Source organism: Alligator mississippiensis, chromosome 5 (genome assembly GCF_030867095.1).
Source record: "Alligator mississippiensis isolate rAllMis1 chromosome 5, rAllMis1, whole genome shotgun sequence".
Lineage (NCBI taxonomy): Eukaryota > Metazoa > Chordata > Crocodylia > Alligatoridae > Alligator > Alligator mississippiensis.
The window spans coordinates 215,825,774-215,897,862 of NC_081828.1; the positions used below are offsets into that span (position 1 = coordinate 215,825,774).

At 46.2% G+C, this 72,089-nt stretch overlaps 1 protein-coding gene across 1 annotated transcript; it reads right to left on the reverse strand.

Moving 5' to 3' along the window:
- Nucleotides 1–2,143: 2,143 nt before the first annotated feature.
- On the reverse strand, nt 2,144–41,122 carry MYL3 (myosin light chain 3). The gene is made up of 7 exons (XM_006263764.4): nt 40,892–41,122; nt 19,034–19,061; nt 13,071–13,220; nt 11,124–11,297; nt 8,021–8,098; nt 6,428–6,463; nt 2,144–3,000 (listed from the first exon to the last, which is right to left on the reverse strand). Exons 1-6 carry the CDS (start codon nt 41,012–41,014, stop codon nt 6,435–6,437), a joined length of 582 nt encoding a protein of 193 aa, XP_006263826.1. The 5' UTR covers nt 41,015–41,122; the 3' UTR covers nt 2,144–3,000; nt 6,428–6,434.
- Nucleotides 41,123–72,089: the final 30,967 nt, after the last annotated feature.

The following is a 72,089-nucleotide window of genomic DNA, read 5'->3' on the forward strand; positions in this document are numbered from 1 at the left end:
GGATTGAAATAGAAGGAGGAATATTTCCTCAGTTTTTCCCAAATTTTGAAATGTATACAGCTTTGAAAAATGACAACTTACTCTAGAACTGGTGAAAAAAAAACGTGGAAACCTTTGAAAATATTTCACAAATGCCTCCATATTTTGCTTGAAACACCTGGGTGTTGCATGAAATTTGAAGATCATTGAGGAGCTGTATTCAAGGCAAGATGATCTGATAAAACAGACATTGAGTTTCAAGCTTGTGGCATTCTCTACTAAAATTAACTGCGGAAGAGCTCATGTTCTCAGGAGAAAAGAATTTCCACCCAGATAATTCAGAAGTTTAGATGTTCTGTTGTATTCTTTACAAGAACACTCGGATGCCGTACACACAGCCCTGGAGAATGGCTGTTTTGTGGTCTAATGAGATATTAGAAGGACATTCTTTTTTCTTTCATCTCAGTAAAGTATCGGGATGATCCGGACCGGATACCGGTCCGGATCATCCACTGTCTTTGCCTGTGATATTGTTTGAATACCTCGTCTTCTTGAATGCAATCTTTAATGAGACAGTAAAAATGGCTAGATTTTTCCTGTTGGAGTGGGGACTGAAAACAGACCCCCAAAATCTTGGTCTAGATCCAAACAGATGCATAGATTTTAAGGATAGAAAGATCAGTTTTAAGCCCATGGTCTGGCCTCCAGCATAACATAGGTGATAGGACCTCATCTCGTGACCCTGCTCTAGAGGGGAATCATCAGGGTGTTCACACCATGTCCCTGTTGGGTCTCGCTCCGAATATACCTGAGTTTTCCCCACTGCTGCCCCTGTCACAGGCCAAGCCCAGAGCTGTAGTGATGATGCTCTGCAGACTTCCTCCCATGGCCACGTTTAAGACCTTGGTCTGCAGCATGTTTGTACGTGGCAGCTAGGGTTGTCCTCAGAGGAGGCTCTTGTAATGGGGTCCAACTCCAGGGTGGCCATGATGACCCTGGAACCCCCTCTGTCCCTGTCAACCTGGCTGCCTTTGGGCAATTTCCCCTCGCCTGCCATGCCTTGATGACATGATACTTTCAGAAAAAGGAGGCTGCCCCAGGGCTTCCCAAGTCCAATCGCCTCATGACTGTCAGCATTGTTGCTCATCGCCCTAAGGACTGATTATGTGGGCTCTGTCATCCCCAATACCCACACCCATGCCTTGCAGATATCTCACATATTAATCAATCATAACCACCCCTACAGGCTATAGACTCCTGATTCGGCAGTTCCTCTCTTGGCTATAGGCACTTTGGCCCTTTCAGTCTCCCTCTGTGACCCTCCTGGCTTTTGGGCCTTCTCCTTAGACCTTGGCACCACTTCTAGGGCATTTGAAACCCCAGGGCTCTTCATCCTTGCCAGTCTCTGACTATGGCCCTTTTTGGCCTTCAGCCCCTCCTGATCCATGGTCCCACTCCAGACCTACAGACACCCTGGCCCCACCTGCTCCCTGGGCCCTCTGGCCTTCTTCCCTCTTTCCAATCCCTCTATCCCCTGCTCTCTGTCTCTCTGGGCCCTCTGTCTCCTCTCCCTGGACCAGCTGGGACCTCCTTACCTCCCCTCAGTGCTTGGTGTGAGCCATGGTCACTCTCCCAGAAGCCTGCTCGGGAGGTCTTTCCCTTTCAGCTACCTGGATGAGACTGTGTTCCTACCCCAGGCCCTGGGCTTATATATCCCTCAAGCCCTGCCCCCTTCCGGTCAGGATTTTCCCTGATTGCTGCCTGAGTTGTTCCCAGAACTTTTTCTCATCTTAAAGTGACAGGCACTGTCACAACTTCCCAGGCAATATTTCTCAGTATGGCATACATGAGCAGGAGTGAGTGCTTGGGAGCATCCCTATGGTGAATGTGGGTGACACTGTTTGGTTGCACCCCCAAATTCCTCATCACCAACCCCAGTGCCAGATGTGGAAATGGAGTATAAACCATGAAAATACTGAACTCTGGGCACCATGTCTATGTTCAGCTCACCACAGACATAAGACATTCACAGCCAAATCCAGTTTTAATTTGGGGTTATACGTTTAGCCCACCTCCCATGGACACACACCTGACCCCCCACACCCCCCCCCCCCCACACACTACAAATACAAAAACAAGAGTGCAAACTATGAAGACACCCACCTGAGAAAAGAATGTTTTAATGAGAAAAGCTACAGTAGCAAGGAGTGGATATTAGAAAATTGTCTGGTCTGAACTGAGATGGATGCTTCACTTACACTGTCACTGGGACTGTTGTACCAAGTGACCCAGGTGAAAAGATATACCATATGGCAACCTGTATAAAATAGTTGCAATGCACACAAGGTTAAAAATATGATGTTTCACCCCAAATCTAGATCCTGCACCTCATTGTGGTGCTTTCTGGACCCCAAAAGTTTGGATATTAGGTTGTTTTCCCTGGTGGATGAGTGGGTATTCAACATCAGCCTTGAACACTTTTCCTAAATATGTTCCCGCACCAGAAAATATTCTTTGCATAGCAGAGATCTTTGCAGTAATGAGAGTTAAGTCTACTCTATTTTGCCCCACTTTCATAGGAGAACCCACATTTCTGAGCTGACATTGAACCCTTGAGTTTTTGTAGGAGATGCAGACTCAAAGCAGTAGATCTGGGAAAAAAAGCCTGCTAAATTTCCAATTGTCAAATTCTTTTTTGGTGCAACCATGTATGAAATAAGTGAAATATCCATCCACCCAGTCTAGATATATCAAGGTGCTGTTTTATCTCTGGCATTAAAGAATAATGAGACTGCCCAGGTACCCATAAGTTAGACCCTAATGCCTTCTGATTTCCATTTGTTTTGTGTCTTGGCAGAGGCCAATTTCCTCCCATGAATAAGAAATATATCTATCCAAATAACTTCAGGGCTGGTACATTGTGTAGCTTTGTAGCAGGAATCTGGGCTGGAAAACGAAGAGACATTCCGTTACGTCGAAATCCAAGGCCAGTGTCGGGGTTTCGGCAGAGTCGGTCTTGTCCTAAAAACAAAGTTATTTTTAATCATTAGGAAAAAAAACAGCCATGAACAACATCCTCAACCAGCTCCAATTTCTCTTGGATCTGTGCTCAGCTCATCCATAACGAAAAACAATGGCAATGATCTCTCTAGTGCTATTGTTTGAATTGCCATAGTATCTAAAGTTCCCAGGGTAAGATTGTGCTAGGTGCTATACAAAGTGAGAGACCATCCTTGCCCTGAGGTCCTGCAGTCTAAATAGGAGAAACAGAGAAAGGTTGGAAGAGGAAGAAACAGAGGGCAGACAAGATAAAGTGACTTGCCCAAGGTAACCCAGTGGCTCAGAGGTAGGGCCAAGAATAGGGCAAAACCTTCCAGAGGATCAGTCCAGTTCCCTATTTAGTAGATCACAGTGGTTTTCTAATTGAGTTTCTTTCACCTCACTCAGCACAGTGCTATCCAGCCACCTTCTCCCTTTAGGATAACCGAGGGTACCACTACACAGCATGCTATCACAGCAAGATTGCTTCCAATACCTGGCCTAGCTCACTTATAGCTTGCTTGCCTATCTCTGCTTTGCATTGCAGTGTGCCATGCAGACTTACAACGAGCAAAGGCTCAGCATTTCCTGCAGCAGGAAATAAAAGAGCAGCAAATCTGGAAACGTTTCCCGCAGGGTGGCCGAATGCAAAGCAGAAAGAGCAGCCTGGAACCAAGACAGCACTTGGCCTAGGGGGGTCTAAGAAATCCACCATGGAGTCACTAATAGAGGATGTAACAAATTATGTGGTATTATCAAGATTGTGCAGCTGCTGAGAGCAAAGCAAACTGAGGAACCACTCTGCGGTCAAAAAGAAGAGGCAGAGAGGCAAATAACAATGATCATAAAGGAAAGAGAAGACGGATGCGCTTTAGCTGTTACATTTGGAATCAAACTCAAACTTCAGCTAGCACTGGGAGATGTTCAAACTTGATTTGGTTTAAACCAATTCAAGGGGAAAAAAAAAAAAGGGAGGGGGGGGAAGATATTTATGTAATCTGGACCCAGATCCTAATCAACTTCCAAAAGTTCAGATCAGTTCAGATTCAAGTTGTCGGCTTGTCTTTGATCTGCTCTAGGGGACTATCACAGAATTCACCAACAGAGAGAAATTCTTCCAAAACTGGGGGTTGGGTTCATTAGGGATCAGGCATTCTCTAAATAATCATCCTAATGAATGATGATAGCTATGGACATGGTCCATTCTGGGAGCCGGCCAGATCATATCTTTGGAGCTGAGAAACTGCTAGCCTCTAACTAAAACTGCGTGTGTTTAGATGAGAGAAATGCCTGAAATAAAGAGAACTGGACTGTGACAAAGGGAAAGAAAAATCCCCGGCTGTTCAAAGCCAGCTTACATTTTGGTGAATTATATTTTGGAAGAAAAGCACTGTGGACCTGGATTTGATTGCTACTCAGGTTAACTCACTCCCTGGGGCTCCAGTGAACACAACAAAAAAGATCACTGTTCGGCAGGCGTGTCACCATGCACTGTGATAAGGTCAGACCCACAAGCTAAACAAAGCTGGGCCCAGGCAGGACATGGTAGAAAAATAAACCAAAGTAGAAGAAGAAAAAAGAAAGGAATGAGTCCAAAAGAAGCCAATGTCTTTCCCAGTCTATCAGCCACTTTGCAAATCAGAGCAGGGGTATTTGATACTTTGGTCAAAAAGTTTCCCAAGAGTTGACAAGATGTGAATGCCGGTGCAAGATGGTCAGAAATGTTCCCGGCAGATATAGAAAACCATGGGTAATAAATGTGGGAAATGAAGTTCAGCTGGTTTGCAATGGCGAGACTGGGTTTGGGGGCATGTAAGTTGTATCGTGGTTTGGAGAGCCCACTTGTGGAATGGGAAGCAGAAGGTAATGGCTCAGACAGCTGAGGTCTTTGCCCAGAAAATGGATGGTTTCCAATAAAGGAGTGAAGCCAGAGCTATAGAAAGCCAGTAATTCTCTTGAGAGCTGAGTTCAGAATCATAATTTTGAGTGACTTCTAGAGATAATTTGTCTTTTCTCCACTGTAAGGACTTTCTGTCTACTCAGGTCACTTCTCATTTTCCTTGCAGAAAAAAGGCTATTACAGCTCAGCTGGGCACCAACATTTTCAAAAGTAACTAGCAATTTGGGGGGGGCTTGATTTTTTGGCTCCCAGCTTGAGTGGCCTTTAAAGGGCCCAATTTCCCCTTAAAAAAAGTTGAGCACCCACCCTCTAAAAACAAGGCCTCTCTTTAATGTGTCTTAAGTTGAATCACCAAACACCGAGGCACTTAAAATCAACAGTTTTTGAGAAGTGCTTTGCCATATTTCCACTGCGATGTGCAGGATTGCTATGTGGCAGCCAAGAAGGGAAGTTTTTGGCCTAGCTCCTTCTACAGCCTGCTGACATTTTTCACTCCTAGAAGCTAATTGTTTTTTGGACTTCCCCCAATGATGGGGCTTCCAAGCCAATCTCAGAGACAGAGAGAGACAGACTGATATTTTTTTTTTCACTTGGTCTTTCTTCTCTTCTCAAAACCTTGGATCATGTCACTTAGTAAAAGATAAGCCAAAATTAGGGTTCATTGAGCGCATCTACATGAGACGCTACAATGCAGTAACAATGAGCTACTGCACCGTAGCTCATTGCTATCACGCAGTAGCATTGCCGGGCATTAACTGTGCGGTGCTACTACTGTGCAGTAGTAATGAGCTACTGTGCAGTAACTCCTTGCTACTGCACAGTAGCATTTGGGGGGGGGGGGAACATGGCACCGGTACTGTGCAGTAATGCTGGTAGGAAAGTACTAAATGATTGCGCAGTAACAACTGGGCAGTGAACCACACACGTAGACACAGCCAGTCTTATTTAATTTACACCCTCATAATATGTACAATACACTAGGGTTTCAAAAGCTGAACATTTAGCTTTGTCTGGGATGATGTAGTTGGGGCTGGTCCAGCTTGGAGCAGAGGGTTGGACAAGTCCCTTCCAGCCCTCATTTTCTATAAGTCTGTGATTTTATAGGTTGCCCCTCTGTAATGCCCACCTACACAAAAGTGTCACTTAATTCACACAGAAGAACGAGCTGTAAATATAAGGCTAAGAAACCCACAGTTTTCTATGTCAGAGTGATCATCTGACATTCTTCTCTGGCTTGACCTGCCTTGCAACCTCTAGAAAAAATTATCTGAAGCTGATAAATGTCCCCTTCACACAACTGAATCATAAGACACCGTGTTGGGAAAGTCAGTCCAATGTTTTGTCTCATGATCACCATCTGTAGCTTCTAACAGAACAACTTCGGAAGCGAATTGCTGGAGAAAAAGGATCAGTTCTGTGAACGTGATTGCACCGTGTCGAGCTGTAGACTGAACAACCATCAGGAAAACTGGACAAACAACAGCACTGTGAGAAGAGGAGGAGGCTTACCTAGCATTCAGTTGGTCATGATGTGCTTCACAAAAGCTGGAAGGAACAGAACGAGAAGAGAAGAGAATTGATCATCCCTGCCCATGGGTATATATCAGGGGTATTGGGATAAATCTAGAACATTTTGTTGTTATTTAATGCCATTCTCCTCATATTGTTTACTACAAGCATTGCAGCTGAACTTTGTAAGTAATACCTCAAAAACTTTGGCAATAAGAGCTCAGCAAAACATTAATATACTTAATCTGAGTCAGAAAGTCCAAATTTCTAAAAGTAAATGTCAAGAGGCATTTTTCTCTATCAGAGTAAATTTGCCAATAATTATTACAAAAAAAAAAAAAAAAGAAGTTTAACAAAAGAAATAGAAAGTTTATTTCAGGCAAAGCAGCACATTTTCTGCCCAACAACTTTTCGGCTGATGCAAAATTATATCTATATCTATATATCTATATATAGTTCAGTGCAAACAGAAAAAGATCTATTATTCCCCTAGCTCTATATATTGGCCTAATAACTGTGTGTGTGTGTGTGTGTGTGTGTGTGTGTGTGTGTGCGTGTGTGTGTGTGTGTGTGTGTGTGTGTATTTAAACTAAGGAAATAATAGACCTTTTTCTGTTTGCTCTGAATCAATATATATCTAGAACTAGATCTAGGTCCCTTCAGCCCCTAACAATCTACAAATCTATGAATATATATATATAGATATATACATATATAGGTAGATATATCTATCTATAGATTTTTTTCTATTTGCACCAATATATATATATATATATATATATATATATATATATATAGAAAGAAAAATCTATTATTCCCCTAATTCTATGTATTGACCCAGGGAAGTGAGGTTTAGATAAGTTGTTAACTGATTCAGATGTGCTCCCCAGACAACTGGGCATATATGGTTCCTTCTGCCAAGGCAGCTTCTTAGAAGATTGCATGATGGGATTGCCTGCAGCAGTGGGTCTGGACATGAGGACCCAGGAGGTCCTTCCAGTCATATATCCTGTGATTGTATCACTCCCACACATCTTCACTTCTATACATGGACTTCTTTCATAATGTACAGTACTTAGGATTTTGTTGGGGTGGTATCTTTTATTGGACCAAATGCATAGTTGGGATAAAGTTAAACAAGCTTTCAAATGCATAGTATCAATCATCAGGTCAGAGGAGGAAAGCAAGTAAAGAGTGTACTTAGGACTCTGCCATGTTTGATTTAGAGAACTGAATATTTTTCCATTGAGGCAATCTCAGGGTGGATTTCCAGCCCAAATTCAAAGACAGAGTGGTCTGGGCGTAGCCAGGAAAAATTTTCCGAAGAGACAAAGTGTCAAGAACATAGAAATAGCCATTCCAGATCGTTATAACAGTCTGTCTGTATTGAGTCAGGCAATGACCATCCCCAAATGCAGAAAGGGTATGACACCTCATTCAGTGAAATGAGCCTGAACCAGATGCTGATGCCTAACCTTGTCGACCTCTGGAGAACACCAAATCCAGATCTGAATCCTCTGTGGGCCAGGTGTTTACAGGCTTTCACAAACTTTCAAGCTTAGAGGTCCATCTAAATCTGACCCCACGTCTTACCTTCATAGTTGATGCAGCCATTGGCATCTTCCTGACCAGACATTAGCTTGTCAACCTCCTCTTCAGTCAGCCTCTCACCTAGGCAGGAAAAAAAATTCCTGATCAGTATTTCAGTGTACAAGAACCATTGTTCATGTCGTGATCACCCTCCAAAATACACCTATGCCTTAAAGGCACCTTCCTCCAAGTTGTATCTGCTGCCTGCCTGGGTTCCTTCAAACCATTGCTACTCACTTTATAGCAGCACACCTTTATAGTCTCCATAACACTATAGGGGAGAAAAACAGATTATAAGACACTTTAGCACCTTCATCTCTTCTTGGAGCACTAAGAACCAAATATTAACCAGATTAAATAAGATGTTAAAAATAACCTTTTAAAAAATACTTGAGAGGAGGAAACAGGGTTTCAATCTCTGGTTGTAATGGTAGCTTATATCATCACTAGGGCTCAGTACAGACAGTCAAAAAGCCTGAAGATGAATCAATTCAATCTCCACAAGTTAGTCTAAACTGCAGAGATTGAACCAATCAGCAAGTGAACAGACATTCACTTTTGATTCAGAAATGCAGCCATGAGCTTGCAGTGCCCCAAGCCAGAGGCTGGGGGGTGCTAGCGTATATCTCCCTGCTCCGCTGGAGCAGACAGCTAGCTGGGCCACCCTGCAAGGTGGAATCTTCAGGGGAGGTGTAAAGCATCCTGGGATGCTGGGGGACTGTGAATTAACTTGAATCTAAAAGGGATGTGGGACAGAAGTTCAATAAACTGATTTAACCTAAATTATTTAAGTCTGATACTACATCCATCCAGTTCTATCTTAAACTGCTTTTGGCCATTGTGAAAGCGGTTTATGTGTGCTGAACTTCTGTTACAGATTTGAACTGGTTCCTGATGACTTGGACCAGTTTATGTGTAGTTTCTGTCCCTAGCCTAAAAGATTGAAACTCCTTCCTCCCTCCTGCAATGCCTTTCACATAGTCACACTGTTTGGACTAGATGGCTGTCTTTCACCATATGAAGTGCCCTCTCAATAGCTCAGCATGACACGAATTTATCCATACTCTGTTCAAGGGCAAAGTACCCAAACTCAAGGCAGAGAGCTACTGTGCAGTAGTCATGAGGTCTTGCAGTCAGTGTCTCGTGTAGATGCAGCCAGAATGACCAAAGTTGAAGGGACTTGAGTCTGCATAAGAGCCCCTGATTGGTGCTTACTCTTGAACTTTCCTGCCTGAGTGAACACAAACTGCCCTAACCATTTCAGTAGTCCTCTGGATGCTGGCACATGGATGCTGCACATTGCAGAAAGGGAAATATCTATGCAACTTGCAGAACTGACCAGGCTGGTGTCTTTGTAGAAGGTGGCTTGAGCAGTTGCATCACCCCTGGATTTCCTGGCATTGTACCCATTTCCTCCCATCACAGAATTTAGGAGAGAAGGGGCCAGCTATTTAAATTTCATTGCTTTAAGAATCTCTAGTTGTATTGTTAGCGGAGGCCAGAGCTGAAATGGAATCAATGCCCTTTGAATCACAGGTTTGGAGTTCAGAGCCAAAATCTCAGATCAGGACCCATCTCTTGTGGATTTTGGTCTCCACTCAAGAGGGGACTATCTTTTAGTTCCTTAAAAAAAAAAAACTAGCCAAAAATTAATGAGTAAAAGCTGATCTCAAAAGAGGCTTACTAAGTTGCCAGTGACAACAGAGCACTTCAGTGCTGTTGAATACAGAAAAAGAAAGCTTCACCCTGATTTACAGCCACATTTTCAGGCTGGCTCTTGTGTTGATGACATCACCTTTCATTGCATGAAGAAACCCTGGATTTCGGAAGTCAAGAGGTGGTAGGAAAAAAAATGTCTATAAATTCTCTGCTAAGTTTAGCAAAGGCCCATTGCAGAGCCATTTCAGCTGAATAAATGAGTCAGTAGGAGAGGAGATAAACCAAAAAATGCCTTATAAATCTACATGACAAATAAAATTAAAAAAATGGGGGGAGAGATGAGTTTTTCACAATTTGCAAAGCAAATATTTTCCAGAATTGGGTGATTATTTGGCCTCACATCCTTAAGGCAGATGAAAAGTTAAATCATTTTAAAAGGTAAGGGACTTATTGTGGGTCAGCTGAATCCTCTCTACATATTTCTTTCATCCAACCTGTCCTGCAGTGTGTTGAAGTTAAACTGAGATAGGCTGCCCATCTTAGGTTAAGTTACTTCAGTTTAGCTTCACTTACTGCAACATAGGAGTGGCCAATTATAATGAATCAGTTGACACCCAGTTATGCTAAATTTCCCATCCTAACCTGTCTGTGTCCTTAGATTAGAGCCCAACAGTCAAAATGAAGTGAGTTAACAAGGGAAAGGGGCTAATCACACAGCATCTGCCTGCAATTTCCCCATAGCAAACAGTAGCGAATCCGGGGCAACATGTCTGAATAAAGCAGAGCTAAGCTGCCCGGATTTACCTTTCACTTATAGCAGGCAAAGGTGTGCACACAAACGTTACTACGAGTCTAGCTGTTTGGTGCCAAATCGGTAGTCCCCATTGCCCAGCTTAAATTTAACCTTTCGCCAATACTTTTAAGGGTTTTCATGGGAAACGGAGCAATAGAAGGAAGGAAGGAAGGAAATCTTGGCATTTGAGGTGAAGGTCAATCATCTTTAGCTGGACATAAGAACATGAGAAGTTTCATAATTGGTCAGACCAGTGGTCCATCTTGCCCGGTCTCCTGTCTCTATAGTGGCTGAAGCGGATGCTATAGAGGAAAAACAACTCTAGAGCGAGCCATCCCATATTCATTACCCTCCCCGGTGTCCACTATTTGAAGTTTTGAGATGCCAAAGGAAACATCTCCAAATGTTCTGTTCAATAGTCAGTAACAATAAGAACATAAGATCTGCCATAAGGAGTCAGGCCAATAATCCATCCAGCCATAGATGCAATTTGTAAGCTTTCTCCTGGAGGATAATGTGATTCCCCCACCTCAGTCTCCAGTTGCCCATCTGACCTGCAGAGACAGTGGTGAATGTTCAAACTTGCTGAGACACTGCTTGCTATATGGGAAAGGCCTCAGAAGCCACAAGGTGGTGAAGATGGATTCTCCTTACCCAGCGTAGCCAAAACATGGCGGAGCTCAGCCCCCATGACAGTCCCATTCCCCTCCTTGTCGAAAACCCGCAGGCCCTCCACAAAGTCCTCATAGGTGCCAGTGTCTTTGGTCTTAGAGACATGCTGGAGCATCGGCAGGAAGGTTTCAAAGTCAATCATTTTGGACTGCATTTCTGCAAACACACAAAGGAAAAAGAAAGAGGGGACTGAATGCTCTGGCCTTTCAGAGAGCACAGGGGACCTCACAAAGGGTGTACGTGGGGCTGCCTGGAAAAGCTATCAGCTGAACTGGCAGTAGCCCGAGAACATAGTAAACCCAGAGGCAGGGACAGATGTGGAAACATGTCTTGGGAACAGATGGGCAGATAGAGAGTATCTGAAATGTTTAAATTTAGGAAAGTAGGACCGACAAGGGTCATGGAGTCATAAGAAAGAAAACAACCCCTTTTGTTTAATCGAGGCTTGTTAATGAGAAGGAGTCAGAGCAAACTATCATGAATATTGGAGAAATATTCCTGATGGTGGAACCCATATTGCTACACAACAGGTAATGGCAGCCTTACGGCATGGAGATGTTTAAAGACAGACTGGCCGTATTCTGTGGAGTAACATGCGGGAAGTGTACTGTGGTGGCAAGAAAGGGACCGGGCATCCAATCGGCCTTTTCTCTTGCTGATTTCCATGCTTTTCTGCCCTCCAGACTGACAGAAGAGTCCTGGTATAGGGTAGCTCCTGCTAGAGATATCCCTGAATTCCCCACTTGCACCAGCAGCCCAATTCGTGCTATCTCTCTATACTACCATTATGGTTCAATAAGGGCCTGGTCCTCCCACATGACCTCAGTTGGACATGAAGCAACCAGACAGTAATTCCAGGTGTGGGTCTTCATAGAAGTGACTCACACTGACACCGTGGAGCCCCTGACACATAAGACATTAAGAACCACCCTGAAAGGCCTCATGGTGCTTCCTCCTGAAAGCAGAACATGGGCTAACATCCAGTCTCTGCTCGCATGTCCTTCAGCATGGTTGTACCATTGTGGTTGTGATGATCCAGGGAGACTGTGAGCAAGAAAGTTTAGTAGTATCTTTTACTAGATCAAGATGGAAGAGGTATTGCACAAGCTTTTGATCACAAAGTGCCCTTCTTTAGGGCTGGGGAAGAAACAAATACAGCCTCAGCTAAATACCCATGGCCTTTGCCATAACTTCTGAATGCCCATTATGTAGGGGTGAATTTTATCCTCTAACCAGTGATATTCAGACATGGCTCCCAGGCATGTTATTGAGTGGAAATCTGGAAATCTTCAAAAAACATCTGGACACTCATCTTGCTGGGGTCATCTGACCCCGGCAGTCTTTCCTGCCCAAGCGCAGTGGGGCTGGACCTAGTGATCTCATGAGGTCCCTTCCAGTCCCTGCTATCTATGAATCTATGAGAGTTTTTGCTGTGTTGCATGCATCAAGTTTGTCTTTCCTGCAGTTGTGAACAATGCAACATGTGCCGTGCAAACCTTAACTAATGCACAGCACCAGAGGGCTTTTTTCTTCTTCTTCTGAACTGGAGTGTATCTGCCATGGATCACCTGGCAGTCTCCATGTTGTTGTGGGTTTTTGGTTAACGCCAACCACTTGTGTAGCTCTGGAGCCAGTCAGGACTGAGTGTCAGTGCCTTAAATAGTCTCAAAATATAGGGGGGTATCTGGGGCATGGGAAAATTGAAGTCATATAGAAAATCTGCAGGAGAGCTTAGAACTGAGCTCTGGTCTCCTGAATTTTAGTCAAGTACTCGGACCAGGTGATTGGCTTTCTGCTTGGCAGTAAAACTACCCGGCTCTTCCCCACTCCATCTTTCCATCCAAAGAGAGGGATATAGTCTGTTCAGCCTGACAGTTCGTTCCTGGGGTGTTTTCATTTCAAGCCACAGACAAAAAGCGGGTCACCCACCTTCTGGTTTGGGTCTACCAAGGACTTTTAGGACCTCAGCTTGGGTTGGATTCTGCCCCAAAGCCCTGAGGACATCTCCGCATTGGGCATATGTGATTTTCATCTCTGTGCCAGCAGTTCTGTCAAAAAGCGAGAAGGCTTCCTTAAATTCTGAGAGACGCACAAAGACAAACAGAAAGAGAAAGAGATTGATGTTAAACTGCTTCATATGAAGTAACAACTAACCTGAACCTTCACCCAAACTCTAGCTCAGCAGGGCCTTGCACTCTTTCTTTTGTAACTAGGAAGGGTGGGGGGAGGAATCTGATTAACTTTTCTTGTTGCTGTTATCTTAAATGTTTGCATTCCTCCTCCCCTGCACTTCCTAGCTCCATGCAGGAATTCAACCAGAGAGGTCAAATGGTCCTTCTTGTGGTATTTCCGGATCAAGAAATACAGGAGAGCTCATGGGAAAGGCTAACCTTGGGGACCTTGCAGCTCAGCATGGTACGAGATTCAGTAGCCCTTCTTCAGTGCACTTCTTGGACAGCAACCCTTGGCATGGGTCATGAGTAGGGTTTAGAAGATAGAGACCTACTCTATGGGGTGCGGCAGCCAAATGGCTATGGTGTCGACGGTTCCTGAGTTGAAGCCTTGCTCCTAAATTGTGTTACAGTTGGTTCAGTAAAGCTTCTCAGACTTTCCCTGGCTCTCTTATGGTCCCTCCCCACAATTCCCCTTTTTTTTTTTTCCTGTTTCCCTCTCAAGAACATTTCCCTGACTGGCAGGAGAGATGGTGTTCAATACCGTCTTGTTCTCTGAGCCCTCTTAGGGGTGGTTGGACATGTCCACACTGGCTCCACACTTCCCCATTGCAGGGGCTCTCTGCAACCACTGCCTGTTTGAAATCTTTAGCTTCTTGCTATGCTGTCTAAGCACCTAGGGAAGTGAAGAGGGTACCTAAGCTTCCAGCTTAGTTTGCAATGGGCCTTTGAGGGTCACATCTATACTGTTCTCCTAGCACATCACCATGGTCCTAGATCCCTCCCATTTGTTCTCAAGATGGACACCATGGGGAGTGCAGGTTCAAAACACCCCTAAGACATTTATCTCCTTTATTGCAAGGTTTGGGCATGAAGCTGGGTCGGTGTTTAGTAGCCGTCCCAGCGTAGCAAGGAGACAGTGCCAATCTGGCCTTGCAATGCCTGCTAATGGAATAGGAAGCCACGCAGGCACACATAGCTCCTATTTTTTTTTCATCCTAATGAAACTACACCGTAATCAAAGCACTGGCCTGTGGGTTTGGAAGCTCATTTCTGTCAATAGACAAAAAGCATCTCTTCCTCTGTGCACTTTGGCCAGTGCCCGTGTACTCAAAGCAGGGAAGCCAATGCTGCTGTTGCCTCTTTCATACTCCAGTTAGCCGTTAAACCACTGGCAGCATTTATGGATATTTTCTTATGACTAACTGCTACTTCTGCCTTCAGCTTGAATTGCTTTTATTCTTCTCTGCTTAGCAAGCTGGAGTGAAAGAGGCCAGAAATACCCTGCCCAGTACACACACCTAGCCCCCGCCAGTTCATTCCATTGGCAACCCAGTAAAGAAAACTGGTAACAGAGCGTGTATTTCACATTGCTCCATCCAAGACCCGTTCTTTCCCATATGAAAAAATAGTTTGGGGTGCCATCATAGCACCAGATCATGGGCATAAAGTAGAGTTGTCTTGTCAAGATCCACATCATAATAGCCTTGAAAGGAGAAGCTTGCCAGAGCTAATTCTGCACAGCAGGTTTGAGAGGGAAAACCCAGCACACAGAAAACATTTCAAACCCACTCCAAGGTAACTTGTGCTGTGTTTGGAAACATTTTGCCGGTGCGAGGGTGGCATAAAGTGGGTGCATCTACATGCGATGCTAACTGTGCAGTAGTCTAATAACACTGGACAGCAGCACATCACAGCACAAGCAGTGCTAGTACACTACTGCACAGTATTATTAGCCTACTGTGCAGTAGTGTCACTAAAAAGGCATACATCCACACTACTGCAGTGACTCTATTTACTGCTCATTTATTTAGTACTTGATTATACAAGTAGTAAATTAAATGTGCAGTAACCACTGTGCATGTAGACGCGCCCGGTAAGTATGTGATTTAACCCCTAAAGTTACTTCCTAATTCTCAGGCTACTCAAGTATCGCTCAGAGCAGCCTCTGAGTGATACTGGAGTAGTCTATGGTCTTAGGGACCATAACATATGGTTATGGTCCCTAAGAAACCGTACTGCAGCTGCGAGTGGGCATAGCAGAATGGGGCTTATCCTGCTGATGGCTACACCCACAACTCTCCCCCTTTGCCTATGTTATTAAATAAACTTTACCAAGGTCATTAGACCTGATTGGCATTTACACTTATGACCCTTTCCAAACTCCGGCATTGTGAAAAAGAGTTAACATGGGTGTGTATTAAGCTTTACTTCACCTGAGCATTGTAAAAGAGCTTGAGCATAGACAAGAATCAGGCTCATTGACTTTATATTGCATCAGTAGTTCATTAGCAGAGAGATCCCACAAGAATGGTCCTCTCCTGGACTTGCCTCTTCCGTGACTTTAATCCACCTCTTCTTAGGATCAAGAGGGGATGTTTTATGGGGTGTCCAGTGACCTGTGACTAACAGATCATGGCTACATAGGGCTGAACTCAGCTCTCTCCCCACCAAAATCACAAGCTAAAGGAGGGCACTCTTCAGTAGAAGCAGGAGGATGTTCCAGATGTGGTCGCCACCTGACATAGGATGATACAATCCTGCAACACACTTTTAAAATGTGTTAGTGGCTGGTCCATATTGAAGGGAACAGGCTGCCACTTCTTCCAGCTCAAGAGGTGACTCCTGTTTTAATGGCACAGGTCCGTGCTACCATGCTGATGGTCCTGCTGACCACTGGAGGAGATGCTTTCTGGAGTCACATCCAGACCCCCAATGGGACAAGCAGAAACAACCAAGAGATGATCACTGAATTAGATCTGAAACAGGTCACAGGGCTAAGCGTAGTTGTGCAGACAGTCAGCAACCATGAGCCAGAACTGCCTGAGCCCCTGCACTCTCATACTTTGCCATTGCCCAAAGCAGGTGGACACATCTGGGAACTGTGACTAGCAACCATTACTGCCACAGCCCAAAAGCCTAGGTATAACCCTATGATGTACTTTCCCAAGGAGGCATTAACCTTTGCAACAAGGCAGGAGTTTGTGCCCATCATTTTACAAGGGAGGAAGCTGAGATGCAACGAGAAGAAAGCTCATATTAGGGTTTCTCCAGCATTGCTGATTGCCAGAAAGTATCTACATCCAGTTCTTCCTTGTTCCTGATGCTCTCCAAGCTGGAGGCAGTCATCCTGCAGCTAGCAGAGGATGCTGGACCTTCTTGCAGGGCTCTAGAGAGGCAGTGTCAGGGATGCAGGAGGAGCCGTGTGAATAGTAGTGTCAGAAACTGTGGTCTGATCCCTCCTCTGGCACACTTGGCTCTTGAGAGACATGAGGCCTAGGCAGATGCCCTCAGAAGCTGAGTTTCTGGATGCTTTCCCCTGCACATTGTTGCCAGGGATGATGTCCCTCAGTCTGATCCTGCCCAGCCTGGCTGGTTATTATCACTCCTTTTACTGTGAATTGGCCTGCAGACCACAGCCCTTCTTTCACAGCTGTGAAAGTGGCCCCTCCAGCCTGCCTTTGCTGTGGCTTTTCTTTGCGTGAAGCTGCACAAACACACAGGGCACTGCTCTCTGAGACCTCACACACAAACACCAGCCTTTGCTGAGGTTTTCTCTATCTGTTCAGCTGACTCGGCCATTAGCAGGAGGTTTGGGGACAGGCCTTCTCCAGATTGCCCCCCCCCCCCCGGGTTTTCTATACGCCCCTTTTTTGTCTTCTCCACTCCCCTGTCCTTGCAGCAGCAGGATGAACAGCAGTAACTCCTTGCATGAGGCCATTCAACAAGCCCTCCCCTCCATCTCCCTACACCATCCTCCTCTCCATTCGCCTCCCATTCTGCAAACCCAAGGAAACCAGGCTGCCGGTCAGCTCATTTCAGAAACATACTCTGGCCATTTTATATCATCAGCTTTACCTTCCAAATGTCTTATGGTAAGGACCACTGAGCAAAGGGAGAGGGCAGAGGAGCCCGTTCAACCGCAGCTCCAGCCGGGAGGATCCAGCTGTTGTGCAGCCCTTTTGTGCCCCCTGGTATAAAGAGGATGGCTTACAGCTCAGAATCAGTCCTGTGAGCTCTGTGACCCATCATCTGAGAGGATAGAGCCTATGTTTCACAGGTCTTGTCCTCCTTAGGGGTTGGGAAACATGCTTAGGGACATGAAAGGGCCAGCTTTGGTTCAGCATCGGTATGGGTACACGTGAGACCTCAAGGCATGGATTGCTAGAATCTGGGTCTGCCCCCAAAAACATGCATCCAGTTTAACCATGCAGATCTGTTAGTGTTAGACAGGAGACTAAGGCTGAGGTTGCAAGGTGGAGTGACTTTCCAAAGGTTGCCGAGCTACTCAGTGGCAGAACAGGTCACAGAAACTGCTTCTTCCAAGCCTACAGCATTCATCTAGCAAAATCTGGCTGGGAAAAACCCCTGGCAGTGGCAGTGAGCGGCCTCACTGTGTCCCCTGTAGTCACCCAGGATCCCCAAAGGACTTTCATCTGCTTCAAATGACTTGTTTTGTGGTTGCTACCTCTGAGAAGCTTGTATCGTTCCAGTTTTTAAGACCCAGCAGAAGAACCCATCATATGCTCAACTGTATGCTCCAGTTACATCTCAAGAAATAGGCCAGCTGTGGCATGTGGCCTTCACAGCAGCCCGTGCATGGGGCTGGTATGTCATTTGTTTGGATGGGGCTGGTGATTAGGAAATTGGAATGGGCGTTTGCTTTTGACCCCCAAAATATATACGCTTCCTGAGTTCTGGAGAGTCATCATGTAACTGAAACAGATTCAGTCCAAATCGAAGCCAAGGAATTTTTTTTCCAAGGGGGAGAAGGGCTGTCTTGTCCAGAGAAAGAGCATGTTTGTTGCATGGGGTTATTCTCACACACTGGGGAGCAGGGGAATGCGTATTGTCCTGAGTGCAATATAATCATAAAATCACAGAAAAGGAGAGTTGAAAGAGATATTCAGGAGGTCACATCTAGTCCAACCCCCTGCTCCAAGCAGGACCAGCCCCACCTGCATCATCCCAGGCAAAGGTTTGTCTAGCTGGGTATTCAAAACCTCCAAGGATGGAGAGTCCACCACCTCTCTGGGTAACCTGTTCCAGTGCTTCACCACCCTCCTCGTGAAAAAGTTTTTCCTAATATCCAACCTCAACTTCCCTTGCTGCAGCTTGAGCCCATTGCTCCTTGTCCTGCCATCTGCCCCCACTGAGAACAGCCCAGCTCCATCCTCTTTGCACCCTGCTGCAGGGAGGTGAAGGCTGCTATTCAATCCCCCTCGGTCTTCTCTTCTCCAGACTAAATCAGCCCAGTCCCCTCAGCAAACTCATCTGCAATGGAGTAGACGTAAATGGTCCCACCTTGAGCTAGGGATTGGACTAAATCACTTCTTGAGGTCCCTTGGGGCCCTCTTTTTCTCTGATACTACAGCACCTACATCAGACTGCCATCTTGAGAGAGTTGCATCTGTGTCCTCTCCTGACTACAGAACAAATGTCTTGCCGAATAGGATCTGGAGTAAATTACTTAGGAGTAAAAGTACAGTGTGCCCATGCTGAGAGCCTCTTGCTATGGCTTTATGTAGTACAATGCAGCACTGATCTCATACAGGACTTCTAGGTTTGATCATCCGGCAGATACTACTTCTAATAAAGGCAAATAGCAAAGCACTTAGCTAAACCACCCTTGTGTCAAGGAGTGATAATCTCATTTTTGTTCTGCCCCGCACATGGCAGTGAGAGTATTTACTGAGGATTAAGTGATGCAAACCTACTCACCTTCAATCTGTTCAGGTGTGAATTCAACCTGAAAAAGAGTAAGAAAATAAAAGATCAGAGATTAACTGCTCTGCTGAAGTCCCTTGGCTCTAGACATCTCTGCAGAAGAATGATACAATAATAAAGAATGAGGGTGGGAAAGGACCATCCCTGCTGACCATAATACCATAGGAATTACTGATGAAAAAGAATTGTTAAATATTGAATCCAGATCTTACTGGCATGCCTGGATGGGTCCCTGCAGCATAAGGCTCTAGGACAACAGGGAAACATGATACACACAAGGGCTGGGCATTTCTAAGTCCCTGGGGATGTGGCCAGGCTCAGGTTGAAGTCAGAAAAGAGTGACTAAAGTCTCAATTGTCCAGGGCTTCAAAGGGTGTAAGCTGACTTGAATCCATAGAAGTGGATGGGCCTTTGCTGATTTGAATCATAGAATTATAAAAGGATACTCAGGAGGTCACATCTGGTCCAACCCCCTGCTCACAGCAGGACCAGCCCCAACTACATCATCCCAGCCAAGGCTTTGTCTAGCCAAGTCTTCAAAACCTCCAAGGATGGAGAGTCCACCACCTCTCTGGGTAACCTGTTCCAGTGCTTCACTGCCCTCCTCGTGAAAAAGTTTTTCCTAATATCCAACCTCAGCTTCCCTTGCTGCAGCTTGAGCCCATTGCTCCTTGTCCTGTCATCTGCCCCCACTGAGCACAGCCCAGCTCCATTCTCTTTGCAACCTCCTGCAGGGAGGTGAAGGCTGCTATTAAATCCCTACCTTCATCTTCTCTTTTCTAGACTAAATCAGCCCAGGTCCCCAGTCTCTCCTCACCAGTCCTGTCCCCCAGCTCCTGAAAGATTTCCATTGCCCTCCACTGGACTGTCTCCAATGTGTCCACATCCTTTCTGTAGGGGAAGAATCACTTCCTTCAGTCTGCTGACAATGCTTCTACTAATAAAGCCCAGGATGGGGTTAGCCTTCTTGGCACCAAGGACACACTGCTGGCTCCTATCCATCTTCTTGTCCACTGTCACCCCCAGGTCCTTTTCTGCAGAGCTGCTGCTTGGCCAGTTGGTCCCAAACTTGCAGCAGTGCATGAGACTCTTCCATACTAAATGCAGGATTTTGCACTTGCCCTTGTTGAACCTCATGAGATTTCCTTATAATCTCATGATTATAATGGTTGATTTCTTATCATCTTCAACTCTTTAATATTCAGCCTCTTCTTTACATAGATAAATGCAGTTCACCTTGCCCTCAGTGAGGTATCTACCCATTTCTGCAGTGTGGGCTTCCATGAAGTCTCAATGCATGCCATTGCCAGCCACGTGGGCACCTCTACAGATGGGGTCCTTCTTGAAGTGCTTGTCTATACCAGGGAGATCTGAAAATCATAATCACTTGTAGCCTGACATTTTAGCTGGCTTTCCAGCAAGCTTGAAACTGAGTCCCCAGGGAGACTGGTCAGACAGATGGATTTAGTTGGAAGGCATGTAAAATGCAGCCCTTTGGCTCTGGCCCAAATGGGCAGGAACCGTAAGCCAGCGGCTGTCCCCCTGCTCTGGCCAGCAGGAAGATGTGTGATGTCTAGATGGGTGGGGGCCGAAGGTGCAATTTATTCCACACTGGGAAAAGTAGCGTTGTGCAGAATGATATATTGCTTTGGTGCATATTGTCCTCATGAGACCTATGCTTCTCGAGGCCAAACCATTTATCAACCAGATCACACGCCCCTATTCTTGATGGGCAGCACCACATGGGTGCTGGTTTTGTGTGGCTTATGTTGTTGGCAGGTAACCATGCTGGAGTTGAGTGAACTGCCCTCTTCCTCTGTCTACTCCAGTGCCTTGCTTCCCCATCTCATCCCACAACCACACATTATGTACGCATTCCAGCAGACACGTGCACACCGATGCACAGCATGCACACCAGCATCCATGCATTGCAGTAGACACCCACACACAAATGCACAACCTTCACACATGTGGCATACACACCAGACCTGCACTCCATTGTACACATTCACAGGATCATAACTAGGTGCATGCACGCAAACCCACGGCACACGACATACGTTGCAGTACACACACACGCACACTTGCATATTCTAGGTCAAACTTCCCTCTTGAAGCCCAACAACCACTCTTTGCTCTCCTGCTTTCACGTTCAATTACTCATTTTGAAATGTGGCTCATTGGTAGGTTCACGGCAGATTAAGTCAAAAAACCTGCACCAATTGGCAAAGGTTGTGCATCTCAAATTCATGTGGCTTTACTGTGAAATCAAAGAGATGCTGGTCTGATGGGGTCCAGATGAGAAGTCAGGTGCTTCTCATGTTGGAGTTTTTATCTGAAACTCAAAGCCACCTAGATTCAAGTCTCAAAATAATAGGAGCCCAGGGAGGAGTGATCTGAAGAGCCGGGACAAATTATCAGGAGGGCGGGGCATGTATTGGGCCACAGCAGGGATCCATTTTCCATTACGAGAAAGTTGGCTGCAATGTAGAAGGGCTTGTCAGGAACGAGATACTCCGATCCTTACTACTGACCTCCTGTTTGACCTTGACCAAGTCACCTAGGGCAGACTCCTATTTCCTCTTATGGGCTTAAATGGCATTTACCCAGATGCATAAACACCACCTTGGGCACTTACTTATGGTTTGCCATCCTATGTCCACCTTTTGTCCAACTACTCAGTTGGTTCAATAAAAAGATCTACCCGAAGGACCTGGCCCATGGATGTCCGAGCTCTTGTGCACATGCTGTAGTCTGTATGCTTCGCTGGGAAGGTGCATGGCTCTGTACAAATGTACCTAAGCATAGATCCTGAAATGATCAAGACAGCAACCTCTCCACCTAGCTTGTCCTTTTGCTGCTGGCTACATATACCTTCTTCTTCTGGCTGCCCAGGGGCCTGGCTTCAAGAGAAGATTAATGAGTGTCTAACCTGTGGTATTTAGAAGTTTGTGCTAAGAAGAAGAGATGCAGATTTAAACCTCTCTGGCCAAGGGGACTGAGAACCTGTATCCCCCACTGCATGGGTGACTGCCCCTAATCAGTTGACTATTGGGTTAACATGTACCCACCTCTACTCAGCATTGATTTTTGCCCAGATGCATTTTTGTGACTTATGTTTGCCTCTGGTACACAAATGGGTAGCCACGTCCTCCAAGAGCATGGCCTATGGCATGCACTTGGTAGCTAGGTGAATGCCTAGGCACACACGCTGCCTGCAGAGTGGGATCATAAGTGTCCACAAGTGCAAAAACAGCAGTTACATGGCTGGGTAAGTGCCACACGGATGTGTCCCGTGAAACAGTAATCCGTCCTTAGCCTCCCTGCATGGATCCAGGGAGGAAGTATGCATGCTACGGGTTCCACCAGATTACCTGTAATCTCCCATGCCTCCAACACTATCCCTGCCAACACTGAATTGGCCTGATAGATACAGAGTGAATTAATCTTCTCTTGGATCCACAACACAGAAGGGAGTCCAGTGGAGGGCAGCAAAAATGGTTTGGGGGCTGGGGCACATGACTTATGAGGAGAGGCTGAGGGAACTGGGCTTATTGAGTCTAAAGAAGAGGAGACTGAAAGGGGGTTTAATAGCAGCCTTCAACTACAGGAAGGGTTGCTCCAAGGAGGATGGAGCTAGGCTGTGCTCAGTGGGAGCAGATGACAGGACAAGGAGCAATGGGCTCTAGTTGCAGCAAGGGAGGTTTAGGTTAGATATTAGGAAGGATTTTCTCTCTAGGAGGGCAGTAAAACACCAGAACAGGTTACCCACAGAGGTGGTGAACTCTCCATCCTTGGAGGTTTTGAAGACCTAGATGATGTAGTTGGGGCTGGTCCTGCTTGGAGCAGGGGTTGGACTAGATGTGACCTCCTGAGCTCCCTTCAACCCTCATTTTTTAGGACTCTATGACATCCAGGTCTGGTTTCTGCCTCTAAATATCCCAAGCAACAGCAGTAGTATAGATTGGGTTTGGGGTCTTTTAACCACCTAACCCTCAGGACAGGTCAAGTTGATAATAAGAATACCCACTACTTCCACAGCACTTTTCATTCATGGATTTCAAAGTGCTTTGGAAAGGAGAAGTATAATTATCCCCATGTTACAGGTGACAAGACAGAGGCACAGGAACACGCAGGGTCTATAGTCACCCAGCACAAGACCTAGGAATGGGATTTGGGTCTCTTGGGTGCTAGTACCACTCTCTCTCCACTGAAAAGCACCATGTTTGATAGAAAGCTGGTCTTCAGTGTCCTTCCCATGTAGCTGCACCGAAGGTAGATCATTCCTGCTATAAACTATATCACAGATGAGGGGCTGGAGAGATTTTCCTTGAGGTCAGGTTATCTCAGGTTTTCCTGCTGCAAGCACACTTGATCCATCCTCTGAAGTGTCAACTGGTGGCCAGTGCTGGAAATGGGATATTTGGCTAGGTTGACTTCTGGTCTACTCCTGGTTGTCCATGCCCATGACAGTCCCTCATGCAGACTGGTGAATGCAAAGCTGTGCAGATGGAAATCGGAGGAGAGGAGGAGGTTGGTGCAGTGACGGTCTGTGTGTGGCTCCTCTTGCCACGGTGTTTGAAAAGCTTCACAGTGTCAGGAGCTGGAGGATTTTGATGGACGGATGTCATAGCAACCCGAGAAGGGTTGGTAACAAATACTAACGAGGTTGCCAGTGCTGCCACCTCGGCATGGCTTCCTCTTGGAAACCAGCATGAATATGTGGGTGGTATCTCATGCTATTTTCTCCCCTCTCTGGGAAAAAACCACCGCAGAGTTATTGGGAGCAGCGAGTCATCAGTTACCCGGCCACAAGCTACCACTGAAAATGGATGGGAAACAAAGCAGGCCTCTGAACTATATTTAGATTCAATATAGTTTTCAAAAGCAAAGTGCAGTTCTCGAGATCAAAGTGTTCCCAGAGGTCTCCATTTCACGACCGGGCATGGAGATAGGGAGATGGGGAGGGAGAGAGACCCCAGGTTCGTTGGCTTAAAAAAAAGGTAAGTAATATGCAGCCCCCAACTTCAGGCACTAGTCCGGAGGTGTTACGTATTGCCCAGGAACCTGTGATTACAGGGGATGGAGAGCTTTTGAAAAGCTGGTTGTTTTGGCTCTATTTACACTGCAATCAGGAGCCGCAATGGCAAGATATTTAGCAGCATCTCAGCTGGCTTTCAGCTAATTCACTCCATGCAATAAGTTTTGAGGGCACCACAGTGTGGCGTTCCACTACCACGTATGTCCCTGTGATCCCACACCGACTTGTATAACCCACACCTAGCGCTGCCCTGCTTCACCCCCAAATCATCTGGGAGACTCTTGGGGGTAGGTACAATGTCTTCAATGAGTCCCCGACATGGGAGATTTCCTGCCAAGGTTAAAATGTTGGTCTCAAGTCTGCAGACAGCTCCTGTGACCTTCCAATGTGCCTGCTAGCCGTGCAGCCTCCAGGGACGTAGACACACATAACACTTGCAGTGTAAACCTGAAGCAGGCAGGCACACAAGCCTGGCCTGCTGATCGAGAGCAGCCCTGACTGCTTTCCAAAAGCGTACCTGGAAAAACAAGTCCTAATTTGAACTGGTTTGAAATGGTAGCAGCAGAGAGCAAGTGTTCTGTGACACGACTGTGGTTGGTCCTCCAGATATCCCACAATGCACTGTTCCTCACCCCCTACCAGGGCTGCAACTGGCTACTCTGGTAGGCAACCATAACTCCGCTGCCTGCTTTTTTTCCCTTTTGTTGGCAACTTTTTATCCCTGAGCTCCCTAGTCCAAGCTATCTTTCTAAAGACAGCTATGTCCTCATCCCCTATCATCATGCCCCCAGCCCCTGACAACCCAAAACCCTGGGTGCAAGTAGTAGTGGCCTTAGAGATGCTGGTGCCCCGGACAAGAGAGTTATATGGGGACCCTTAGAGCCTTAATTCCGATGACCTAGAAGCAAGTCAGACACAAGCTGGATCTGACCCTCAGGGCCGTCCCATCCGGCCTGGTGGGCTACCAGAAGCTGCAGATGTGTCTAGGGAGGGGAACAGCCTGCCACAAAATTTAGGGCCCTGGGTTTCCCTGGGTGAGGCCATTGGAGCTAATCCTGCTTGGAGCAGGGGGTTGGACTAGATGTGACCTCCTGAGCTCCCTTCAACCCTCATTTTCTAGGATGCTATGGCATCCAGGTCTGGTTTCTGCCTCTAAATATCCCAAGCAACAGCAGCAGTGTAGATTGGATTTGGGGTCTTTTAACCACCTAACCCTCAGGACAGGTCAAGTTGATAATAAGAATACTCACTGCTTCCACAGCACTTTTCATTCATGGATTTCAACGTGCTTTGGAAAGGAGAAGTATAATTATCCCCATGTTACAGGTGACAAGACAGAGGCACAGGAACATGCAGTGTCTATAGTTGCACGGGGTTATTGTACTCTCACACACTGGGAAACTCCATCCTTGGAGGTTTTCAAAACCCAGGTAGACAAAGCCTTGGCTGGGATGATGTAGCTGGGGCTGGTCCTGCTTGGAGCAGGGGGTTGCACTAGATGTGACCTCCTGAGATCCCTGCCAACTCTTATTTTCTATGAGTTTATGATCCTATCCCATAGGCAGTTTTATGCAGTCTGTCTTCAATACTCTCCACAAGCCGATGAAGTCATTCCTATGCACACACACACACACAATATGTCTCAATGCTGGCAAGATGCTTCTTGATGCATCCTATCTGAAGCAAACATGCAACTCCTAGGAAATAAATCCTATTAATAAAACTGTGCTAAGGCTAATGCACTATCCACAAGGATATCAGGAGAAAAGTATTCAGACAATGTGAGGAAGGCATCCTGAAAATGGTAATGATGCTCTTTTCTTCCATAACGTTCCCTCTTAAATGAATAACAAGGGTCTGAACCAGCCTTGGCAGGGGCCTGTTTGGAAGGTAGAAGATGCTTTCCCATGGCAGACCAAGTTAGGAAGCAGAAATGCTGAGTATGGAAAGAGGCCCAGAAACACATCAAGGTCTGCCTTGATGTGTTGAGGTGACCTTGGTAGCTGGCAAGATTTTTTCCACTAAGCTTTTTTTCTAAAGCTATTAATACCCAGCGTCTCTGCTACTGTGCTGGACAACCCGAGCAGCAAACCCATCATAAAGCCTTTCTGTCGCTTGTAAAGTGTGCTTATATCTGTTCATGCCTGTGGCTCTTGTGTTGACAGCAGCTTGTGATCTCTTGCATGCCCTGCCTTTGAAAACCCATTTGGACTGGGGGATGGCTTCATGAGGTTCTTCGACCTCATCATCCACCCAAAATAATCACAGAGAGGTAGATCGTCACACTATACCATAGTACAAAGGAAAAGCAAAATTCTGCTACACCTCAACATACCCAGTGGTACATATGTAGCCTCCTCGCCACAATTTTTGGTGCTTATGGAGACTTTCGATTTAGTTTTAGAATAAAATCACTTCATACACATCCTGCCGGAAAGGAGATACGGGAAGAGAATTGCCATTGTAAGTCAAGGAGCAGCGAACCTATAATCTAGGTCTAACTTCTCTCAAAGGGTGGCTTGAACGTGTGTCTTGTGCTTGCCAAATAAATGCAAGACCCCGGGCAACCTCCAGCCCTCCTCTTGCAACTGCCCTGCAGCACTTTGCTTTTCTACTCACCGGGAAACAGAAATGAGAGTTTCTGCCCACCGGAGAGAGGAGCCAAGGCAAGGGCCGAAATCGGTCTTGTCAGGCAGCATCTGCCTCTTTGAGCCATGCTTCCTATGACTTAGCTGCCTCCTCCTAGCCCCATCTCTCTCTCCCTCCTGGCTTCCCATTGAGCTGGCTTTTGGAGGAGAGCTGGAAGGGACCCAGGGTGGTATCTAGGTCTTGATCTTCTGCTATAAGCCCTCTGCTGAGCAATTACAAGGAGGAAACATAGGTTTGAACCACTCTAGATGAGGGGGACCTAGACCCTGGGTCTCCCCTTCTTTGGACAGTGTCCTCAATACTTGGCTATTGACCTAAGATTGGAAGTGGTTTGCTAAATTAGCTGGAAAGCAGACTTTTTTGGGGGGGGAGGGGGCATGCGTTCCAATTCAGTGACTATTTTGAGCTGAAAGAATGGGGAATAATTTTTAAAAAAAGTCAAAATTTCCATCACGGCATTTTCAAAGTGAAGTCTCAGGAAGGCGGAAGGGAAATTTTCACCGTCACCTCGCAAAACGGGATTTTGCATTTACCAAACAGACCTAAATGAAAAGCCGGGTTGCATGAAAGTGAAGGTGAGGTAGGTGAAAAAGGAGTTAAATGACTTTGAAACCAAACTAAAAAAGCGGGGGGGGGAGGGGAAAAGGTTTAGTATAAACAAGTGCTTTGGGGTGACACAAAATGAATTTGTCGTTGTTGTTTCCGTGGAAAAAAACAAAACAACCCCAAATTTCTGTTTCAGTTCAAGCCAGATGGAATATTTCTCTGATTTCTCATCTCACCCACCCAACCAAAACCAAGGGTAGTTTCAAGTGCAGGGCGGGAATGGCTGATCTCTCTGACATGTCGAATCAAATGAAACCCACGCAACTCTCTGATCGAAGCCTCGCTTGCGAGACCCAGCAGCGTAAAGACGGGGAAAAAAAATAAGCGATCTTCAAAATGTCAAGCAATAGTGACAAGTGTCTGTGTTTAGACGAAGTGTTACTTTGCTTAACTGAGTTTGGGTATGTACATTCAGAACAGCTGCAGCTATAAAGGAGGATCAGGACATAATCTTTTTCAGCTTGCAATGAATAACTTCTGACTAAGAGCCAAACTGAGCCCAGGGGCAGATTAATTGATACTTACGGGTTGGCGAAGGAGATCAGTTTGGCCGGTTCAAACAACACGGGCGAATTACAGCATGATTCCTTTGAGAGCGGCACGTCTGCTAGCTCTGCCAACAGTGGCACAAAACCAGGGCTCTTAATCTTGCCAATGCTTTATCACTATGATTTTTTGGAAGAGGCTATGCCACTACAGGTTTTTTTCAGGCAGGCATGCAGGTACACAGGAGGCAGAGTGATATTTCTGATCAGACAGCTGGGGCTTGTCAGCAATAGGATTTTTGATCATGTAAACTGAAAGGCAAACAGATGCATTCAATATATAACGGGATTTCATTGCAAGGTGGGCTGGTTTGCCATCCTGGGCTGCAAAGTCGTTTGCATTGTAATATTATAGGGTCAGTGTTGTTCTGACACAAACCCAGGCTTTTGGGACTGTAGCCTGCATCATGACCTCGTGGTCATGCTGGCTCTGGGAGACTTCATCCCTAACACCCAGGAGGCCTGATGCTTGCGCTGTGTTGTGTTACGTGGTGTGGTTCATGTCTCGAGTTCGTGGTGCCCTGACTTTGACACAGCTGTGTCAAGAGTGTCGGTCCTCCACCTTTTCTGCATGCGACCCAGCCAGTTCAACCATCCTTTATGAGTGCAAAGCACTGGGGGGACTGAAGCCACGGCATTAAAGAAGGCAGCTTGGGTTGGCATCTGCCAAGATTGTCAAGTCCTTCATCTCTGCCTGAGGAGACCATGCTTGGATGCCAGCAGGTCCCAATAAACAAATTACATCTGTACTTCCCTGATAGGACACAGAGCTGCGATGATAGTTATTTTGTGCTATGGACATTTGTCAGATTTTGACTGAGAGCAGCCCTAATCATTTCACATAGACTATCAGAGTACTGGGGGACATGACTTGTGAGGAGCGGCTGAGGGAAATGGGCTGATTTAGTCTGCAGAAGGGAAGACTGAGGGGGGATTTGATAGCAGGCTTCAGCTCCCTGCAGGGGGTTGCAAAGAGGATGGAGCTGGACTGTTCTCAGGGGGGGCAGATGACAGGGCAACGAGCAATGGGCTCAACCTGCAGCAAGGGAAGTTGAGGTTGGATATTAGGAAAAACTCTCACTAAGAGGGTGGTAAAGCACTGAAACAGGTTACCCAGAGAGATGGTGCAGTCTCCAGCCTTGGAGGTGTTTAAGACCCAGCTAGACAAAGTTTTGTCTGGGATGATGTAGTTGGGGCTGGTCCTGCTTGGAGCAGGGGGTTGCACTAGATGTGACCTCCTGAGCTCCCTTCCAGCCCTCATTGTCTATGAGTCTATGATTCTGGTATGTCTTATCGGTGTATCGTGCATGAGTGTGTATGCACATGTGTGTATATGTGCACACCCACACACACATATACACCCTATATACATACATAGATGTACAGCTATATGAGTTTGGATATAGATATAGATATGGAGCAGTTCACCTTTGCCCTGAAAAGACAAATGAACACTAAGGGATTGTTGAAATAAGGGCTACAATCTCAGATGTCGCATGTCAGCACAGCTTCTTCGAAATTCATGTGCCAGCTTCTCATCTGGTGTAAATCAGCTCCTCTCCACTGAAATCAAGGGGCTAGGTTTCTAGATGGTGGAAACCCCCCTGGCACAACAGAAACAAATAGACCAGTTTCTCTCTGGACTTAATTGGCACAGCTTCGTTGAAGGGAACAAGCGAGCTGTCAGCTGTGAATCATCAACCCTATTGAATCAAAGGAGCCCAATCCCCAAATGGCCATAGCTCTCTTAAGCACAATTGTAATTGTGATCACGACTCCTGGTGATGCTAGCCTACACCAGCCAAAGGCCTGGCCCTCAGGGAAGGGAGAATTCAGATAGGTATGAATGCACTGGAGATCCCCTGGGCACTATTAGTGGTGAGAGCAGCCAGCTTTCTGCCCATGAACATCCGGCAAGCAATCCTGGGAAACGTCTGTCTCATGGAGGGAGCCTGGCTGTGAGGTGTGTGCATGCCCTTGGCATAGCTTAGAGATTTCCATTTAAGTTTAGTTGATTCCCCCACCTCCCCATCTGCTTCCGATGGTTTAAAGTACCAGGCAGAGCAGAGGGAGGAGAGACCGATGGCTTAAATGAAATGAAAAAGGAGAGGAAAATGTGATTAAAAAAAAAAAGACATCATAGAGAGTTATGTTTGCATCGTCCCCCTGGTGATGCCAATTCTATTTCATTTCTCTAAATGCTTTCCAACCCTTTCAGCTCCCAAATGGGCTTATGAATGAAAGGGCAAGAAATCTGTTCACAGGTAGCCCTGCTGTTTAATCATTGCTGAGCTAGTTTGGAAACTCTGGGTGCTGCGTGGTCGTGGTGTTTCTCTATTGCAGGAGAAGCCAGTTCTGCATAAAATTAGTAGCTTGAGCCTGTGGCGGAAGCACTAGGTTGGGATTCAGGAGATTAGAGAGCACCCGTGGCTCTGCTACGGCCCTGCAATGTAACCTCAGGCATGGCTAATCACTTCCTTGCCCGCTCTCTCTAAACTCTGCACATCAGGGGCTGTGTCTTGCCATGCGCTAAGCTCTGGATCCAGCTATACAAGGGCAGTACAAAGGCACAAGATGCCCTTTTATTTTCTATGCCCAGAGTCTGCACAGGGGACAGTAGCCAACATGGAGCAGGGAGGGAGGAAGGCTTTCTCTCTAATGCACTCAGCTTCAATGGTAAGTTCCAGAAATAGGCCTGGTATAGGATACTTATAATCATAGACAATGAGGGTTGAAGGGAGCTCAGGAGGTCACATCTAGTGCAACCCCCTGCTCCAAGCAGGACCAGCCCCAACTACAGCATCCCAGCCACGGCTTTGTTAAGCCAGGTCTTCAACACCTCCAAGGATGGAGAGTCCACCACCTTTCTGGTTAACCTGTTCCAGTGCTTCACCACCTTCCTAATATCCAACCTCAACTTCCCTTGCTGCAACTTGAGCCCATTGCTCCTTGTCCTGCCATCTGCCCCCACTGAGACCAGTCCAGCTCCATCCTCTTTGCAGCCCCCTGCAGGGAGGTGAAGGCTGCTATTCAATCCCCCTCGGTCTTCTCTTCTGCAGACTAAACAATCCCAGTTCCTTCAGCCTCTTCTCTCAAAACCATGTGCCCCAGCCCCTGAAACATTTTCATTGCCCTCCTGTACTTCCTCCTGTAGAGGAAGCCTATGTTACAGCTATGTTACATACATGCACCATGTTACGGCTCTCCCAGTCACACGGCAGTCTCTCTCCTGTGCAGTCCCTGAGAGTTTTCCTGCTCTTGGTCCATGACATCCTGTCCCTTCTTGCACGAGTGCTAAATGGGTGTGAAATACAGCCGTTCTGATCTCTCGGGCCCAGGTGTAAGTGACTGCACAAGCAGAGGCGAGGAGTCTCAACCCTTGAGTTCTTGCTTCCATTAAGGATCTTTTTTTCCCACCCAACTCTCCCCTTTATTGTCTAACTGTAATTTTTTTCCTCCCCTGCGTCATTTTTCATCCTGGTTTCTGGAAGAAATAAAGGCTCCAGTTTTACAGTTCCACTCGGGAAAAGTTTTCACGCTTCAAGCTGAGCTTTCTGCACACACTTAGCTGTGCCTTTCTTTTAAACATCATCGTTATTGCACATTACACAAGTGATGATGGAAACCATATCCACTGAGGTTTAATGGCTGTATGAGCTGAGCAGATGGCAGAGCTGCTCCCTCTCTGGCGGGGGCTTTCAATAACACGTGGCATGTTTGGACACACGTTGCGACTCCGTTTGTAAGAAAGCTGACAACACAAGTCGTGGCTAGAAGGAATAGGGCAGCCAGCACAAGGTTGCTTGTGAGGTCTGATGTAAAACCAGCTGAAAAACTAGCCTTAGTGTATATATTGTTACCAATAGCATGTATGCAGGCTATGTTATCCATATGCATATATCAATATGCATATACTGTTATCAGTAGCACGCGTGCAGGCTATGTTAACAGCGACAACGTGAGCTAAACCTCATAGTTCAAAGACTCATATGAAGGTCAAGAGAGTTTCTCTCCTATTTCCCAAGCCTCAAATATATAGAGGCAAGAAGTAGTTCTCATTGACTTCAGTGAGAGGTGGATTAGGCTCTATCTGCATCATAGCAAGTTGCAATCTCCCTTTCCAGGTTCTCTTCTGAAGGCATGAAGAAGGCATGAAATGCATGGGTAGTGAGCCCAAGCAGCTTCCATAGACTGAGTTCTGGCTGCTACATGCCATGCTACAAGCCTTGAAAGCTAGAGAGCTCCTCTCACTAAGCACTTGCCGTGAAAATACCATAGTGACAATCTCATCATCTCAACCCAGGGGGAAATGTACAGGCGCTTGCCCTCTTTATCAATGCCCTGACCAGTGCACATTGTAAAAAGACCCCAAACGGGTGAAACTCTGAAAGGAGGTAACACTTTCTAGCTTCATGCTGCAATTGAAGTCAGAAACAATGCAATGCAAGCTGGAAGCAATGCAATGCAAACCAGAAGCTAAAACAAGGAGAGTCATAGAAATATGGGCAGAGAAATAAAAATTGAGATTGGGATACCTATGGGATGAAAGACAGAGAAAGGATGTAATAATTTGGGGTGGTGTTGTAGCCATGATGGTCCAGGAAATATGAAAGTGATGGACAGAAATATCTGGATAGGCATCTGGCTGGGGTCATCAGACCCCAGCAGTCTTTTCTGCCCAGGCAGGGGGTCAGACTCGATGATTTGTTGAGGTCCCTTCTGACCCTACTTCTATGAATCTATGGATATAGATAGAATCATAGAAAATCATAGAAAATTAAGGTTGGAGGGGACCTCAGGAGGTCATCTAGTCCAACCCCCAAAGTCCAACCCATCTATCAATAGATAGATAGATAGATAGATAGATAGATAGATAGATAGATAGATAGGAGCAGGTCCATGGTGGTAGGTAGATAGAGAGAGGGTATACATTGATATCAAGACAAAGAAATGGGGTGCAAGTTGATAAATAGACATACAGACAGGTTATACAGTGATAGACAAATAGAAGCAGTATATAATAATGACAAATAGATAGATCCAGCAGGTGCATGGTGGTAGGTAGGTAGGTAGGTAGATAGAGGGGGTGTTCAGTAATAAAAACATTGAAGGCATTTGTGTTGATGATGGGTGGATGGATGGATAGATAGACAGATAGAGGGGGTGTTTACTGATAGATGAATAGATAGGGTGGATGATGATAGATAGATAGATAGATAGATAGATAGATAGATAGATAGATAGATAGATAGATAGATAGATAGATAGATAGATATCTGCTTCTCTAGTCCTTTTGTCCCCCTTCCCCTGCTTTCAAAATGAGTCCTGTTTGTAAGGACCTTACATTTCAGCAGGTTGTTTTTTTGGGGGGGTTTTTTGTTTCTTTTTGGGGGGGGGGTGCTCTGGCATTTAGCTTCATCTTGAAGGAAGGGCACCCTGCTCTATTCCTTCCTCCCAAAAAGCAAGATGAGGTTGAGCATGGTTTCCTAGAGATGAATACCCCTTGCCCTTTTGGGCAATGGCTAATTCCTATCAAGGTAGGTAGCGGTCAGATTAAAGTCCTCCTGAGCCAACCGTTGTAGGGGGAAAGGTGCTTTCTCCTCTATTAAAAGCCTGCCCATTGCTGCCAGGCTTGGCAGGGGATGTTCTGTCCCTCCGAGGCGACACGTGCTGTGCTAAATAAACGGGGAGAGCAAAAGAGCAAAGCTGCCTTTAGCTCCATGCTCCGAGGGCTCGGCATTTCGATTATGTTTGCAGCTGGGCTCTGTCCAGAAGCACCAGCATAAATTGCTAACGGGGTATGATAAGCATGACATGGGCCGCACCGCAGATGCCAGGCTGTCCCCCTCGCAGCTTCGGGCTCCTGCATGCCAAGCAAGAAAAGGGCTGGTGGTAACTGAAGACAACAGCCCTTCTCGGCGGGGGGAGGCTGCGGAGAGGAAACAGAGATTGTGCTGACAGGTCGGGATTCCTGCCTCCCCTTGTGCGAGCGAGCTGTGTGTAACATCACACCTTCCTGCCTTTCCTTACATAAAGGGGACACAGCCCAGCCGGGGAGAGAGGCCTCCATTTATAGAAGATAAGAGACGGGTGGTGGGTGGGACAGACATCAACAGGGGATCCTTTACCCAGGTGCCAGATCCCAGGGGATCACTGCTGGTCCCTGTGACTCACTTTCTAAGTCATCATTAAATCAGTGCCACCCGGTGAACCCCCAAATCCTAAACTTCATTCATTAGTTCATGGAGCTGGCCTCGCAGCTGGACCCAGATCTAGAAGGAAGGTCCTCCATAGCTTGCAAAGACCTGGGTCTGGGGTGTAGCTGCAGATTGCTAAAGAATCAGACCAGGACGCAACCTTTCCTTTTGCTTGAGAAAGATCATCTGCAGGGGGTGCGATATGGGCTCATTTCTCAGAGGGGGCATTAGTAGGACCATCCTGAGCTGAATTCTTCACCGCCATGTGTGAGGAGGCCAGAGAGGCAATGCTATATACAGTCTGCACATCCGCCTTGCACGAAAGGTATCACAAGGCAAGGCACGGAGCAATGACCAGACTTGCACAAAAGGTATCACAAGGCAAGGCACAGAGCAATGAGCAGACGTTTTGTTTTGAAGTGAAGTGGGGTGCATTGCATATCTTTGGAGGTTACCTAGCAAGTTTAATGCCCACCCTGCATTAAACTAACCCGTCAAAATGTGGGTGGGCTGGATCTGGATGGGGTGTCTTGTGGGCTGGAAGCCCCTCAAAGCTCCCTGCCCACATTTCCTGACCTCTCAGAAAGAAATAACCGACAGACAGAAACCAGCATGGAAAGGGGACTGGTCCAGAAACACTTGATTTCAAGAGCCTGGGGGGTGGTAAGAAAGATTTCTCTGCAAACTGACCTCTACTAAGCAGCATGTCCATGATAATAAAGGTGATGATGAATAAAATTATACTGCCCAGGAGAAAGGAAAAATAGAGAGGAGAAAGCAAAAGGATGCAGAGAGAGGGAGAAAGACCAGAGCCAGAAGCCTGAAGCCAGATGGTATCCACACCTTGGGTATGGAAATCCTGCCTCAGGCTGCACCCTGTCTAATCTCAATTAGTTTCCCTGTATAACCTCATTTAGGAGCAGAATATATTTATTCAGGGTAAAATGTGCCTGTGGAAATCAGTCAGAATCCTTCCCTTTGACTTCTTTGCAACTTCTGTCGGGTCCTATACCCTTTGCCGATTCCTAAATCCTTTACTGATTCCCAAATATCAGACCAAATCCTGTTTTTTGACATGCCAGAAGAGTAACACACTTTCCCAAAATAGAGGTACTCCAAATTTCTATCGGCATAACGAGGACCAGAATGGAGGACCCAGTCCTGATCCTGTTAAAGTCAAGGGGAAAAGGCTCCTTCTTGATTTCAAGTGCTGAGTCCATCCTTCATCCAGTTGGAAACTAAAGTGGGAAAATGCCATCAGTTTCCCATCCCCAGGAGAATTGGGAAAGCGTTTCCTTTCCCAAATTGAAACATTGGGCACGTCTACATGTGCATGAATACGCTTTAGTTAATGTGCATTAAATCTAGTACCTCCATTGTGAGGTACTAAGAAAATGCGCATTAGCCTTCAGCAAAACCTGGACAGAATCACAATGAAGATGATGCTTTCAAGCATCCCAAAGATGGGCGAAGCCATCGTTCTGCCCTGTGCCCAGGCAGCATAAGGTCACCCCCTTGCCAAGGGTTGGCATGTCGGTGCCCGAGTGTTATAGTATCTACCCGTGTCAGGTATCCAGGGTGTAGCTGTATTGGTCTCTAGAGGCAAAAGGAATCAGGACTTGTGGTAGAGGTGATTTTTTTTATTAAATCGACTAGATTTTTGCAAAAAACAAATAAATAAATACATTCTTTAATTGCGCAAAAGCTTGCAATTCAAGATTTTAATTTTTTTATTTATTTTTTTTTGCACAAATCTAGTTGGTCTAATAAAAGAAATCACCTCTATTACGAGTCCTGATTCCATTGTATATACATGATGCTTGGAAATAATCCTTTTTAAACCAGCAACCCCTCTGCATGCTCCCCACCTCTACCCATGGCCAGTCTGGCCCGTGCAATGACAATGAAGGGAACCAAGAAGATTCATTTTCTTGCACACAAGATTTCATTTTCCTACCATGACATCACGGAACAGTTTACACCAATTTGGCGCATTTTTTAACTCAATAATGCATTAATACTGAGGCATCCTAACCCTCCTTTCAATGGGTGACTTTTTCTGGCAGGAAAAGCCCCTCGCTTTTTCTTCTTATGCGATCGCTGTCACATCACACTTTTCCAAGTCTCTCAACACCTGTCATCTGTCACTTGTCACCTGTCACTGCGCACACGCACGTACCCCCCGTGCCGTCTCTCTCTCTCGAATGCATACTTAAAATCTCTCTCGGTTGCTCCCAAATAAAACCTCATTGTCATAGACGTATGAAAAAAGCTCTCTCCTTTACACATGCATAATTAAAACTCATCACACTTGCAACCACATGCATACATTCAAAATCCCTCACACGTGTGCACACACATGTGTTCTCTCCTTCATCCAGGCACTCACTCAAAACCTCTCACACACAAAGCCCAGGTCTCTCTCTTGCACACACATATGTTCTCAGTCACTCTCACACATTCAGTCACACTCGCACACATCTGTTTTTCTCACACTCGCACCCCTCTCTCCTCTCATTCATGCACATACACAAAATCTCACTCAAAACCTTTCTCTCCCACTCACACACACACACACACCAGTGCTCTCACCCCCCCCCCCACACACACACACATACACTTGCTTCCTTTTCTGTGCAACATCTCTCATCTAGCAAACCACTCTTTCTCGGCTTCATTTCCCCCCTCCACCCACTCACACACAGGATCGCACACGTCTTTCCATTCTCACACTTGCCTTTCTAATCACAGAGCCCTCTCCCACGCTGAAACCCTCCCACATCCCATCCGAAATGCACGTCTCAAGCTGGGGACCTAGGCTCACCGGGGCAATCTTGGTTGCTGACGTCTTCTGTGAAGCATTTGCAAACTCACTTAGGCATGCACTTATGTGCCTTGCTGCTCTGTGACCCCAAAAGGCTTTTGGTTCAATTTGCAACATCCAAACACACCCAAATCCCATGTCCCTTCCCTACATCTTGCTCACCCAGGCACCTCTGAGCACCGGGGGTCTCTAACCAGTCTCCTGCCTCTGAACTGAATAAAGTCCCCAAATATTTTTATTTATTTTTTAGTGCTGGCAGGGATCTCCTCCTCATTGTTCCCCATGGCAGTATCTCTCAAGGGTGCTGCCATCCATGAGTTGTCTACCCAAAAGGAAGACAACTCCCCCCGGCACATAGCAATTCATCAATATTCAGAGGATGCCACGCAGGGGAAGAAATCCCAGTATGGAAGTAGGCTTTCAAAGTCCAGAACTACAGACAAATAAATCATACCCATCCTCTCTCTGAGATGTGTTTGTGGGTGAATATTGTTGTGATAGGCAGACTCCCGGCAACACCAAAAGTATAACTCTCACCACAACCTGCACAGCTCCCTGCACATAGTCACCTTCAAACTCATCATAACCTCTTGGCCTCTTGGTATGTGCCGGTCAAGGGGGGAAATCCTGCCTCAGGCTGCACCCTCTCTAATCTCAATTAGTTTCCCTGTATAACCTCTTTTAGAAGCAGCAGGTATTTATTCGGGGTAAAATGTGCCCACGGGAGTCAGCCAGAATCCTTCTCTTTGACTTCTCTGGGACATTTGTCAGGTCCGCGGTCCTTTACCGATTCTCAAATATGAGACCAAATCCTGTTTTCTGACATGCCAGAAGACTAATGCATTTTCCCAAAATAGAGGTACTCCAAATCACTCCAACTTTTTACCCGCATCCTGAGTATGGAGGACCCAATCCTGATCCTGTTAAAGTCAAGGGGAGAAGTCTCCTTGATGTCAAGCGCTGAGTCCATCCTTCAGAGTTTCATAGTTGTTAGGGGCTGGAAGGGAACTTAAAAACTAGAATGGGAAAACGCCATCGGTTTTCCATCCCCAGGAGAATCGTTCAGCTTTGGGAAAGTGTTTCCTTTCCCAAATTGAAACAATGGGCAAGTCTACATGCGCATTAACATGCATTAGTTAATGCACATTAAATCTAGTACCTCCATTGTGAGGAACTATGAAAATGTGCATCGACCTGTCTTAATGCGCATTAACTAAAGATTGAGGTTTTTAAATGATGCTTAATGTGCATTAGCCTATTTTAATGTGCATTCAATAAATAGCATGTTTTTTTTCGGTGATGCTTTAATGCACATTAAAATAGGTGAATACACATTAAAGTGCACATGTAGATGCACCCAAAAGAGTCAGAATCTCAACAACAACAAAAAACACCCCAAAAAACCCTAGGAACCAAAAATGTGGCTGGGGGATGGGAAGGGAATGGATCAAGCTGTCAAAAGGTTTCATTTTCATAATTTTAGAAAGGTTTTTTTTTGCATGCGTTTTGTTTTCATGCATTTTCTTCCTCCCGCGTTTTGCTACACTTTACCTTAAATTTGAAAATGAGGAAGACTTTTGAACTGAAAACCAAAATCTTTTCATTTAAAAAATGACTGAAATGGGCTATTTTGATAGTTTTAAATTTTCTTGCATTTTTCTCATGAAGCTTGGGAGTTGATCAGTGGAACAGGCTGCTTTACATGAAGCCAGGACTAGACCCAAATCACCAACAGAGCAAGTTTTATGAAACTGGAAATTTAAAAATTGACTAAACCAACCATTTATTTCTGGGGGGAAAAATCTGATCACTTGGCCATTTTCCATGAACATTTAGTTGATAAAGTCCAAACCAGCTCCAGAACAGTTTTGGGGAGGACATCAGGTCCTGTCTCGCTGTCCTCTGAGCACCCGTTCAGCCGTGAGCACAGAAGTGCACTTATTCATATTGGGTTTCATCATGGTTTGAATTCACCATGTAACGAGCTCCAGTCACCTCCCCGCAAACACCGTTCCTCCGACCAACAGATCACACCATTGGGGAAGGATTTATTAAAGCCAGGCCATGTGTTTCAGCCAAAAAAAATCAAGTCTTTTCATAAAGTGAAAAGGCTCGTATTTGGACATTCTGGTGCAGGGAAAAGAAAGTAAAAATATGAAGAATGGTTAAAATAACGAGACGCATCTGTGAAAAAAAAAATGACTGAATGATGCTGCCTCTGAGGTTTATATAATGTCGTTGAACTTGAAAAATGGTTTTTTGGGAGGGAAGTTCTCATGCGGATGGTAATCCACCTCTTTGCCGTGCCTATCTGCCCCCAGTACCGCAGTATCGTTGCACCTTTCATACTCTACTGAATTCAGACCGGTTCCATCTTTCATTGAGGGTTAAGCGCTGCTCTTCTTCTTCTTATAGATGGGGAATGGGTGTAAACCCAAGCCGAGTGCTGCTGCCCATGGCCCTTAGTGGATCTATGGCACTCACACCCACTTAGGAGCTGGCCTACCCTACTGTCTGCTTGACTTCAGACAAACACGGGTATCCACCTCCCCGCTCAAGCAGCACATGGGAATATTGGTAGTGATGGACTAGATCCTCAGCTTGGTGCAACGGCCGATGGGGTTGCACTGATTTACACCAGCTGAGGGTCTGCCTTATGTTTTACAATTTTTTGCAGTGAATTCCTTATTTCCTGACTTAAAAGGAACTCCTTTGCAGAAGGCAAATACACCTGACACTACCTCACAGCATCCTGTCGGTGGCACAGCATGGACGATGAAAATCAAAGGAAAAAGCTTGGCTAAAGGTGCACTGGGGGCTGCTGAAATTCGGTGCAGCTCGAAATAGGAAAGCATAGAAGTTGCTTCTTCCCTTCAACCCTGTATTTACCATGTTAATTTTTCAGCCCCAATAGCCCAGCTCTACACCTGAGCAGATGCTCTCTCTCTCCGTTTCTTGCCCTGGGACAGTTCCTGATATAAATAACTGCAGCTAAGCTGAAGTCAAGGCAGGCAGGCTGATTTAACACCAGCTGAAGATCTGATAGTCTGTGTGTGCGTGCAAGAGATGAAATACGGGTTTTCTCCTCCATCCTCCTGGGATGATCCATCCTATCAAAACTTTCTGTTCGTCCTAAATGCAGGCACCCTAAATGCAGACGGTCCCTGGGATGCTTTTCACGCGGCAGGTCACATCAGTGCATAGGTCAGACTCGCAGCTGGTGCAAAGTGCTCCATGGACACATGCTGATTTATGCCAGCTGAGGATGTGACCCCCATTTCCCATCATTAACTCTTTTCAGGAATGACTATGATGGCCCTGGCCAGACACACACAGGCTCACACACTCTCACGCACACACATAGGTGCATTCATGCATACAGACGTGACTGAAGCAAGGGCTGAAAGGCTCCACAACATCAGCTCTCTAACAGAGGGGATGCTCTAAGAAAGGTGCAGTAAAATGTGGCTCAGGATACTTGGGAGCCTTTGCTGCAGTCCTTTAAGGCAGCAGCTTGCTTGACTAGCTGGGACTTTTCTCTGGGTTTTTCACTACCTGCCTAGCATGCAGGGTTTCTATGCCATTCGGTTATGCTGCTCTGCGGGACGAAAAGCCCAGGTGCGCTCACTTATTTGCTTTAGGGAATCTGAATATTTGGCATGTGAAGCAAACCTTGCAGCACAGAGCATAGAAAGATGGTGGGGGTGGATTTTACCTCTTTCAGAGTGACTGAAGAGGATTGAAATCACCCCTTGCCCACGGGAGCTGACTTTTCACTTGTTCTTGCAACAGCCCTGAGAGCTGCACCGCCCAGGCAGCTTGGAGGTGGTCGACGGCGACCTCCTTTGCTGCCCATGTCCCACTGCAGGGGACACGGCACCTCTCTCCAGGCCCTCTTGGCCCTAAGCTTTCAAGGCTCAGAAAGCAACAACTCCCCCCTACAAGCAGCCCTGGCTGCTCCCTCCATTCATAGGCTAAAAAAATACGTACTTTGACATTAGCTGGGTTAAATTCAGGTTCCTTGGGGGGCTCCGGCTCTGCTGGTTTAGGTGCTGGCTTGGGCTCCTCTTTCTTGGGTTCGGGCTTCTTAGGTTCGGGCTTCTTAGGGGGCATGTTGACTTAAGAAAGAGAGAAAGAGAGAGAGAAAGAGGGAGAGAGATAGAAAGGAGGCGGCTGCTGTAGGATAAAGCAGAGCACAAGTCACTCCTCCGGCAGAGGTCTTTATCCCTGGCCGGTCCCTTAATGTCACACATTGTGTCACTCACCCACCCTATCACATGCCACAGCTTACAATAGGGGCACTGCTATAAAAGGGCAAGACATGTACCCTGCTATTTTAGAGCAGTTGGATATGGCATTGTTATGAATTAGCACTTAAATGGAAAGGGAGTTTGGGGTGTTCAGGGCTCAGGCTGGCCCTGGGTCAAACGTCTCTGCTGTGTGTGTGTGTGTGTGGGTGGGTGTGTGTGTGTGTGTAAGGGGGTTGAGTTACACAGCAGGGTCCCATCAGTTCATTGCACACCCTCTTATCCCTGCCGGTTACCTCTGCACCTCACTTGTTGGTGCCAGCACCACCTGCCTGGATGGGTGCTAATTAACCAACCGGCATCATTCGTTCCTGCCTACCACTTTGCATTCAGCTACATGCGCTGATTCCTAAGAGAAGATAAGAGCCCTGGCCATGGACATATATACCCTGGATCCAGGTTTTGTCAGTGCCTGTGGAGCTCAAACATGCTGAAAACGGCCTATGAGCCTCTCCCAAGGAACATCGAACAAGCAGAGTAATTTCAGGAGCGTTGATGGCGTTGCCCCTTGAGTTGGGATCAATGAGAAGCATGCTGCCCCAGGCATGGTCTCTCCATATAAAGTCTCTGGGGAAAGAAGGGTTCACTCAATGGGGTTGAAAGTTTCATAATTTCATAGTTTCATAGCTGTTTGGGTAGGAAGAGACCTATTAGATCATCGAGTCCGACCCCCTGCCATGGGCAGGAATGAGTGCTGGGGTCAGATGGCTCAATGTTTTGGCTCAATGTTGGCAAAGCTGTCTGAAGAGCCTGACTAAGAGTGAATGGGTGACTGAGGGGATGGGGGGGGGGGCAATGAGTTATTGAGGGACCTTATTACAAGGTCCCTTTACAGTAAAACGTTTGAGCCAGAGTCACTCCAGATCCTCAGGGTGATGGCTTCTCCACCATCATAAAACGGGTCGGGCACCTTGTCATTCAACCGGGGTATCCAAGGCGGTGGGACGTGATGCCCATACCAGTACTCCCTTGGGTCATTCTGGCTACGGAGACAGATGTGCCTTAAGCTTCTGCTAGATTCAGGTGGATCTTTGATACTGGGGACACAAAAGACAAGCTCTCATTACAATCACCAGGTGCCGATCCCCTCCCCAGAAGCTTCGATAATCCAAGTCTTTACTTGGTTTCTTTCAAAAAAACAAAGCAAACTCATTTTATTGAATCAAGTGCCATTTTTTAAAGCCAACCCTAGTGAAGTCACAACCCCTCTAATGCAATTCAAAATGTAGACAACACTGAGAGAGTCCCCTACCTATCATCCATCCCAGCAACACGCAGTTTGGGTTGATATGACATCTGACATTCCACCGTTGTGGATCCTATTGGACTTGTATTACATCATAGGTCAAGGTTATGTTGACTACAAATGCTTGGGAGCAGGGACTGCCTTTTTTCCCCTCTGTTTGTATAGCCCCTCATGTGGGAAGGTCATGCTTCATGACCCTAGGTCCTGGGCAAACCCCCAGTACCAACAGCGTTGTTTGTGCTTTGTGGAGTAATGAGCAGTTGCCCAGCACGTGCTGTAGATGTGCAATTTTGCTCTTGCCATCAAAAGACACCCTTAAGCAGGACACTTGATGTTTTGCCTTTCTAGGCTTACATGCACTTCAATGCCACACTCCACCTGCATCCCCATGTCCTGCTTCCCAGAGGTCACCGGAAAGCTCTGGCACCTACATGGGCAGAGGTCATGAGCTCTTTTTTAATCAAAAGGGGGTTCAAATTATCTTTCCAGCTCCCCCTTATGGCAGCCCCATGCCTCCCCCCTGCCCCTTTCCCCATTGCAGCGAAGGTGGAAAGAATTACACTTGCTAATCGGTATTTCTAAGGGAACGTAACCGCAAGCCCCAGAATCACACAGGAGAAAAGCACATGCTGAAAGTACGCCCTGCCAGCTGGAAGGCTGGCTGCTCTTCAGAGGCCTTAGGCTAAATGCCAACAGGACATACCAGTATCTCCCTTGCTTTCTTCTCTGTTTGGCCAGGCCAGATCCCCCCCATGGGACATGCCTCGGCTCAGACAGGAGCAAGACAAAGTGTGAAGTTCAAGATGCCGCGTGATCCCTGTAAACCCAGATGAAATGACATCCTTGAGATCCTCCCCGTGACACGGAAAACAGAGGTCAGATGAACCCGCCAGCATCTAAAAGGAGAAGGTTGACTCAAAAGGCCTGAGGTCCCCTTGTTCTTCCTGTTCCCAGGGGAGCCCCTAACATGCTGCTGGAAAGCAAGGCACCCTGGGAAAGGCAAAAGCAATCAGCAATCACAGCACTGCATCTGCTCAGACTAAATAAGATTTCCACGGTTGGATTGGCCACTTAAAGACCAGCACCTTCTATCTACAATACTGGGCACTGGCAGAGTCCATGCGTCCTGCGATGGCCTTAGGGCTGCTGGGGCCCGGGCAAGAGAGTCATTTGGGGCCCCTTAGTGGCTTAATTTTGATGACCTATAAGCAAGTCGGACATTTTCGATTTCAATTTCACTTTGCCTCATCCATGAAACTGCAATGAAAGTATCTTAATACATATATTCAGTGTAATTAATTTTTATTTTTATAAGGTGTGGGGCCCCGAGCAGTTGCCTGGTTTGCCGTCCCCTAAGGCCACTACTCATGTGTCTTTGCTCTGCCCTGCACAGGTTTTCGAGCTCACTGGTCTCATTTCTACCAATGATAAGAAAGGGTTTTCTTAGTGTTGAATAGGACTAGGAGTCCTTGAGGTCTTCCTTGGGCCCCCTAGTTATTAACTCTGTTCCTGCTTTCTCATGATTTGTCTCATGGAATTAATTGTTGAACTTTTAGCATCCTCCCTCCAGCCACTGAGGGGGCCTGTGGTTCCTGGCAGGTCTAAGGCCACTGTCCATATACATCAAATAGATCTGTCTACATTGGCAGGTCAGTGAAAGAAGATGGACCAAGACTCAGTCACTCATTTTACTGTGGCCAAATACTATCAATCCCACCTGTGCTGCTAGGTCATGCACCTGCTCGAGTTTCTGATGGCATAACTGGAAGTGGAAATGGAAGTGAAAGTGGAAGTGGAAGTGGAAGCTTTCCATCCTGTTACAAGAAGCTTGCTCTGCTGCACATAGAAAAGGGCAGGGAGTGAAGACAAGGATGATGAAGGCCATGGAAGTACAAAGAACCATATTAAATTAAGGCTGGAAAGGACTTCAAGTGACCATACACTCCACACATCTCCATTGATGTATGATCAGGTGTACCTAGAGCATCCCCAAAAGATGCTTGCTGACTGGTTCTTAAAAGCCAGCCAAAGAAAAAGACTCCACAGCCTCCATTGGTGGCCTGTTGGAGTGCATCACTCATCTGGTGACTAGACACATAGATCAATATGTGGAGAGACTGCAATCCTTGGAGTGCTCCACTTAAAAAGTAAGCACCCTTCTTTTCCCAGATCCTATATTGTTTATAAAAACACAACAAACAGGGTCAACAGGTGTTTCGTTAGGCCTGCAGTCATTAGAATTAAACGCACATCTCTTTTTCAGATTCATAAGACAAAATCTACCTCTCTCAGTCATCTTGACAATGCATCAGCAATCATCATTCATCAGCAATCCCTCGCAGTCGAGGATGGTGATCATCATGTTAGATGATCATCACTTTGATACTTATGGGGTTTGCTCATGAGAAGACACTAGTGTTGGTACATCTGTCTTCCCACCGGATTTGAAGGATCTTTGGCAGGCTGTGTTGATGGCACTTCTCCAAGGACTTGAAGTGTTTGCTGTACGTTGTCCACATCTCAGCTCCATACAATCAGGTGGGGATCACAAATGCTTGATTAATCCTGAGCATGAACGATGCATGGCCCCGGTGGCTGGGGGGGGCACAACGGTGCTGGCAGCGGTGGTAAGTGGGGGAGCTCTTGCAGACGCCGGCAGCTCTGTCAGCGGTGGGGGGGCAGGGGTGGTGAGTCCCAACTAGGGGATGGTGACCACCTGTAGACACCACTGGCAGTGTTGGCAGTAGGGAGGGGAGGGGGCGACAGTGTCAACGGTACCTTTTCGTAGGGGCTGCACCACTACGCTCAGGGGGTGCACGTGCACCCGTGTGCACCCCCTATGCATTGCCACTGACCATGAGCTTGGTTTTGGACTAATGTGATCTTCAAACAGCCTTTTCCTCAGGCATCTGAAGGCTTCACTTGTACATGTGAAGTGATATTGGATTTCTTTAATGTTGTCAGCCTTATGCAAGAGATGGCTTCCAAGGTACAGGAAATACTCAGCATTTGCCAGAGTCTCACCACGCATCTAAATTACCAGAGCTAGGGACTGCTCATTAAGACCTAATTGATGGAGGACCTTGGTCTTTTGAATGTCAAACATCAGTCCCATTTTCTCATATGCCTCGCTAAAGTCATCGATGATTGCCTGAAGGTCTGCTCCAAAGTGAGCACACAATACAGCATCATCAGCAAACTGGAGTTTGATGATTGAGGTTGGGCTGGGCATGGTTTTGGCTTGGAGTTAGCTGAGATTAAACAGTTTACCATCCACTCAGTAGTTTAGCTCCACTCCAGCTGGAAGCTTGTTGGTGGTCAGATAAAGCAGCAATCAAAGGAGGGGTGAAATTGCGCTACAGCGTTCCCCTCCCCGCCACATCCACCCCTGCCCAGGATGCAACACCTTCCTCCAAGAACTAGCTAGATTCAGGCCTGCTTAGCTCCCAAAATAAGTTGCATTGATTTGGACATGCCTGCAGAGAGAGAAAAATGTCAGGCAATTAAGATGCCAGAGGCTTAGCAATAGCTCAGCATCTCATCACTTCTGAATTTGCAAGATAATAATAACAACAAGGGGATATTTTTTCCATGTGGAAGTTCACAGACTGGTCCCATTATCACAAATAAATAGCTTTAGGGAAATAATGGTGTAGGTGGAAGTCTTTATCCAGTCAGTCTGTCCATATCTGAAAGCCCATCAAGCCCAAGCACATGCCAGTGTGCCTAAAAGCCAGAAGTCGTATTATGACATGCACATTGCATCACCAAATTATATGAGGTATATTAATTTCACAGCTAGTCAGATAGACTCAAGAGGAGACATTTTCCATCAGAAAATGGGATTCCATCAAAACACTAGGAAATGATGTGGATTCCACCGCAATTTTGTCTTGGAGAAAAAAACTGGGGGAAAAAGATCTGGGAATATTAAAATGTCCCATTTGGCATTTTAAATGTGTTGTGGGGTTGGGGGTTTTTTTTTGTTTTCTGTAGTTTTAAAATGGCTTGTTCTTTTTACATACTTAGTTTACTTACTCCCCATTAAATGTCTGTTTTCTTTCACATAAGGAATTAATGCAAGCCATCATTTTATCTGATATTCAGTTTAAACAGCACTTGCTTCTTTCCAAGACTTTGTACCTAAAAGCTTGTCTAACACCCCTCATCTCTCCCAGCTATACTTTTGATCCAATAAAAGATATCCCTGCCAAAGCCCTTACCTCTCCTACATTTCCTGGACCATCACAGATACAGCACCCCAACCTTACTACATTTTGTTGCAGTTTTTTAAACTTTTTTATTATAGATTAAGCATGTGTGTGTGTGTGTGTGTGTGTGTGTGTGTGTGTGTATCCTGCATAACTTATTTTAATAATCTTTGCACCAGCAGGACATTGGCCACCCTGATCCCCCTGCTTTGCCTGTGGCAGGCTTGGGTGTTATGTCTTGTAGTTGTGCCAGGGTTGACTGTGCAGTTTTGCTAAGAGGTTAGACAGTGGATTTGTATAGGATGGTTTGGATAGGGAAGATCCTGTCTCAGTTAGGGGGGCTGGACTAGGTGACCTCTGAAGGTCCCTTCTAGTCCTACTTCTCTATCATTCTATCATATATGATAATCTCCACAATACTATTTTATATGTATACGTATGTGTATGTGTGTGATTCTACCATATATATATATATATATATACATACACACATATATGTATATGTATGTATATATGTATATGTATATAGAGGGAGAGAGAAATCGAGAGAGAGACAGACAGAAGTAGTTGATCCAGTTGATACACAGGTAGGACAGCAGTAAAAACTAGATGACCTCCCAGGCTCTCTTACATCCTATCAGGCCACAGCCTCAAACCTTGCACGTTGGCCTGCCACCCCATAGTGATCTGCTCAGGATTGTCAAAGCTGGTGTGAAGCCTCCAGTAACCCCTCCACCCACACCCCATCACTGGCATGGCGAGCTGGGATCAGCTGACCCCCTACGTCCACCATATAAATCCCTGTCTTGAAATAGGAAGTGTCCAGGCAAGAGGATAATTTGATTCAAGGCTGCTTTGCTCCTCCCTCTGACTTGCTCATTGGCTTCACTCTGTTTGATCTCCCAGCTTCTTGACTCAACTCACCTCCTAGGCTTCACTCTTGGATTGACCTCCTGACTTCCTGACCTTGTATGAGCTTGCCTCCCATTTACCCACCCCAGCCCTAGTCACTGCTTTGATCACGGAAAGGCCCAAACATGGCTCCTCATGCCCTGGCATGACACTTCCCAATTTTTTCCAATTCTATTAGTGCATGGCAGATGTTACAACCTGCAATGCTAAGCAAGTTGAGATCAAAATAAAGCAAAAACATTTCAATACACGTGATTTTTTTTTTCTAAATTCCTTTAATAAAAAAACACTGATATCTTTGAGTCTTGTTCTGACAGCAAATGAAGTCGTAGTATGAAAACATCAACATGAAATCCTGCATGAAATGACATTTTCATCCTCCGCCCATTGCTAATTAATCCATTGTAGATTAGACTAGAGCAGATGTCCTAGAATACACAACAACACCTGCCTAGAATAATCAGCACAGAGAATTTGTCTGAATCTTTATTTGGCACTTTGGGTTGACCTAGGACTCCCCAATATCATTGGCCATCTTTCATTGACTACATTGGGTTTAGATCAGGCTCTTGCTGCAACACATTGATAGAATGAAAATGTTGAACCACCAATAGCTTTGGCAAAGGACGGTTTGTCATCAGCAGAAGAGTTTACCCAGCCATGAATGCTCTGGGCAATGATTTTGACAGATCTCCAGCTATGCAGTGCTTTGGGGTTTGATGTTTGGGAAGGAAGATGAGAAAACAGAACAACTCTCAGGGCCCACGAGTGATTTTCTGTAAAACAATGGAGACTTAGATTAGGAGGAGAGTACTGCATGATGCATCAGCACACAATATTCTGTACACACAAGGCATATCCCATGCCTTGACCTCACAGCGCTATTGGTGTACCACTGACAACACTCATGAACTAGGTATATGCTGTTATTCCCTTTTAATAGGGGGGCAAGCTGAGGCACAAAGGAGCTCAGCAGCCTGGCTCAATCCACAGGGTGAATCAACTGTAGAAATTAGAGGAGAGTCCAGGTCTGAGTCCCTAAATATGTCCTTTGTTTGCTGAATCAGCCATTCATCTCATCTTAGTCCAAGAGCATCCCAGGAGAAGTGGACGCTAACAGCGGGAGCAATGATCTTTCTTTCTAGCCTTTCAAGTGCAGAAAAACATCATTTGGGGGGGTTTAATTTCATGTTCCTTTTTCAGTTCTGCTCGTGACAGATGTTTGTGGCAGGTTCTGGTGCCAAAAAAGCTGTCCTGGAATCATCTCAGCATCTTACACGACATGTTTGGTTTGTTGTGCACGTGCTAAAATGTTCTTCCTTCGCAGAGCATGGTAACCTCCCTTGGGGAGCCGGCTTGGGATGATCATCAAAGGGAGCAGAGTTCCTCCGAAAGTTTCCCATGGAAATCTTGACTTTTCAATTGAAATTAAAAAAAAATAATAATTTTATTTCTTGAACTGGAAGAAATCAATTTGGAAAAAATGCCCTGCCTCATGTTCCCCCTGTCCTTTGTCAGTCTGTCTTCCTAGTCTAGCTGCATTTCCCATGAGGCAGTATTGTCCCTCCACATGGCTCAGGAAGGAGGCTGCAGGAAGGCAAATGAACCCCAGCCCTTGGAGGAACATAGGGCTGTGCAAAAAACTTATATGAACATTATATCACTGGGATGGTTGTGTAAAGGGTGATCCAGCCTTGAGCAGCGGGTTGGACTAGATGTGACCTCCTGACGGCCCTGCCGCCCACGATGGGACATCTGAATTGAAATTTCTTCCTTTCTTTCTGCCAAAAATATTTAAGTTCTCAGGCATTGGGTTTTTAAAAGAAAAAAAGGACTTTTCCCCAAGAAATGTAGATATTTTTCAGGAGAAAAAATATCATTCAGTTTAATTTCTATTGAAAACCAGTTTTGATGGAAGATTTTCTAACGTCTTTTAAAAGAGACACTGAGTGTAGATGACAGATGTTTCATTTCCAAACAGGAAGTTGTTGTGTGGTTTTCTTCCAGATAAAGAATGTTTTTCCTGAAAAATTATGAAGAGCATCTTTCCTGGAGAAGAAAAGAGGGAGATTTCTGCCAGCTTGCAAGCAGAAGCTGATAAGCGTTCATGTTTTTACAATTCCTACCACAACAGATGCCATGTGAACTGGTGAACGGAAGGGGGAAATTCTGCCCATCTGGCTAGCAAACTTCAAGGGCCTAAAATAACTAAGCTAAAGTTGAACTTGTCAAATATTTCAAATTTTGAAATTTCAATAACGTTTTGCATTTTAAAAATTCATGAAATAAAAAGGACAACATCTGTGAAATGTTTACCATTGCCCCCTGTTTTAAACTAACTGAATTGATGATCTTTTTTTCCCCCCATCCTGAAATTTTATATTACCAACTTGAAATTATTCAATTTTCAAACTGTCAAATTTTTCAGGAAAAACATGGAAAATTGAAAACCTGGAAATATTTGGGAATTACTTCCCCCCTTAATGATCTACTATAACTCATTATAAGTTTGGAAAAATTTGATTTCATGTTTTTTAACGATATCCAAGTTTTCCATAGTTGTTCATTGCATTATCAATAATGTATGGAGAAACCCAACCCATTTGTTGCTAGGCTTGTGGGCAACGGCTTAAACGGATGATGGTTTAAATTATATGATAGCTTAAACTGGTGAGTGCCATGGGTGACTATACTTGATTATGTGCATTGTCATTTCTATATCTCAGTATCCAGATAAAATCTTCTATAATGTTCTAGCAGGAGGATAGTAGAAGCCAAACCAGTCAATATTTTTCAAGTTTCAATACTAGCATTGACAGTGCTCCCCATGTGTTGAGTATGGCCTTCTCCTGCCCTCTCCCCATATGTTGACCATAGCATTGCTCAAAATATTTCAGACTTCAAAGATTTGATAACATTTTTTATGATCACTGTAAATAGGGAAGGGGGTGGGGATTCTTAATTCTACTTTTTCACTTAATTCCACCCTATTGTTCACTCCGCTTTTAGAGGAGGAGTTAGAAAGAGCCTATTCATACATACCTCTGATTCCAAATGGAGACAGTGAATCAGGAGAACAATGGTGTGGGGGTTGCTGGGGGAAGAAACAGCCAAGTGTATGTCTACATGTGGGAGTCTGTCTAGAGAGGGACAGGCAGAGCTGCTGGGCAAAACTAAAGGAGTTGCTCAACCAAAGGCAGATGGCTAGGGTTGAGGATGGCAGAGGAATAAAGTGAAAGACAGAGATATGGACTTGGCATGAACTTTAACTTCCTACCAGCCCTTTGTAACATGGGTTTCATGACCCCTCCTAGCCCAGCTCCCTAATGCAGCATCTACCTAGTGGAAGCATAAGCACCTTTCTTCAAGCGAGATCCATTTTGGGTGTAAATCCACGTCACTCTATCGACTTCAAGAAAACCATGTTGGTCATTGCTAACATCTGGCCTTTAATATGTGTTTTTCATGGTAACTGGGGTGTACTTGGTAGCCGTGTTGGTCTGAGACAAAAAGACATACAAAAAACTAGAACTTGCGGTTCCAAAATGATACCTTTTATTAGACCAACTGGAAAATGGCAAGAAAAGTGTCCTTTTCTGCAAGCTTTCGGGATCAAAGTCCCTTTGTTAGGCTCTGGGAAAAGTGTAGATGGTACAAGATGGTAAAAAGTCCCCATAGGTAGGAAATAAACTTCATTTTTGCACAGAGGGAGCTAAAGATATGGGGACTTTTTACCATCTTATACCATCTACACTTTTCCCAGAGCCTGACAAAGGGACTTTGATCCCGAAAGCTTGCAGAAAAGGACAATTTTCTTGCCATTTTCCAGTTGGTTTAATAAAAGGTATAATTTTGCAGCCACAAGTTCTAGTTTTTTGTATGTCTTTCATGGTAACTATAATTTGCATAGGACAACTAGACCACATGTTGACTGTCCACCATGATAACTGAAAGTCTTTATCATTCAAATAAGAAAAAAAGACACGCGCAACACAATCAGTGACCTAGAGGTTTTTGAGAGACTGATACCCCATGTCTGAAGAGCTCAGGCAGGTGCAAGGTAAGGGTGAAGTTAAATGTTTTTCTTAGACCATACTAAGTCAGTGCTAAACCACACTCAATCAATATAAAACTGTTACAGTTAGAACGTGCTGTGAGCAGTTGTATCATAAGGATTAATACTGTTTCCTGCCTGCACAGCTCTAAGTTGTCAGTAGATGACCAGCAAACCAGCTCATAGGTAGAAGCCAGGACACCTGGTCTCTAGCCCTGCTTAGCCGGGGTGGAGAGGGCTGAGAGTGGTGCATCCTGGGATACTAAAGGACTACAAATTGCTTGTTTTATCTCTGCGGGCAGACAGAAGTTACCCTAACATGACCTAGGTAACACAGCCCAGAGTTAGCGCTCCCTTGAAATGGCATATCACTGAGATGGTCAGAGGGCACTTAGCATGAGTTAACGAGCGTTAACATGTGGAAACTCACATTTTAAGTGTTAAGTGTGATGGGTAATTTCACCCTAAAACATATAGACTCATGACGCTTGGGATACCAGAATATTGTGGGGTGCTGTTAAACCTGGAAGGCCTCATACCCTATCCTGTTTGCTTTAAGGACCTGATCCGAGAGTCCATATTCAACAGGTCCACACCAACCATCCCTTAGCGATGACACAGATCCTGAAGGTATCCATTTAAAAATGATTATCCACCGCTAATTTTAAGGCCAGAGTGGAGCATGATGATAACTTTGTCTGACAGAGACCCTAACTCAGTGATTTCGTCATCAAGTCCAGTCTTGTGGCTTAGCTATGATTTCTTGTTTCGAGCAATGTTCAGGCCATGTTAACCTTCAAGTCTTGTACAGCAATCTAGGTGAGTTGTTCCAGAAGCTAATTGCTTTCACTTTGTGTCTAGCACGAATTTATCTACTTTCACCCCCTGACGGTTGCCTCTTTGTATGTCTTTGGAGACTCAATGAAAGAGCCCTCTACTCTGAGAGCTGTTCTTTCTGCACAAGTACTTCTAGATGGTGATCAAGTCACCACTTCATCTTCTTGTGGATACGGCAAGTGGATCGACCTTAAAAGTCTTTCAAAGAACATTGTGCTCTGATTACATAACGCGCAAGTACCTCTTTCTTTCCCTGGTGGGTGAAGCTGGGCTTGGAGACCTGGCAGCTGTTGTTCAAGACAGGCCAAGGACAGATGGAACAACGAGTGGGGATCATGACACATTTTTGCCTTCTGGGGTCACCCTCCTGCCTTGTTTATGTGCAAAGACTAGACCCGCAGCTGGGGAGCATCAGCCTCGTTCCAGTGCCTTCGATGGAGTGGGGCCAGTTGAATCCAGTATCTTTCTCCTCTTTTCCCCTCTCTCTCTTTGGTGACAGACTAGATCAGCGGCTCCGATGGCACTGTGGCTATTTTTATAGCCTTTGTCTGTCCCCGCACGTATCACAATGCGGCTGCTGTAAAATTTCAAAGGCGAGTTTTTCAAGTTCCCATGAACCACCCGAGGGGACAGCTGCAGTGCAGGATGCAAGAGAAGGTGGATTGCTTTTCTTCTCTCCAGCTTGGCTGTGTTCGGTGGGGTCAACTGGAAACCAATCCCAGGGACTGTAGCTTAACAGCTGTCTCCTCCTGGCAACCTGCAACGCACGTAAGAGTTGACAGAGGCCTCATCAGCCCTGAGAAAATGTGAGGAACCAGCAGCTTATCTGCAAATTCAGACCAGGGGAATATGGATTAACACCTCTGCAGGGTTTTCTGAAAAGATGCTGAGTATGGTTAACAGCTAAATCCTTTCTTTTGCTATGTCCTCGTGACAAGGCATTTAGCAGATTCATTGGCCCACACCATGAACACTTTGGCCATGGTCTTGTGACTTCTAGGCGGTCAACCATGCACCTTAGCACCCACACCACCCCAGCCGCCCTGCTAAACCTATGGACTCTATGGATCCTCTGTAGAGTTTGAACCTGACTCCTTCAAGACAAAACATTTATGTTTCGGAGCACATCACCCACTGCAAGGGAACAGGAAATGTTCTAGCTGGCGTGTTATCCTGCACACATTGTCGGAAGTGTCTAGAGAGGACAAAGCGAGATGGAAAGTAATCAGTCTTTGTATATTCTTATTCTCCAGCATGCATTATGCATCGCTGTCGGTGGCTGAGGTTTAGGAGTCGACTCCAATTCTAGTTAGCAGGCTCAGTTATTTACCGCCGACCGTGCTGAAGAAACTGGGCTCAAATTCTGCTGTCAATTTGGCCTCCCCCTAGAAAAAGACGAGAAGTGAGCAGTTAGCATAAAAGCGCTGCTTGGCTCCTTGCTAAGATGGCAATTTAAGAATCCCAATGATTTATTGTCCATAAGAAGAAAAGTTCAGAAAAACACAACATGGGGATGGAGTTGTGTCTCTAATTTATTCCCATGCAGCAATCCTTACATCCTACCACCACTTCCATGGGCAGAGAAAAAACCTGTTGGGAAGAAAGTCCAATCTAAATAGGCGAGGCAGAGAAAGGGGCACTGACATCCTTGTTTTAGAAGGAGCATAAGTGATTTGACCAAGATCATAACACTGCTAACCCAGATTTCCTAAATCATCATCTAACACCATATATACATGGGACATCTTTCTAATCTGTACCCCACTCTTCAGTGGCTGGCTACAGCGCATCTGCAAGACTCAACGGTGACTATTAATTAATAATGAATAATAATCCCTGTGGTCTCCTGCATAGTAACCTTGCTAATGGTGATGAATTTATTTGGTGTTGATCTCCATGTTTTTTAATAGGATTTCCACCAGGGCTTGGCACACAGGAGTGGGATTTTTTTCTCATGATGTCACACATGTACAGTAATGTGCTTCCCAAAATACACGCCTGCCTTTTTCATTCAGTGGAATTTCTGGCTCAATTGTGAAATTCAACCCCACTCGTCGAAGCTGTAACACGATCTGCAGCAGCCGCAGCAGCGAGGGAACAATACTCGCAGCGCTGGCTTGCAAAGGCACTCAGAGCCTGACCTGGTTGTGGGGATGCATGTATCATCCCTGCCTCCTTTCTGAGCTCTGGAAGTGCAGACTGCTATAGGATGCGCCACGTCACTTGAGTAGAGGCATTGGGGTTATGAGCAGGGATCCTGGTTGCATCTGATTTTTAAAAATCCCCTGTTTTCAGATTTTAAAAAGTAACCCCAAAATCCCCATTTTTCCATGATTAAAATGCAATGCCTCTCTCTCTCTCTCTCTCTCTCTCTCTCTCTCTCTCTCTCTATCTATCTATCTATCTATCCATATTAGTGGTGTTTCATTTGAATCATGGAAAAAATACTTTTTAAAATCTGAAAATGATGGGGGTGATGTGTTAAATCAAAGGAAAAAAAACAGGATCCCTGGTTATCAGCAGTGGCACAGCAAAGGGATGAGCCATGCATCAAAACTGGGATCCCAAATTTCTCCAAAGCCTGTAGGTCTTTAGATAGAAGTGGAGGATAGATTTATGGTAGAGACAGAGCCCAGCTATAGTGTAAGGGTTTGGCCCAGGCTTTCTCAAAGCTCAGGGGTGGTCAAATCCAGGCATGGCTCCACATACCTACATGGGCAGATTTAGGGTTTCAAAAAGGAGGGTACAGATGATGTGACTGGCATTGCAGGGGTGGCTTCAGCCACCCCCCACCCCCCAACCCCCAGTGAGCAAACAGAGCCACAAAAGCAACTTCTGGGGATTTTTCTTCTTTCCTGACAGGTATAAGAACATAGGAGCTGCCATTTTCTGGGTCAAACCATAGATCCAACTAGCCCAAAATCTTGTCTGACATGGGGGAAAGGGTGGAGGGTGAAGGGGAAGATGAACAGGGCGCATCCAGAGTTTTCTACCCTCTGCTTCTTTTCCTCTGCAGTTTCCAGCATTGTAAACACATTTCTTCACCCAAGACAAATAAAAAAAGAGCAGATCCCTCGCTTCAAATTCACAGGGCTTGGCTTGTCTATGCAACAGAGTGTTAAAACCACTGGGATTTGAACCCAGAGCAACCAAGGCAGCAAGCAGAGGTACCACACCAGCCCCAGTCCCAGTCCCAGCCCAGTCCCTCTCATGAGGACATTGCCAAGGAGTCAGGTGTCCAGGAGGAATCTACAGGACTATAAAACCTCTCCTACTTCCTGTAGGATATGTCCCAGCAACATCACTTGGGTGTGGGCTTCTTGGACTTCCTGCCTTGTCCCTTGCTTTGACCTCCCCACTCTGATCTACCATCCACCCTGACAACAATGCCACCTCAACCCTCTGCCTGACCACTTGGACTGCAACAGATAGCGAGTGTGACCCCAGCTTGCCTCTAGCAACTCACTAAGTGACCACCCACAGCCCCGTCAAATCTGAACCAGAGCTGCTGTCACCATAGCTATGCTGGCAGAGGTCCCAAGAGCAACGTGTGCTATGAGGTGTGATGTTTTTGCACTTCTATGGACTGAGCCGGGCTAGCAAAGATGTGAAACAACCTAAGCATATCTTTCTTGAATGTGCAAAGCTTGGTTAATAGTTCTTTCCTGTTTTCTTCTTCTTCTCCTTCTTCTTCTTCTTCTTCTTCACACGCTTTTATTTTTTGGATGCCAAAGGGGATGTATCAGGAGAGCTTCACAGCTTGGTTTTGCAATCTCAGGGAGGTTTGGGTATGATTGGGTTTTGCATCTGTAGGTAATATGTTCATGGAAAATCTTGATGTTTTGCTAGGGTATATAGGTAAGCACCTCTGAAGTAAAGGCTAAACAGGACCTTCCTGATAATCTAGTCCAGTGGCAGCCACCTTCTGGCCCCATGAGCAGGAAGAGTGGCATGGGGTTGGTCTGTGGGCCAGATCCTGGTAAGGGTCAGCACATGGGATCGGTCCATGGGTGTGATCCAGTGGGCTGGCCTAATCCCATGCCCTGGCCCAAGCCATGTACCCAGATCTGGCCAAGCACTGGCAGGATCTGGTGCACACAGGGCCATGTTATCCAACCCAGGGAGGTTCCCCACAGGTCCAGAAATTTGGCAGCAGGGAGAAGCAATTCATGCTGTCACCAACTCCCCTCTGCCAAATTTTGAGACATTTGGGGAGCCCCATTAGGCAGATGACATAGTTCAACACACTGGATCTGGCTCATGGGCCAGGGTTTGAACACCCATGATCTAGTCTAACTCTAGTCCACTCTCTGAACCACAGCCTTCTCTACAACAAGATGGGTCAGGTGGTTATCAATGTACAGACTTTTGTCCAAACACAGAATATCATCTGCTCCAACTACATTGTTATCATGGGTCCTCTCTCCCCTGTAAGTACCACTGTAGCTAATTATGGTGAGGCCACTCAAAGAAGACCCCTTTCCATAAGCAGTATGCTCTCTACAAGGACTTCTTTCCTTTGAAATGCTCCCTTCCCCATGATATTGTATTGAATGAATGCATCGACCAACCCAATGTGGTTGAAAGGTCATTGTTGGAGAGCCAAGGCATGGGAGGGTTGAACTTCTGTTTGTTGTGTGTGCATGGGTATGGGTTTGTACATGCATACATGTATATGAGAGAGAGAGCAAAAAATGTGTAGGTAGTGGTTATATGCATGGTTATTGGATGATGGGGGATAGGGCATGGGAAGGGTCAGTGGCTGCTTTTCTGGGTTTCTTATGTTTTGTCACTTTTAGAATCACCGAATCCTAGAAAATAAGGGCTGGAAGGGACCTCGGGAGGCCATATCTAGTTCAACCCCCTGCTCAAAGCAGGACCAACTAGATTATCCAAGGAAGTTATTCTTCCACTTTACTTAGCACTGCTGAAACCACAGCTGGAGGACTGCATCCAGTTCTGGGCACCGCACTTCAACAAAGACGTGGTAAAGCTTGAGAGAGTCCAGAGAAGGGTCACCAGTATGATCAGAGGCTTGCAAGACAAGCCATACGAGGAAAGGCTGAGAGACTCTTCAACCTAAAAAAGAGAAGACTGAGAGGGGACTTGATAGCAGCTGACCGCTACATCAGGGGAATGTATCAAGGGCTCTGCAAACAACTGTTCACCAAGGCACCCTTGGGGAAAACCAGGACTCATGGCCACAAAGTCCTGGAAGACCATTTCAGGCTTAACACTAGGAAAAACTTCTTCACAGTCAGGGTGTCCAGACTGTGGAATAAGCTCCCTCCAGATGTGGTGCAACCAACTACCCTGGACATCTTCAAGAGGAAACTAGACAGTCACCTTGCTAGGGCGACCTGACCCCAGTTGTCTTTCCTGCCTAGTGCAGGGGGCTGGACCCGATGATCTTCCAAGGTCCCTTCTGGCCCTACAATCTATGAGTCCCAACAAAGGCTTTGTCTAGCTGGGCCTTAAAAACCTCCAAGGATGGAGATCCCACCACCTCTCTGGGTCACTTTCTCCAGTGCTGTACTGCCCTCCTAGTGAGAAAATTCTTCCTAATATATATACTAAATTTTCCTTGCTGTGACTTGAGACTAGTGTTCCTTGTTCACTTCCCCAGTTTTCTGTTTAAATATCTACTCATGGTGCCCAGAGCTCTTAGTCTGGCACCTTTTAACATGGCAATCACATGTCCTCTGAAAACCATGCCCACTCCCTCCTGGTTCACCCATGAGCAAGCAATAGAGGGGACCAGCAATAGAGCGGACTCTACCAAATGGCCCAGTGGAGAGACCTTACACTCCTGTGGTCCTACCTCTCAAGGAGAAGGCATGGCTTGTTTCTTGGGGGCAGCCCAAGGCTCAGCGGACAGACAGCGTAGACCATGCTATTACCACGCCTACCCAACTTCTTTCCAGGAGTGATTCCACTCATCTCTGAACTGCAGCCTTCTCTACAGTAAGAGGGGCCACAGGATTATCAATATACAACAATTGAGAACAGGACACAAAAAACAGTGTCCCAATGAAACCCCAGCGAGGGAGAGAATTAATTTGACCCAGGTTGGAGTTTAACACGATGCTGACCCTAATGCTCCAGCACTGGGGACAAGACCCGTGGGATCTTTAATATCCCAAAGTGGACACATCCTTGCCTTAATAGCCCATCCCAATGATGATAATAGGCAGACAGAATGGTTTATGGAAAAAATGACCCTGACCCATGCTTGTTTTTATCCTTGAACTAAGGGTGAACTCTTCCCAACTATTATTTTTCCTCTGAGAACATTTTAAGGTTCTGGCATCCTTTCCTATCTTTCTTATGCATTAAGCTGAACCACTTTTCAAGTCCATTTTAAATGGTGACAATGCCCTCAAACAGATTCAGGGGGTGCAGCTATGCCTTTGATTCCTGCTTCATCCAAACTTTCAAACCAACTGCCCAAGAGCAGCAGTGGCCTTTCTATTTAGGCAGCTCTAAAGGAGTCAGCTGACTTCATGACTCTTTCTAGTCTCCCTTCACTTCACAGGTGTTAATGACCCACTCTCGTTTTTAATGGGCTTGATTTTCCACTCTTCAAATCAACCTTTCTTTTGCAATGTTGCTGGTTTTCAGCCATTCCTGGGGATGTCTCTTTTCTGTTTCACAGCCCTGTGGACTACTTGTAGTTCTAGCTCAAAACTTTCACTCAGGTGTAGTGATAGTAATTCAGGTGTAGAAATGACTGACACTGAAGTACTGGAAGCACCGTCAAGACACGCAAGAAGATCATTGTTTGCTTTATGACTGAATAAGAGCTGGACATTTAACTATAATGATCACAGGGCTAATGAAACCCCAGCTGTTGCCTATTTTTGCCTGAGTTCGTGTTTTTAAGCTTACTGCATCCAAGAAATGAGTGCACATTGCAATAAAGCTACATTGGCTTGTGGTTTTATCGTTAACTGAATAATGTAGTGCCAGGCCCCTAGCATGTTAATAAAGTCCTAGTTTCTCTTTAACTGGAGAAAAACATGGGATGTGTTATATGTAATGATATACCCCCTTTTCAAAATCCTAGGTCTGCTCATGAATGTACTTATGCTTTAGAAAAATGAATAGATGCTCTTAAAGGGGCCTGTAACAGGGAACCCCTGACCCTGTTGGTAGGAAGGCCTAGGTCAGGAAGGGCAACAAGAAGTCATGGCCCAGATGGACTGTGCCAGGGACTAAAAAGCTCAGGTGGCTAATGATGCAATTAGCTGCACCTGGTCCCTGGGTGCAGACGATCTGGTCACAAGGCTGGAAGTAGGCTGAGCTTGGGGATATAACCCCATTCTTGGACTATGCAAGGGTCCCTTCGTGGATCAGGGAGAGAAGCTCCCAGGAGAAAGGGGCTGCTGGAGATGGACAGGTAAGCACCCAAGCCAGCCAGGGGAGCTGGGGTGAGATAGCTCTGTTGGAGGTAGGGCTTATGGGCTGCATTTACCCTAAGAGAGAGAAACTCTCTGTTTACATTTATGTTCTGTTTTGAACTTAAGACCTGAGGACCGGGTTGTGGATACAGGGGTGGGAGAGGCTGCTGCCAAGGCAGAGCTGATACCCAGGGGCTGAGGTCTTAGTGGAGCAAGGTTGAGGGTGCAGCCGGAGAAAAAGAGGACCAAGGCTGCAACCACTGAAGCCCCAACAGGTGCTCAACAGGTGCTTTAAAGGGAAGCACTTGAAGGAGAGCACAGGCCCCCGGTGGGAGGCTGGCCTAGCCAGGCAGGCAAGATGCCCAGTAAGGCTACCTCCATTTCCAGGGACTGCCTTCCCCAACGACAAGCAAGGTAATACCAAAGTCGTGGCAGATGAGAGACTGGCGGTGAGGTGGAGCTGGGAAACAGCTGGCAAATGGGTGGGACCACAGAAGAGGGGATCAGGTGCTGGGGTGGCAGACTCCCCACAAAGGTACCACAGGCCACAGCAATATTATTCCAGTTTGCTGTTTTTCACCCCCAGGTTCTAGGGCTATAAGCGCATCTAATTTTGCCAGCCCTGAAATGTGGGTGAACTGCTGTTTCATTGAGGACAGGGCAGAGCTGCACCTTGTAGACTAATTCAGAGTTGCATATGTGGCAGAAATGCCACCGTTGGTGCCCCTCTCCAGAGACCTGTCTCAGCCAGCCTGGGAGGCTGGTGTTTCATTCCTCAGGGCGGGGATCTCCCACCTGGTCTACATGACAAAAGCCTGGCGCCTGGGAGGCGGATGCTTTAGTCACCTGGGCAGGGGGGAAAGACCCGGCCCTGCACGGGCCCAGGTAGCCAGGGATGCTGGGGAGATTGGTCGGCTTGTGGCCAGTATTGGCAGCTTCGATTGGACCGGGCTGCTGAGGTCAGAGAGGTTATTTAAGGGCTCGGTCCAAGAAGAAGGGGCAGTCAGCCATTAGCCATTAGCCATGCGGTCATCCAGGTGAATCTGAGCCTGGCTCTCTCCTCATCACCGCATGCTCCAAGAGTGCCCTGCCTCCAGAGGATACAACAACTACCTCTGGACGATGAGAGTGAGTAAGCTACTAAAGATCCGATTAGATATTTAGTTTCAGTAACTCAGATGCGTTTAAACGGCTACCTCAGCCACCCTGGTTTGCTCTATGGGATTCCTTTGATATTCCTGTAAGATTTCTATGATACTGCTCTACCTTTTACCCTGTTTTCACCCTACCCCCTGTAATCAATAAAGTTCTCCTTTGTGACCGGTGTGGGAGACTTATTGAGGGGTGGGTCTAAATTATGCCAAGGAGGCCCCTTAGGTCTGTGGACTAAGGGAGACTTTCCTAATAAGCCCCTGACTTGGGGAAGTGCCCCAAGTGCTTGTATTGGGTCTAGCACCCATTGGACGATCAGGCCTGTGTTTTCCAAGGTGCGCAGAGCCAGAAGTGAGTCCAGAGCCTTGGATGGTGGCAGCGGGACCCCAGGCTAGCGGGTGTGCTCCAGGAAAGGGGTCGGCTGGACGGGAGGCACCCTAAGGGAGGCACTCAGAGCCTGGAAGGTGGGCGGGCGCGGGGAGGTGGGCGGCTCAACGCAGGAGTGCCCCCTACTGGCCCGCCACAGCATACACTCTCATAAGCAACGGCTCACTCCATCAGATGCCACAAAAGGACTTCCAGGGAGAAGGCATTCAAATATAAAGTGTGATTTAAATACAAAGGACAGGGAGGAGGACAAAGAGGAGTAGCAAAAGAGGCAAAGTAAAGCAGTAAACCCATAGGGACAGAGGGGTCATAAAAAGGAACCCAGGTAGTGTGATAAGAGTCCAAAGTCTCAGCTTAGAGTTTAGACCATATTTAACACAATCCAGTTTGTAGATGGCTTCCTGTTCCAAGATTTCCTGTTCAAATTGGTTTTAAAGTTTTGCTGTTTGAGAACAGCTGCTCGGAGGTCTATAATGGGACATCCAGGGAGGTTTAAGTGCTCTGCACAGGCTTGCATGTCTTCCTGGAATCGCTGTCAAATCAGTGCTCATTCCTTCACAGAGGGATCGCCCCATCTGTTCGGTGTAGACAGCAGAGGGGCTTCATAAGTAGGTGATGGCAGACATGGCATTGGTAGAGGAGCAGCTGCATGAACCCCTGATGTTATAATCCACGTTGTTTGTTCCTGTGAGGATGTGGCCGGTGTTGATGAGGGGGCGCAGCTGGTGTCTGGGTCCATTGCAAGACCTGGTGCCTTGGTGAGAATAGGAGTTAGGGAAACTTGACCCTGCCTTCATAGGTCAAGGGATGACTTCATACTAACGCAACTAACCACCTCTCTCTGTCATTGCATTGCAACTGCATGGCATGGCATGGTATGGCATGGCATGGCTGCATGGTTTTCCCTCCCCATACAGAGCCCGCAGCTGTGAATCATCCAGGTGTATCCCTTACGCTACATTTGCACTCAGAATCAAATCCGGTTTCTCAGAGGGCAGTCTTGGTCTTGGCATTTGGGCCACTAACTTAAGAAGACAAGCCATCTGCTACCACTCAGTCCTCTTCTGCTTGCTCTTTGCATCTGGGCACCTCCTCCATCCACTGCAGTTCTTCTTCCTCTGGTACTAGAAGCATGGGATGCTGCTTCTTGGGCCAGAGGACTAAGGGCCAGCATTTTAAGGGGATTTAGGAGCCTCCATTGAGCCAAAATTGATAAGCTGAGGAGTGTTAGGAGCCTAAGCACTGATCCGGTGCACCTAACTGATGGACCAGAGGTGGGTGTCTCTCTGTGGACACCCTCAGCTAGGCACCCTCTCCTAGAGGCATCCAAGTGGCAATGCCCCTGATGGCAAATGTATGACCTATAGGGAGCCCTGGGCTCTTCTTGCTATGTTGGGCTCACAGGGCAGCCTGGGGTCTGAACCGGGAATGCTGGGTGTGGGCAGTGTGGGCCTGATCCCAGTGTGTAAGTGGTGCCAGGCTCTGGTCTTGGCATGCAGGGCTGGGCCCTGATCCCAGCATGGAGGGGCTGGTCAGGGGTGTCACTGGGCCCCAGGGCCTAGTCCTACTGCATGGGCCCAGTAGAGCCCATGCAAGACCCAATCCTTGTCCACTCACCTGTCCCTTCAGGCCAAAAGCTTGAGCATTAGAGCTGTATACCAATCTGACCATGGGGTACAACTCCCAATGTGGTGCCAGTCTTACCCTACATGGAGGGGCAAGACCTTCTAACCAGGAGCCTCTGGTTTTATTCCCAGCAGGAGCATTGGCACAGCTCAGCCCCATCCCCTGCTTGGGCTGCAGCCAACACCCAGTGCCTTGGAAGAAAGAGAACAAAAAAACAAAACCCTGATATCTGTAGCAACAGGAAAGGTGGAAAAAGATCCTTCCCAGTCCCATGTGACAACCAGAAAAGCCCTAAAGCACTTCTTAAGCCTTACTGCGAAAAACTGCTTTGCAACCTGGGGGCAGCAAGCATAGCCTACACATCACACCCTCTTACTAGTGCTGACCTGTAGGCACTCAGATGCCTGTGGCTTTTATGGGGAGGAGGCAGCTTCTGAGATGTAGCTTTGAAAACATCAGGGGCCCCTAAATAGCAGGTGCAAGCATCTACCTGCCTCTTTGGGCACCTACATGTCTGCCCCCCTCCATCCCTGTGTTGGAAGCAGCAACAGATGTACAACTCAGTGATGTGAATCTGAGCAGGACAAAGCCTCACGCTCTGCCAGCTCCACTTACACACAGATAATATTTCTTTCTGTAAGATCCTTATACAGCACCAGGTGGTCACAACATGGCCAGGCCTCCCTCGAACCACGTTTCTAATATTGCTGATTAGAGCAGTCAGCTCAAAAGCAACTAATGCAGCTGCCCCATGAGGCTTTAATCTCTACCTAAGCCACGTGTCTAAACTTAGCCCTGCTCCAAAACAGGGGTGGGAGGGATCAATCCCATCAAGTTATCCCCTTTGAAAGTGAGATCCCGTGACTGATGCAGCCAAGAAATAGATCCTCAGGGGCTGAAACTGTTTGTTAAACCAATTCAGTTTGCGCCCCTGAATTTAGCAGCTTCAAGCTTTGCTGGCATCAAGGCATCTCTCTTGCATGACATTCACACCTAACTTCCAATCCAGTTTCGCAGAAGACAGTCATCGTCCAAGCATTTGGGCCACTAACATAAGAAGATGAGCTGTTTGCAATGACACGGTCGTCATCTGCTTGCTATTTGCATCCATGCGTCTGCAGGCTCTTGTGCCCTCCATCCGTTGCCTTTCATCCCAGCTGCCTGCAGGGAGATTTATGACAACAGCATGCTTTCACTTTGCTTTTTGGTCGCATCATCTCAGACCTTCAGTGACCTCGGGAGCCAGGAGTCAAGTGCAGTTGATGGAAGGGCATGTTCTTGGCGGAGAATCCAAGCTGGAGAGTCAGGCTGTGAGCATCTATAAGGCTCAGCTCTCCATAACTGGAGCCATGCCAAGGAGAACAGTTGTCTCTAACAATAAGCCTTTTTCTGGATACTTCCTGAGAGATGCTAGGGTCTTACAACTGTCATTGGAGAGACGATGAACATTGTGCAGGAAGCAAGTTGGGGTCAAGAAGCAAATTTTTTCAACGCTGCTCATTCTTAAACATCTGCAGAATGTTCTGGGTTTTCACCTGAAAACCAAACTTTTTTTTCTTCAGTATTTGGCAAAATAATACCTAAACATATCTTGTTTGTGTGAAGAGAACTCAAAACATGTAGAATAAAATGGATTCTTTTTCACAAAACCGGAGGTTTTCTGCATAGTTATTTCTCATTGGGGGAAAAAGTTGGGGTCACAAATTGTGGGGCGAGGTGGGCACGCTGGAGGGGAGGGACCAAATCCAGCTAGATCTAGACAGGTTACAGGGGTGGGCAGATGAGAATAGGATGGAGCTCAATGCAGACAAGTGCAAGGTGCTGCATCTAGGGAGAAGGAACCTGAAACACACCTATAGGCTGGGGAACACCCTTCTTGTCAACACGGCGGCAGAAAGGGATCTTGGAGTCATTGTTGACTCCAGGATGGACATGAGCCACCAATGTGAGGAAGCGGTCAGGAAGGCCAACTGCACCTTGTTGTGCATCTACAGAGGAATCATGAGCAGGTCCAAGGAGGTGATCCTCCCCCTCTATGCGGCACTGGTCAGGCCGCAGTTGGAGTACTGCATCCAGTTCTGGGCACCACACTTCAGGAGGGCTGTGGACAGCATGGAGAGGAGGGCCACTCACATGATCAGGGGGCAGCAGGGCAGGCCCTACGAGGAGAGGCTACGGGACCTGCACCTGTTTCACCTCCACAAGAGAAGGCTGAGTGGGTATCTGGTGGCCATTTAGAAACTCACCAGGGGGGACCAGTGGGAATTGGGGGAGGCTCTGTCCCCCCAGCACCACCCAGGGTTACTAGGAATAACGGCCACAAATTGTTAGAGATGGTTCAGGCTGGCCATCAGGAGACATTACTTCATGGTTAGGGCTGCCAGGCTCTGGAATGGGCTCCAAGGGAGGTGGTACTCTCTCCTACCTTGGGGGTCTTCAAGAGGAGGCTGGACAGATATTTGGCTGGGGTGATATGACCGCGGCACCTATTCCTGCCTGGGGTAGGGGGTTGGTCCCTTCTGACCCTAAGCACTACGAAATATGAAACAAAATTTTAGTCAGTTTTCATTGCTCATTATGAGTCCATACATGCCACTTCAGCCCTCCTCCACCGCTCTCTGTTATGTGTTGCTCTACAACAAGGGTGGGCAAAATGGTAGATCTGGCCGACAGCTGGACTCCATTTCCCAGCAACCTCTGCCAGCACAGCTTGGGCTGGTCTCCATGGAAACCCTGACCCGTGCTGTCATGTCCTTACCACTTCTAATGTCCCCATGGAAACTAGCCCGAGCAATGCAGGCAGGGTCTGCTGGGAAATGGAATCTCTCATGGGCCCAATCTGGCCTGTGGGCCAGATTTTGCCCATCTCTGCTCTATAACCTCACAACTTTGTCTTTCAGTATCCTCACAACATTTCTGTGAAAGGAGGGAGGGCTATCATGAGCTATTATTGCCAAGGGACAGAGAGAAAATTATTTGGCTGGAGTGATACAGGAAGTTTATGGACTAGAACATCTGAACTCAAGGTTCGGGTTGGGTTAGGGTTAGCGCCACTTCTAGTTGGCCATAGATCTTCTCTAGTTTTCCCATGTTATTTTCTGCTAGGGTATTTGAGCAGATACTGGGTCCCTGGAGTTTCAGACAGCACACGTTTGTGGCCTGAAGAGGAAGATTTCATAGATTTTATAGATTTCTAGGCTCAGAAGGGACCTATTAAATCATTGAGTCCAACCCCCTGCTCTGGGCAGGAAAGAGCGCTGGGGTCAAGTGGACAAAGGTAGCAAGTTCCCCAGATGGCAGGGTTGGTGTCCTGGAGATGGAAGTGGTCTGGGACTTGGAAAGGAAGAGTCATATAACTTTCCCTATCAACTCTGGGTTTTGTGGGTTACTTTTTGAGCCAAAACCTAACTGCAAAACTTTAGAGGGCCTCCCATCAGCTATGATGAACCTTGTGACATGGATTCAATGGGAATATTGGATTTTGGTGCTGGCAGGGCATATGTGATGCCCCTCTCTAATGGACGATCCACCTTACAAGATAGCAACCTACCATTGCTCAGAGCTCATGAGGGGGTTCACTAGTGTTCCTGCCATAACCATTTATGTTGTACACTTTCCTGACACATACCAATTAGGAGAGCTAATTAAAAAAAGAATAAGGAAAACAAGTGTGTCAGAGAGATTTTGCCAGGTGGGTTTTCCAAGAATTTTAAGAGCATTAAGAGTTTTTAATTTGCCCCAGCTGTGTCACTTTGAATGACATCTGTAATAAGAACAACCATAGAACAGAATTACACATCCCAGGGTAAAGCAGTTTGTCAGCATAGTTTACAGCTGGTGTCAGGAAGGAAAGAGTAAGTGTAAACTGATGGCAGTGCTTTTGCTCTCCATTGTCTCATAAAAAGTCGAACCTGCTAATAGGGCTCATGTGCATTTTCAGCTGTAAAACTCACACCCTCACTGAACCTCAGGTCCTTGTCCATAATTTTCAAGGTGTCGTGTGAAGTGACAGTCGTAACTCAGACATCTGGGTGATAATCTGGGTGGGAGGGGGGTGTTATAGAGGACTGCAAGCTGAATTTCAGTCAACAGTGTACTCTTGTTGCTAAAAAAAAATAGCCAATACCATAGTGAGTTGTTTTAATGGGAGTATCACCTGCAAGTCATGGGAAAGTCTTCCACTGCATTTAGCACTGACGAAGGCTCCCCTGGAGTACTGTGGAGTAACTCCGCTCATGAAAAACATAGGCAAACTGCAAAGAGTCCAGCAAAGAGTCACAAAAAAGAGTTCCAGGTCTGGGACACACAATTTATGAGAAATAGTAGGGAGGGATGGAGATTATGTAGCCTTGAAAAGAGTGAGGCAAAAATGGATAGCAGTCTTGACATACATGAAGGGTAATTATAAAGAGGATGGTGATAGACCAGTGGTTTTCAACCTTTTTTTTTTCATTTGTGGACCCCTATAATACTTCAAATGGAAGTATGGACTCCTTTGAATTGTAAGTGTGGGTATTCGCATACTTCTGATTCATCAAAATCATCTTTTGCAGACCCCTTAGACAGTCTGAAGACCCCCAGGAGTCCATGGACCACAGGTGGAAAACCATTGTGTTGGACTATTCTCTGTGGCCTTCAAGGACGGACAAGGAATAACAGGTTTAAATAGCAACAAGGGAAACTGGGGTTGGATATTAAGAAGAACTTGGTAACTCTGAGGGTGGGTAAGTATCAGAGCCAATTAGGTTGAGAGGTTGTGAGATCTTCATCACTAGATGTTGTTAAGAGCAGGTGAGAGAAGTGCTTGAATCAGATAGTTTAGACAGGGGCGATCCTGTCTTGAAGAGAGGCTTGCACTAGATGACCTCCTGAGGGGCCTGCTAGCCCTACTTTTCTTTGATTTTTAATTTTTTTTTATCAGAACCGTAATAGATACACGTGATCAAAAATCTTGGCATAAAATCTTTTTCCATTTAAAGATGGTCTCATTTTCAGAAATGAAGCTGTTTCAGGGAAATGTGTTAAACTTAAAGAAACTTTCCAGTGTTTCATGGTAGTCTTAATCCAATAGTTTCTCATAGTCACTGCTTAGAGAAAGTGAAAGAAAAAAAAACCTCCATCAGGATAAGGATAACATGTAAATAAAAATATTGATTTAAACCACCACAAAAACACAGCAACAGAAAGCGAGTCCATCTCAAAACCTGTGAGATGGAAACAGCCTTGAAATGTAAGAATTTTGCTGTCATTTCTGCATATTTTACATAGTATGTCATTGTGACTCCACAGCTGTTGAGGGTTAGACTAGCCCAAGGACAAAAAAGGATCTACTCCAGTAGATGACCTCCATCCAGTCCCGTCCAGTCCTACTTTCTTATGATCAGGGTTGGTGACTATTGTTTTAAGCTGGAACTCAAACTGAAAACAGACGTAGGCTAAGTACGGAGAGTCAAGAAGCCCAGGGTTGAATCGATTCAATCTGCACAGGTTAGTCTAAACTGCAGAGATTGAGCCAATAAGCAAGTGAACAGACATTCACTTTTGGTTCTGGAAAGGCAGCCACATACCTGCAGTGGCCCAGGCCAGAAGCCGGGCAGCGCTAGAGCACACCTCCCTGCTCAGCTGGAGCAGACAGCTTGGGCCAAGGCTAGCCTGCCCACCCTGCAAAGCATCTTGGGATGCTGGGGGGGGGGACTGTGAGTTAACCTAAATCTGGAGGGGATCAGGGACAGATGTTCACTAAACAGGCTTAACTTAACCCAAATCAATTCAGTCTGATACCACATCCATCCAGGTTTATCTTAAACCGGTTTGGGACATTTTGAAAGCAATTTCTGTGCACTGAATCTCCACTGTGTTACAGATTTTAACTGGTTTCCAATACTTTACACTGGTTTATGTGTAATTTCTGTTGCTGGTGTCTGGAGGGGCACACAAAGTTGCAACATCTGAAGAAACAGTATCCTGTAGAACAACTAATGAACAATACATCACATTAAGCTGCTTAAATAGAGAACTAGACATATGAATTGAAGAGTTATGGCTTTTTTTTTTTCTCCTGATGTGGACACTTGTCTAAGAATTGGCGTAGACCCAAATTCATTTTCACATATCCACCAATCATGTATACTGCGTGGCAATAATTTTTACAAATCTAAATTGCAACCTTTGGCATGACTTAAAGGCTCTCTTACCAACCCATGGGTATAGGGTTTGGGGTTGTTGTTTTTTTTTTGCATTAGACACAATTCAATTATTCTTTTCCATTATATTTCCTCCAGTTCTTTCTTTCATTACTGCTGTCTTTCATTACCAGACAGCGATCAGCAGTTGCTAGTTATTGTTATTTTTTTAAGTTCTTTTCAGTCAAATAGATTATATAAAAAAAAACCCTCAAATATCACTAAATATAGCTAGCACCAGCTGGCTTTAATTAAAATAGTATAAACCCATGCATGCCAAAAGCAATCCGAGCAGAATCCTGTTTGCATTATAGCCTGATTATGCTACAGCTTGGGGGGGGGGGGGGGGGTTCATTCCCATCAGTGAAAACATGCCCCTATGTAACATAATTACAATACATTCCAGGCATATTTTTGTCCTGACAGCCAGTATTTTGGATGCAATGGAGTGATTATTGCCATATGATCCCGTGGCTATTGCTTGAAATGAAAAGATCATGTTGGATCCTGTTAACCAAAGCAAACCCCCGGGATAGGGGTTCCCTATTGTGATAAAAGCAGGTGCAAACTGGACAAAGACATACGTGTCCATGAACAGCTTTCATTTTCATCCAGACGTTCCTCAGACGTCCTTACCATGCGCTGACCATCCATCGAGCAACCACCTCAGTGTTTTATTGGGTTATGCCTGCATTTTGGGACAGGTAGGGGCACTGGGCCAAGAATAAAGAAGGTTTCCTGAACTCCTTAAAATTGTCCCTTAATTAAATACTGGAATCCCTGCCTTGATTTGCCTTTTAATAATAGACTCAACTCGTAGATCAAGGGTCTTCACCTGGGGGCGATTCTTTGGGACGGGGCTTTGCAGGAGATTTCTGGGTGTAGGGAAGCTGTTTGTAAGACACCATGTAGGAAGACAGATGGAGTCAAAATAGGAGCGAGCAAGTCACTCCCCCTCTCTGCACTACGGTTTCCCCTCTGTACCATGGAGAGAGCACTACTCCCTGTTGCAATGCACTTTGGTATCTGTTCAGTTATGAACAGGATTATTTATAAAGGCCTGATCCTGTGTTTAAATAGCAAGCCAGCCAGGGGTCAACGAGCAGAGCACGGAGCCACAGAGAAGAAAAACAGAAAAAGCAGCAATATGTGTCATGGCAGAGATGTGGGTGAAGCCTGTAGAGAACTAAGCGGGGAGAGGAAGCAGGGGTTGATTGGCTAGACAACCTGTCACTCACCCAGAAATATGGGGGAGGGATTTCTTTGCCCTGCAAGGAATTCTGGGTGGGGAGCTCTGTATAAATTGTTTGGCTCCTTCTCAGGTAGGGAGTCAGTGGTGGTGAGCAAGGGTTGATTGTAGGAGTGTGGGTTTGCTCTAAGCTATTTGTGGTATTTTGCTGGGGAACAAGGACTGAGGTTATGCAAAGGGATCCTCTGTTTGCTGCTTTTCTGGTGCAAATTCTTTCGTACTGTTTTCCTTATCAAACTCTTTTCAATGAGGTTGGTGTCAATTGTTTGGTACTGTTTGTGCTATCAGATCCCGCTGAACTGGGTCCTGCTCTTAGTTTTGCCAGCCTCACTGCTGCACCTTACTGGAACAATAACTAGGCATTGGGTGTGTCTACACACGCATTTATGCCATCTTAAATTTACTGTGCAGTAAGCGGGAATAGACCGATGTCTACATGTGCAGGCATTGAAGTGCATTAACACTAACATTATGCATGGACTGACTGGGGACTAAAGTTAGCCCCAAATCAGTCCACACAGATAATGTCACTGTGCAGTAAAGCATCTACACATGTATTACTGCACAGCAACTAATCGGGCATAAATTTGATACTTCATGATGCAGGTATCCAACTTATGCTCAAGTCAGTGTAAGCTGCCATTTTTACTGCACAGTACGGGTGTGCACATGTAGATGCATGCCCATACTCACAGTAACTTCAGTTGCTGTGCAGTAAATGTGCGTGTGTAGATGCACCTACTGGGAATATGCTACTGTATTTTTAATCTTTATTTTTTTTTTGGCCAAAGCTACCTCTAGCATGTGATGATTGATCCCTGTCCTTCACCTAATAGTGCACACCATACCTAAAGCCCTGTGAGAAATTTGAAAGCACTCTACTGCTAGGTATTAAGCTTCAGCCTATTGGACACTGCAGATATCTATCAAGATTTGCACTCTCTGGCATGTTTAATTAGATGCCTGAACATGTATCACTACGCACACATGCACGTGTAATAATAATCCTGCAGTATAAGCATGTTTATATTGGGAAATGCATTCTAAGTACGGGTGGGCAGTAGGGTTACTTCCTTTGCTTAGGAGCTTTTATTGATGGCTTCTCAAACTGAGACAGCTCAGTTTGAAAGCAGAATCAATGGACCCTGGAATTGGGTCACCTCTGTGAATTTACAATACTTCCTATACAAACCGCTGTGGCCCCATAGCAAACTGCGGGGGGATCATGCTCCTCACCTTGGTGGGTGCTGCTGCTACAGGGCTTCACTTGGCTCCCAGCTGACAAAGGAGTAGCAGGTAGAGTGGATTCAACGCTTCACCTGCAGCTTTCCACCATTACGCGTGGGAAGGAAAGGAATGGCTCTGGGGAAGCTGCCCCCTCTACGCTGACATCCTGTATAGGAGTAGCCTCAGAGGAGACTTGTCGAGCCTTCAAATCCCTGAAGGGTTGTTATACAGAGGATGGAGGGAGAACTCCATGGATGTTAAATTGCAACCTTTTGACGTCCTTAAGAGCAGGTTGCACAAACACTTGACTGGGATGGTTTAGATACGGTTGCTCCTGCCCCAGGCAGTGGGTTGGGCTAGGCATGACCTCCTAAGGACCCTGCCAGCCCTATTTTTCT

What these genes read in the sequence shown, in the direction of transcription:
- MYL3 (XM_006263764.4), bottom strand. Translation starts at nt 41,014, where the DNA reads ATGCCCCCTAAGAAGCCCGAACCTAAGAAGCCCGAACCCAAGAAAGAG. An exon ending in TGGTAGACCCAAACCAGAAG is followed by an intron (nt 11,298 to 13,070) that starts GTGGGTGACCCG and finishes GTGTGTTTGCAG; the next exon opens with AAATGCAGTCCAAAATGATT. An exon ending in CCATGTTTTGGCTACGCTGG is followed by an intron (nt 8,099 to 11,123) that starts GTAAGGAGAATC and finishes TTTCCTGCCTAG; the next exon opens with GTGAGAGGCTGACTGAAGAG.